The following is a 72,089-nucleotide window of genomic DNA, read 5'->3' as shown; positions in this document are numbered from 1 at the left end:
ATTTATTAGAAGAAAAATATTGCAGCAGAAGGCCATATAGAAACTCAATTGAGGATAGAAAGGAAATTGAAAAGCAAATTGCAATGCTATTAGACAAAAAGCTAATCGAAGAATCATACAGCCCCTTCGCAGCACCAGTTACATTAGCTTACAAGAGAGAGGAAAATACAAAATCACGATTATGCATTGATTTTAGAGACCTGAATAAAATTGTTGTGCCACAATCACAACCATTTCCTCATATTGAAGATTTATTGCAAAAGACGAGAAACTGTAAATTTTTCTCAACCCTTGATATCAATTCTGCATTTTGGTCAATTCCTATGCGTATTACAGATAGATACAAAACAGGATTTGTTACACAAGAGGGACATTTTCAGTGGACTTGTTTACCATTTGGGCTGAAAACATCCCCAGCTATATTTCAGCGAATAATGTGTAATATAATAAGAAAACACAAACTTGCTGACTTTGCAGTGAGCTACATAGATGACATACTAGTTTTTTCAAAATCATTCTCAGAACATATCAGACATCTAACACAACTATGTACAGCTATCAAAAGTGAAGGATTCAGATTAAAGCTTACAAAATACACATTTGCTGCGGAATCTGTAAAATACTTGGGTCATATAATACAAAATAATAGTGTACGACCACTGAAGGACAACTTAATTTCAATAAAGGAATTTCCAATACCTAGAACACAAAAACATGTAAGACAATTTCTAGGAAAGATAAATTTTTACCACAAATATGTGCCAAACATTGCAATAACATTGAACCCATTACACAACCTGTTGAGAAAAGGACAACCATTTATTTGGACTACAGAATGCCAAAATTCGTTTGACAAATTAAAAAACATATTGTTAACTCAACCTGTATTAACTATATTTGATCCAAATCTACCAATACATATTTATACTGATGCCAGCTTATTGGGAGTAGCAGGGGTATTAAAACAACCACAGGAAAACAAAGAAGAAAAACCAGTGGCTTATTTTTCAAAAAAATTAAATGAAGTTCAAAAAAGAAAAAAGGCCATATACTTGGAGTGTTTGGCCATTAAAGAATGTGTTAGGTATTGGCAACATTACTTAATTGGTAAGAAATTTACTGTTTTTTCTGATCATAAACCATTAGAAAATATGAATATAAAATCTAGGACTGATGAGGAACTAGGAGATCTAACATATTATTTATCACAATATGATTTTGATGTTAAATATTGTCCTGGGAAACATAACTTAGAAGCTGATTGCCTTAGCAGAAATCCTGTCCTAGGCCCAGATAAAAATACTGAGGAACAGTTAAAAATTGTAAATTCAATAACTATCCAAGATATACTGGAAGATCAAGAAAAAAATAGAGACATACAGGAAAATAAGTATAAATTAATAAATAAACATAATGTTTATTACAAAAATATAAAAGGAAGAGAAAAAATCCTTTTGACTGAAGACTTTAGTAGAGAATTTTTAAAAAACGTTCATAGAAACTTGTGTCACATAGGAGTGAAACAAATGCATAATATGATTGGAACATATTATACAGCAAAAAACTTAACAAAAAACATTAGAGAAACCTGCCAAAAATGCTCAGTATGCATTAGAAATAAATCAAGGGGATTAGAAAAATTCGGATTAATGTCACATTTGGGACCAGCCACAAAGCCTTTCAGCATTGTCAGTATAGACACAGTAGGAGGTTTTGGAGGTTCCCGTTCTACAAAAAAATATTTACATATTCTAGTAGACCACTTCACACGATATGCATATATATTGACATCGAAAACTCAAACTGCAAATGATTTCATTAAACTTGTAAATAGTATTCCAGAAAATGATCAAATCGAAATGATTCTATCAGACCAATATCCAGGAATAAATTCAAATGATTTTAAAAAGTTTTTAGAGAAAAAGTTTACGAAACTAATATTCACTGCTGCTAACTCTCCTTTTTCTAATGGTCTCAATGAGAGACTAAATCAAACCCTGGTTAATAAAATTAGGTGTAGAATTAACGAGATAAAAGAAAAAAAAGCTTGGACAACAATAGCACAAGAATGTGTGGGCAAATACAATGATACCGAACATACTGTAACTGGTTTCTCACCATCATATTTAATGTATGGCAAAAAAGTAACAACACTGCCATCTGAACTGAAAGAAGTAGATTCAGAAAAAGATTGGATAAGAAACAAAAATCTTGCTTTAGAAAGAACGAAAAGATCTCACAAATATAATAAACAAATTTATGACAAGAACCGTAAACATGTGGACTTCAACATAGGTGATTTGGTGTTTGTCGAAAATGGAAACAGGTTAAACCGAAAAAAATTGGACGAATTAAAAATTGGACCATATGAAATAACAGAAAAACTATCAAATTCCATTTATAAAGTAAATATGAATCGGAAGAAGTCAGACTCTAATCTATTCCATATCTCGAAGCTGGTTCCATTCCCTATACAGGAAGAAGGTCAAGATGAAGATGGTAACGAAAATATTTGAATATTTTCACCTTTGGGAAGGATGATGTAATGAAACTACATATTATACTTTCATCATTTTAATATTGCTGTGCTCCAAGATGTCATCTCAAATTGGAATTTCAAATTGGAACGCAGTCAGCCAACGTTAGAAATTCGGAACACACTCCTGGCCTGCCGAACCGTCACTAGCTGAGAAGAGATTGGATTGACAGACGTCGTCATTTATGAAATGTCAAGCATTTATGAAACTTTTATTTTCACTTATTTGTAGAAATAATCATAGATTGGGAATATTGACATTAAATGTCGTTTCTTTATTCTAGGTAAATATTGTAAATGTTGTATTAAAACATGTTTTAATAAAATACTTTATTCTAGAGCAACACAGCTGTCCTTATTCCTATAAATATCATTACATATATATATATATATATATATATATATATATATATATATATATATATTATAGTTTTGTTTTGGGGTTGCAGTCATTTATTTTTTAGGGGCAGGATAAGTAAAACTCTGTGTTATTACCTAGCTTTCGCAAAATATATTTGCTTCTTCAGGGTAAGCTGAAATGAGTATATTATAAATACAATGAAATTAAGTTAAAATACATTGTATAAAAAATAACAAAAAAGACTTACAACTTGAGGTTATTCCTAAACATTTTCACAAAACATAGTATATATATAATTCTTATTCTAATGTTATCCAAATAGCAATGTTTTAATTTTCAAAAATTCGATTTAATAATTTAGTTTTTAATTTTGATTAATGCCAGAAAGACACTCGAATAATGTCAAAAAGACACAAAAATCTGTTTATTTTATTTTAAGTTGAAAAGTTAGTATTAGATTATTTAATTAGTAATCAAAATATCAAAAACTACTACATATTTTAAATTATAGAGGATATAACTAGATATTTATATGCATTAGTAGTTTATTTTATTTTAAGTTGAAAAGTTAGTATTAGATTATTTAGTGAGTAATTAAAAACTATTATATATTTTAAATTATAGAGGATATAACATATATTTAGTTTGCCAATTATGGTTTTGTTAATAAATTAAAGTGTTGCCAAATTTGAAGATTAAATTTATAAAATTTAGTCGAGGAATTTAATGTTCTTGATTTAAAACATCATTTATCATAAGATAAAATATAATTATAGATGTTGCTTAGTTTATTTATATCAGTTCTTTTATTCACACATTGATATTTATTTATGCATACCATTTCTAGGAATTCCCTTTTATTTAGTTGGTTTTCATGTTTTAATACCGTTGTTTCATTGAAATTGAAAGAATGATTTTTACTTATGGCATGATCCACTAATGCACATGTATTTTTGTTGTTTCTGAGATCGCTTTTATGTGATGTTAGTCTACCTATTAAATTCCTGGATGTGTGTCCGATGTATGATTTATCACAATTTTGGCATGGTATCTTGTATACTACATTTGAGTTTTCCATGATACCAATAGGTGTTTTAGTTTTTGTATATAATGTTGCTAATGATTTTATATTTTTAGTTGCAACTTTAATTTGTGGGTAGTTAGCAAATACTTTAGTTAATTTGGGTGTTAATATTGGTATGTATGGTAGTGATGTGTAAGTAAATTGGGATTGTGAAATTTGGTGATTAGGTTCTGTTGTTTTATTCATATCAATTATTCTATTATTAGGGTTGTTAAATAAAAATTTGTTTATTAGTTTAATTGGGTAAGAATTCTCCAATAAAATTTCTTTGAGTTCCATTAATCCTTTATTGATGTTGCTAGTGTGAGATAATCTGTTGATTCTGTTTTTTAGACCCAATTTTAAATTTATTTTCATATAAGGTGGATGCTGTGAATGGTAGTTGATAAATTTGTTACTATCTATAGGTTTTCTATACCATTCGGTACTTAATACATTTTGCGGATTTCGTTTGATTCTCATGTCGAGATATGGGATGCTATTATCTATTTCTTCTTCACATGTAAATTTTAGATGTTCATTATGGTTGTTAAAAGTTTGTAATGTTTCATTTATTTGATCTGCAGGTAAAGTAAGTATTAAGTCATCCACGAAAAGTTTAATAAATGGGATATGAAAAGGTAACTTATTTAAAGAATCCCTGATTAAATCATCCAATACATAATTACATAACATGCATGATATGCTAGAGCATTATTAGAATAAGAATTATATATATACTATGTTTTGTGAAAATGTTTAGGAATAACCTCAAGTTGTAAGTCTTTTTTGTTATTTTTTATACAATGTATTTTAACTTAATTTCATTGTATTTATAATATACTCATTTCAGCTTACCCTGAAGAAGCAAATATATTTTGCGAAAGCTAGGTAATAACACAGAGTTTTACTTATCCTGCCCCTAAAAAATAAATGACTGCAACCCCAAAACAAAACTATAATCTACATAGTATCAGTCAATATTACCTAATTACTTTATATATATATATTGATACATGTATCCATGTGACTTCCAAAGTAGATTCTCGTAATACGTTGTTGCTTCATATATACCGTTATGACTTCCGATTTCGGAAGTCACAACGTTTTGCCTATATTTTTACGAATTTGGCTACTAAATGGTATCAGAAGGCTTATATTAAAAATTTCGCTGGAAGTCATATCGTATCTAACACCCGTGTTGAGCTGGCCGCCCCCCACTTGAAAAAATTAAAAAACAAATAGCCCTGATTTATGAGCTATATATGAGCTCTCATATTCCGCAAACTAAAAATTTTGAGCTCGTTCCACTGAGCAGGAATTTAATACCCTAGTGGGGGGGGCTGAGTCAGCCCCCCCCCACTACTTAAAAATAGGAATATTGAATCGGTTTTTGCGGCAGAATTACGAGCTATTTATGAGCTCTTGAAATTATATAGTTTCGATTTTTGAGCTCATCCCCTTCACCCCCAAACAACCCTTTAATTGATTTAACTTAAGAGAAAGATGCTGAGAAAACTTAAAATATATCGTATTGCGGATATAATTCCTATAGCTTATATACTCTAAGAATAAACTATTAAATCAAGGGCATTTCGATTATTGAGCTACAACCCCTTCGCAAGAAAACCACCCTATCTTCCCGGCTTAAGAGAAAGTTGTACTTAAAATGCGTTAAACTAATTATTTGGCGACTACATATCATTTAATAATTTATAAGCTTCCAAATTACGCGCATTTAGATCAGTAAATTGCAATTTATTTTGTATAGTGCAGTCACTGAAGGTAAAAATCAACGATTACCTTCAATTTCGGTGAACCTTCATCGATTTTCACGAAAATTGGTCAGTGATTAGAGGATACGTCAAGAAACAAAGGTGACATGGTACCACCTTGTTCCTTTACCCTGAGGGTGGATACCGCCCCTTCTCCGGGGTGAAAATTATTTTATAAAAAATAACTGCACAAATCAATAAAAGAACAAATTAAAAGCAAAATTTATTATATAAAGTTAATAAAATAAGTCAATACTTTTTAAGTTATTAAAGATCAAAGATTTTAATTATTTGTGAAAAAAATGCATGTTTTAAAGAGGTTTTTTGTAAATCACTGAAAAACTGTAAGTTTTTACAAAAAAGTTAATAGTAGTTTAATTCGTATAGCTTATATTCTAAGAATAAACTCTAAAATCACACGCCTTTCGATTATTGAACTACAACCCCTTCGCAAGAAAACCATCCCATATTCCCGGCTTAAGAGAAGGTTGTACTTAAAATAATTTAAATTAATTATTTGTCGACTATATATTGTTTAATAATTTATGAGCTCGCAAAATATACGCATCTCAATTATTGAATTGCCATTTTCTTTCTATAGTGCAGTCACTGAAGGTAAAAATCAACTATGACCTTCGATTTCGGTAAATCTCCCTTCATTTTCACGAAAATTGGTGAGCGGATTTTGATACTATCAACTTTTTCTGGATCTTATTTTTGATGGGTATTTCTAAGTACTTTGACAAGTATTTAGTACCTAAGTGTTATAAAATGCATCTTTTTCCCGTTATTTAAGCTTGAACCCTTAGATTTGAACAGTCGCGGAAAAAAATATACATTTAATTACCAATAACTTACTTTAAATTAACATTAAAGGTTTTTCAAGTAAGCAATTTATTATATTTTTATTAGCTTGAATTTTAGTGATGAAAACTTTTTTGTAAAAACTTACAGTTTTTGAGTCATTTATGAAAAATCGCTCTAAAGCATGCATTTTCTTTCCAAAAATTAAAATATTTGATCTTTAATAACTCAAAAAGTATTGATTTATTTTAATCACATTATATAACAAATTTTGCTTAAAATTTGTCCCTCTCTCGATTTGTGGGGTTATTTTTAATAAAGTAATTTTCACTCCCGAGAAGGGGTGACATATACCCCAGGCTAAAACCCCAAGTTGTTATTGTCAATTCGTGAAAATAAATGGAGATTTACCGAAATCGAAGGTAATAGTTGATTTTTACCTTCAGTGACTGCACTATAGAAAGAAAATGGCAATTCAATAATTGAGATGCGTATATTTTGCAAGCTAATACATTATTAAACGATATGTAGTCGCCAAATAATCAATTTAAATTATTTTAAGAACAACTCTCTCTTAAGCCGGGAAAATGGGGTCGTTTTCTTGCGAAGGGGTTGTAGCTATAGAATCGAAAGGTGCGTGATTTAAGAGTTTATTCTTAGAATATAAGCTATACGAATTAAACTACTATTAACTTTTTTGTAAAAACTTACACTTTTTCAGTGATTTACAAAAAACCTCTTCAAAACATGCATTTTTTTCACAAACAATTAAAATCTTTGATCTTTAATAACTTAAAAAGTATTGACTTATTTTATTAACTTTATATAATAAATTTTGCTTTTAATTTGTTCTTTTATTGATTTGTGCAGTTATTTTTTATAAAATAATTTTCACCCCCGAGAAGGGGCGGTATCCACCCTCAGGGTAAAGGCGCAAGGTGGTACCATGTCACCTTTGTTTCTTGACGTATCCTCTAACCACTGACCAATTTTCGTGAAAATCGATGAAGGTTCACCGAACTTGAAGGTAATCGTTGATTTTTACCTTCAGTGACTGCACTATACAAAATAAATTGGAATTTACTGATCTAAATGCGCGTAATTTGGAAGCTTATAAATTATTAAATGATATGTAGTCGCCAAATAATTAGTTTAACGCATCTTAAGTACAACTTTCTCTTAAGCCGGGAAGATAGGGTGGTTTTCTTGCGAAGGGGTTGTAGCTCAATAATCGAAATGCCTTTGATTTAATAGTTTATTCTTAGAGTATATAAGCTATAGGAATTATATCCGCAATACGATATATTTTAAGTTTTCTCAGCATCTTTCTCTTAAGTTAAATCAATTCAAGGGTTGTTTGGGGGTGAAGGGGATGAGCTCAAAAATCGAAACTATATAATTTCAAGAGCTCATAAATAGCTCGTAATTCTGCCGCAAAAACCGATTCAATATTCCTATTTTTAAGTAGTGGGGGGGGCTGACTCAGCCCCCCCCCACTAGGGTATTAAATTCCTGCTCAGTGGAACGAGCTCAAAATTTTTAGTTTGCGGAATATGAGAGCTCATAAATAGCTCATAAATCAGGGCTATTTGTTTTTTAATTTTTGCAAGTGGGGGGGCCAGCTCAACACGGGTGTATCTAACATACTCATAAGATCAGATTTTAGTTCGACGGTATATCACCAGCGCTAGTGTCGCTCCCGTGCTACTATACAGGTTATGTACACAACGCGTAGCGTCTTCCGTATACCACACCGCTCGGTGTGACTTCCGTTTTTTGGCAACCCTGTGTAACGGTTTCCAGACATTTATCTGTTGTAGATTCGCGGTCCTAATCGTACTTAGTGTTTTGTGTGCCTTTTGTTTTTAAACATGAATAATAGCAGATCTGCTTTACTTTTAAAGTTAGCCTTAAATGAAGGTACAATAAGTGATTATATATCTCTATAATTATATATTTTCTGTACTTATTTCAATCTATAATATTTACTTACCTATTTACTTATATAAATTCATTTTTCTCGTGTTTTTGTTTACTTCCTTTTTTACAATGAACTTCTAATTTAATCTACACTCACCTAATAGGTAGGGGAGAATAGGTACGCTAATGGTGCGTTGTTGACGTGTATTTATCGCTCTGATATTAAACTCAAATCTACTGAGACCTATCGAGTAATAATAAATACACAAAAGTGAATATTGTTAAGAAGGAAGTAAGCAGCAGACAGACATAATTTTGTGGACAAAAATTGGTATGTAAAAGTTCTTATTTAAAGGTTATTTTTATTGACAAACTCGTGCTGTGACCTTCCGCAGTGTTGAACAGAGGGAACAGTGCGAAGCGGGGAGCGGGGAAGTCAATGATAAGAACAAAACAGTATTGATAATCGATAGAGATACAATCGAACCTACACAGTGGCGGAACACTATTAGTCCAACAAAATGGAAGAAATGATGAAAGAAATGTTATCGGAATTTAAACAAATGCTATCAGAATTTAAAGAGATGAGGTGTGACATGAAAATATATCGAGAAGAAATAATTAATCTTAAAACTGAAAATGCTGAGATGAAAAAGGAGATAGAGAAACTACATGAGAAAATAGAAATTGCAGAAAAAAGAGAAAGAAAAAACAATATCATTATTAAAGGATTAGAAATAATTGGAGATGACCATAACCAGATGAAAGAACAAATATCCAATAATATAGTATCGCACTTAGGAGTTCAGGCAGAAATTAAAAAGGTTACGAAACTCTCAAATAACGTTTGCAAAGTAGAAATGAATACCACCGAAGACAAAATAAAAATACTGCAAAATAAGAAAAAATATAAGCAAGTAAAAGAACTCAACATATTCATTGATGATGATTTAACTTACAACGAGAGGAAAATACAAAAAAATATAAGAGAAAAAGGAAAAGAAGAACGAGCCAAAGGTAATAAAGTCATTATTAGATATAATAAACTCATAATAAATGATGAACTATGGACCTGGAATAGATTTCAAGAAAAACTTGAGCTCAATAAAAATCTAATAAGCAATAAGGCCACAAAAAACTAACTAACTGCCGGACCGAAAATAAAGGAACGGAACTGGCTATGAACAAGGACAAGAAAATGGTAAATGCATGCAGTAATACAAACATAACCAAAACATCAAAGCAAAGAAGAAATAAAGGTGAATATTGGAAAATTGGAACATGGAATATTAAAAGTATAACTGGGAAAGAAATAGAACTAATAGAAGAATTTGAAACAACGGAATTAGACATACTAGCAATAACTGAGACTAAGAAAAAAGGTAAAGGTGAAATAAAATTAGAGAATGAACACACAATGATATATAGTGGAGTCCGAGAAGATCAAAGAGCAGCTGCAGGAGTAGGATGTATAATACATAAAAGTATGGAGAAACAAATAGGTGATTGGAAAGCATGGTCCGAAAGAATATTGAGTATCGAAATTAATAATACAGAGAATAATCGCATAAAAACTGTAATAGTAGTTTATGGCCCAAACGAAGACGACACAGCATACAACAAAGATGAATTTTGGCATGAGTTGACACTGATAACAGAAAGCGCTAAAGGAGAGATATACATAATAGGCGACTTCAATAGTAGAGTTGGAACAAGAGATGAGTTTTACACAAGATGCATAGGACAGTATGGAGAGCAGACTAGAAATAATAATGGGAGAAGAATGCTTGAATTTTGCACTATCCACAACTTGATTATAACTAACACATTTTTTAAGCACAAAGATATCCATATGTACACAAGAGAAGTAAAGAGCCGTAATGAAAAATCCATAATTGACTATGTACTAGTTGAAAGCAACGACAGAAAAAAAAGTTATGAATACTAAAGTACATAGAGGCCCAGAAATAGGTAGTGATCACTATATGGTTGTTGTAAAGATAAGAGAGAAAACAATAGACATAAAAGTTAATCGACCAGATAATCAAACAATGGTAACGGTGGAGACAATTAATACTTATAAACTCAGAAATAAAGAAACAGCAAGAGACTATGAGAAGAAAGTAAACGAAAAACTCAATAATAAAATAGAAACGAACGAAGAGAATATAAACCAAGCGTGAAATTGGTTTAAACACCTATTACTAGACTCAGCTAAAGAAGTATGCGGAATAAGTAAAACAAATCCCACGAAAAAACAGACAGCTTGGTGGACAGAACAAATAAAAACACAAGTAAAAGCTAAGAAAAAAGCATGGAAACAATATCTGCAAAACAAGACAAACGAATACTACAACATTTATAAAAATGAAAGAAAAAAAGTAAAGCTACTAGTAACTGCAGCTAAAAAGGAAACATGGACAAAATTTGGTGATAAAATGAAACAAGACAGTAAAAGTAATCAAAAGCTCTTCTATAGAACACTAAAAACATTAAGAACACAGAACAAACAAAAAGTACACAATATTAAGAGTAAAAATGGAAACTTATTAGCAGAACCAACTCAAATAATGAATAGATGGCAAGAATACTTTGAAGAACTATTGAACCATGACAACAATACAGAAACCAATACTGAACCAGAAGAAACACCTGAAGAAAATGTAGAAGAACCAATAACATTAGAAGAACTACAAGAAGCCATAAAACAGCTAAAATATGGAAAAGCTCCGGGAATTGACAAAGTAACGGTGGAAATAATAAGAAACATGGGACAACAAGGTACTGAAATACTACTAGAAATAATGAATAAAGTATGGAAAGATGAAATATTACCAGAGGACTGGAAAACCGCATTGATAGTTCCCATACATAAGAAAGGTGACAAAAGAGAATGTAATAACTACAGAGGATTGACATTGCTATGTGTATCCATGAAAATATTAGAGAAAATCATAGATAAACGAATAAGAATAATCGCGGAAGATACACTAGACGAGTCACAAAGTGGTTTCAGAAGCGGAAGGAGCATACAAGATCATATATTCTCTCTAAAACAAATAGGCGAAAAAGCGCTTCAAGAGAAAAAGAACATATACTTAGCCTTCTTAGACCTAGAAAAGGCCTTCGACAAAGTACCCAGACAGAGAGTGTGGAAAGTGCTAAGAGAGAAAGGTGTAGGACATAAAATGATACGAATCATCCAGAAAATATATAGTCAGAATGTGAACTCGGTGATTAGTAACAACAATAGATCAAACACTTTCACAGTAACAGGAGGACTAAGACAAGGCGGAGCTCTTAGCCCAACGCTGTTTATATTGTTTATGGACCAAATAATTAAAAGATGCACAATAGAAAGCAGAAAATTAAATGTTGGACACAGATATCTTCGTAGAGTAGAAATATCAGAAGGAGTGTTTGCAGACGACTTGGTGTTAATTGCAAGAAGTGAAAAAGATTTACAACACAACATTGAAATATGGAACAGAGTATTCATCGAAAATGAAATGGTAATAAACAAAAGCAAGACCAAAGTACTACAGATCGGTGAAGAGAGACAGGAGCTAAGAATAGAAATTGAAGGAACACAAATTGAACAAGTGAAAACTTTCTCTTATCTAGGTGTAATAATTGACCAGACAGGCACTCAAGATGCTGAAGTAAACAATAGAATAGACAAAACAATAAAGCTGTACCATACAATGAATAAAAAATTTATCAGTAGAAAAGAAATTTCAAGAGAAACAAAAATAAAAGTGTTCAAATCAATCTATAGACCAGTACTAACCTTCGGCAGCGAATCTTGGGTCTTAACAAACCGACAAAAAAGCAAGATCCAAGCCATGGAAATGAAGTTCCTGAGAAGAGTAAAAGGCGTCACTAAACTAGACCGACTACGAAATGTAGACATAAGAAGAGAGTTAAAAATACCATCCACATTGGAGTATATAGAGCAAAGACAATTATGTTGGTGGGGACATCTACAACGAATGAAAGAAACTAGACCAGTTCGAAGAGTATGAGAAGCAAAAATATCAAAAAATAGGAAGAGAGGAAGACCCAGACAAACATGGGATAAAGCAATAGGAGCCGTTCTGCAAAAGAAAAGATCAAACTGGACAGATGCCAAAGCGATAGCACAAGACAGAAAAGAGTGGAAAAAATTTGTATATAGATAACTGATACTTTTATAGAATTAATGAAATTAATTTTAGAAATGTAGAATTAGATGTAAAAGTGTAATTTGCATATTTGTAAGTACCTATGTAAAACTAGATATGTTAATTTGGTAGATTAATGTTGCAAACCTACACCATTGTATGGTAGAAGGGATATGATTATATATATATATATATATATATATATATATATATATATATATATATATATATATATATATATCGAGAAAAGGAGTACGACCGTTAATCCAATATAAATTAAGGATCACTCGAAGAGTGGAGGGTTTTTCCGTCAATAGGTGGAGAAATAAGACAAAGAAGGTGGCTACTTCATCTATTTATTCGAAGACGTTTCGCTCTCTGATCAAAGAGCATCATCAGTTCATCTAAAAAGAACAATATGAAAAACCAAACATCCATAGAGAAGTTAATATAACAGTGTTACCTCAAAAAGACATGTAGCAGTCAAAGGTATAAAAAGTAACAAAAGCTTGAAACAATGAACCATTGAATCGTTAGGTGTAGAAACAATCAATAAAACTAAGTACAGTTTACAATTTAACAAAGACTTAGAACAGCAAAAGAAGTATGTGGTTATCATACATGTATAAAAAAAAAATTTTATGTAAAAAACTTGTATTCGCCGAGAACTAGTAAGATCACCAAGATCAACCTTCCAACAAAAGCATATTAATTTAGTTTGATTTTGACTTTGGGTAACATTATTAAAATGATTGTAAAAGTTTAAAGTTGCAAATTAATAAAAAAGTATTAAAAGTTACCACAAAATCTTCTACACTATTCAAATTCACTCGGCAAAATGGGCATTTCTAAGAACAACGAACCATCCCGTAAAAGACAGTGACCTTGAAGTCAAAATTGACAGCAACAAGGCGAAATACCAACCGCTAATGCATTTGAGCGGTAATTTTAAAGATGTATTATAATATTGTAAAGAAAACTTGTTGTTAGGTCGAAACATTAAAAAGAGAGTAACAGGTGGTTAACAAACACCATTTAACTTTCAAGAAATGGTTCGAATAAAAAAAACAACCAAGTGAGGAACGATCTTTCCCAATCACTATAAGTGACTCGGTTATAGCTGGTTAGCCAGCTAAACGAAATTATAAACTCATCCAACTTCCACAGTCCAAGGTTCATCACACTATAGAACTGAGTAATTAATGAGAATTACGTAAATCCAATTAATTTAAAAATTTTTATTAAACTATTTTATCAAAAATTTTCAGCAATAAAAATTAAGTTAATAATAGTTATGGTTTAAGTAAAAAAATTTTATTGAATATATTTAAGAGTGAAAATGTATACAGAAACACACCATAGGGGACCAAAATAAAGTAGACACTGATAATGACTAATTCTGCAATATTAATGCATGATAAATTTGACTCAGGTTACTAATGTCCGTTCTTTTATTAAGAGCATTGGGGTGCTTCAGTATTGAACACATTTCCAAGAACTGCCTTTTCACGAGATTGCGTTCATTGCCAAGAATCCTAACTTCATTGAAGTCTACCTTGTGTTTTGTGGTAATCGCATGCTGAGAAAGAGCACACGTATGCTTGGATAAGTTAATATCACTGCGGTGCGTTGTAAGACGCCCCCTTAATGATCTCCCTGTCTGACCGATATAGCACGAGTCACACTCAGCACAAGGTATGTGATAGATAACGTTAACTTGTTCCAAAAGGGACAAGGGTCTTTTAGTTTTAGAAAACAAATTTTTGACCGTCTTGGCATTCTTAACAGCAATTTTGACAGGAATGTTGTTATTTTTATACAGTTTAATCAGTTTTTCAGTAACATGAGGAAAATATGGTAAAGAGGAGTAATGGGTAGTTGGAGTCCCAAGTACAGTAGTAGGCAGAACAGTGTTGTTTGATATTGATCTGAGTTGGTCACCATTGGGTATGTCATTTAAAGAAGAACCATAACTCTGTGAATTGAGGTATTTGTTAATAAGGGAAGATGGGTAGGAATTCTCAATCAATATGTTTCTGAGCAGTATAAGGGATTCCCTTCGATTAGTCGGATGTGTCAACCTATTGAGCCTGCAGCTTAAAGCTTTAATAAGGTTTAGCTTATATTTCAAGGAATGACAAGAATGGTAGTTGAGAAACCTATTTGAGGCCATTGGTTTCCTATACCAACTTGTAGTTAAAGTATTGTCTCCCATTCTTATGACACGCATGTCTAAGAAGGGAATACTTTTAGTGGTGGGATCCTCAAGTTCAACAGTGAACTGTAAGTGAGGATCAAACCCATTGAAAATAGACAAGGTGGCCTGTATCTTGTCTGGAGGTAAGGCTCTGGAGGTAAGGTATCGTCGACGACAAATATTACCTACAAATTTTTGGGACACCTATGGGTTCCTCAATCTCTCCCATCCTAGTCAAATTTGTACTGGATGATTTAGTGTCTGACCGTTTGAGTCTTTTGGATTTCCAAGTCCCTTTTATTAAGCGGTATGTTGATGACCTACTATTAGCCTTACCTCCAGACAAGATACAGGCCACCTTGTCTATTTTCAATGGGTTTGATCCTCACTTACAGTTCACTGTTGAACTTGAGGATCCCACCACTAAAAGTATTCCCTTCTTAGACATGCGTGTCATAAGAATGGGAGACAATACTTTAACTACAAGTTGGTATAGGAAACCAATGGCCTCAAATAGGTTTCTCAACTACCATTCTTGTCACCCCTTGAAATATAAGCTAAACCTTATTAAAGCTTTAAGCTGCAGGCTCAATAGGTTGACACATCCGACTAATCGAAGGGAATCCCTTATACTGCTCAGAAACATATTGATTGAGAATTCCTACCCATCTTCCCTTATTAACAAATACCTCAATTCACAGAGTTATGGTTCTTCTTTAAATGACATACCCAATGGTGACCAACTCAGATCAATATCAAACAACACTGTTCTGCCTACTACTGTACTTGGGACTCCAACTACCCATTACTCCTCTTTACCATATTTTCCTCATGTTACTGAAAAACTGATTAAACTGTATAAAAATAACAACATTCCTGTCAAAATTGCTGTTAAGAATGCCAGGACGGTCAAAAATTTGTTTTCTAAAACTAAAAGACCCTTGTCCCTTTTGGAACAAGTTAACGTTATCTATCACATACCTTGTGCTGAGTGTGACTCGTGCTATATCGGTCAGACAGGGAGATCATTAAGGGGGCGTCTTACAACGCACCGCAGTGATATTAACTTATCCAAGCATACGTGTGCTCTTTCTCAGCATGCGATTACCACAAAACACAAGGTAGACTTCAATGAAGTTAGGATTCTTGGCAATGAACGCAATCTCGTGAAAAGGCAGTTCTTGGAAATGTGTTCAATACTGAAGCACCCCAATGCTCTTAATAAAAGAACGGACATTAGTAACCTGAGCCAAATTTATCATGCATTAATATTGCAGAATTAGTCATTATCAGTGTCTACTTTATTTTGGTCCCCTATGGTGTGTTTCTGTATACATTTTCACTCTTAAATATATTCAATAAAATTTTTTTACTTAAACCATAACTATTATTAACTTAATTTTTATTGCTGAAAATTTTTGATAAAATAGTTTAATAAAAATTTTTAAATTAATTGGATTTACGTAATTCTCATTAATTACTCAGTTCTATAGTGTGATGAACCTTGGACTGTGGAAGTTGGATGAGTTTATAATTTCGTTTAGCTGGCTAACCAGCTATAACCGAGTCACTTATAGTGATTGGGAAAGATCGTTCCTCACTTGGTTGTTTTTTTTTATTCGAACCATTTCTTGAAAGTTAAATGGTGTTTGTTAACCACCTGTTACTCTCTTTTTAATGTTTCGACCTAACAACAAGTTTTCTTTACAATATTATAATACATCTTTAAAATTACCGCTCAAATGCATTAGCGGTTGGTATTTCGCCTTGTTGCTGTCAATTTTGACTTCAAGGTCACTGTCTTTTACGGGATGGTTCGTTGTTCTTAGAAATGCCCATTTTGCCGAGTGAATTTGAATAGTGTAGAAGCTTTTGTGGTAACTTTTAATACTTTTTTATTAATTTGCAACTTTAAACTTTTACAATCATTTTAATAATGTTACCCAAAGTCAAAATCAAACTAAATTAATATGCTTTTGTTGGAAGGTTGATCTTGGTGATCTTACTAGTTCTCGGCGAATACAAGTTTTTTACATAAAATTTTTTTTATACATGTATGATAACCACATACTTCTTTTGCTGTTCTAAGTCTTTGTTAAATTGTAAACTGTACTTAGTTTTATTGATTGTTTCTACACCTAACGATTCAATGGTTCATTGTTTCAAGCTTTTGTTACTTTTTATACCTTTGACTGCTACATGTCTTTTTGAGGTAACACTGTTATATTAACTTCTCTATGGATGTTTGGTTTTTCATATTGTTCTTTTTAGATGAACTGATGATGCTCTTTGATCAGAGAGCGAAACGTCTTCGAATAAATAGATGAAGTAGCCACCTTCTTTGTCTTATTTCTCCACCTATTGACCGAAAAACCCTCCACTCTTCGAGTGATCCTTAATTATATATATATATATATATATATATATATATATATATATATATATATATATATATATATATATATATATATATATATATCAATCCTGTAGTTGGAAAATACTACTGGAAAAACAGAAAAACATACCCACTTCGACAGAGAAAATACTAACTAGAAACAACAGAATAACCGAAACTAAAATTATTTCTAAAATATCTGAAAATACATTTAGGGAACGAACCGAAAGTACCTAACTTATCTTAGTACAAATTATGTGCACATAAAAAAAGTTACAGCCCGTTGAAATTACAAAATGAAAATCGATTTTTCCAAGATATCGAAAACTATAATAGATCTTTTATTGAAAACGGACATGTGGCATCTTATGGAGGGAACACCTTAACAAATATATAGTGAAATTTGTACACCCCAAAAAAATTTTATGGGGGTTTTGTTCCCTTAAACTCACCAAACTTTTTTGTATGTTCCAATTAAATTATTATTATGGTACCGCTAGTTAACACAATGTCTAAAACTTTTTTGCTCTTAGTACTTTTTCGATAAGCCAGTATTTATCGAGATATTTTGAATATTTGTGGAATTCACCACATATTTGTATATGGTTAAGTACGACTATAGAGACCTCTTAATAATCTGAAGTTTTATTTATAATCATTTACATTTTTTGGTATATTTTGAAACATAAAAGAAGCCACATCTCGATAAAAGGTGACTTATCGAAAAAATACTAAGAGGCAAATAAGTTTTAAAAACACTGTGTTTAACTAATCATACCAAATTAATAGATTAATTGGAACGTACGCAAACATTTGCGGAGTTTAAAGGATCAAAACTCCCATAAATTTGTTATGTAAACATATTAAAAAAGAAGCCGCATGTGGATACAAACTGCCCTATCGAAAAAATAATAGGACACAAAAAAGTTTTACAAACATTGTGTTTAATTAATGGTACTACAATAATAATTTAATTGGAGCGTACCCAAAGTTTCGCCCTTGAAGGGGGGGGGGGGGTTAAGGGAACAAAACCCCATAAAATTTTTATGGGGTGTACAAATTTGACCTTTATTTTTTTTAAGATGTTCCTGCCATAAGAATGCCACATGTCCATTTTTAATAAAAAATATATAACAGTTTTGAATATATTGAAAAAATCGATTTTTATTTTGTAACTTCAATGGGCTGTAAATTTTTTTATGTGCAGATGTGTACTAAGCTAAGTTAGGTTCAATCGAACTATTTTTGGTCTCAGAATATGTGATTTAATTTATGACCTGCATTTTTTGTTACACCCTATATATCGTTAACCCTTTTTTTGGACTGAGGTGGAACGCTCTTAGCAGACTAGGGAAGGTGTCCCTAGTGCTGTTGGACTCGGACAGGAAAGGAGAACACGCTAGGGCGCACCAACCACAGTACGGCCCGTGCGTCCCGCATGCCCCCCATGACCAGCCGCCTACCAACTAAAACCACCCCCTCTTCCGACCCAGAATATCCCTGGACGTGCTCCTTAGGGAGCGATGCATGGGGATATCCCGAACTGTCTGAAAGAAAGTAATTAGAAGCATTGGGTCATTTAAGGGTCTATTTTCCAGCCTAGAAATGGTAGGACTAAATAGAGAATAGTCTGATTCCTGCACAGAAGAAGGTAGGCCAACCCCTGCCTGAAAACGGCAGGGCTTGGGTGACTGTTCTGTAGTGTGGCGGATAGAATGAGCACTAGAAGAATTAGGGTCATATTTCTCTGACGCGGATTATTTTTTTTATTATTTCTTATTTTGCTTTTTTTAATTTTTTTTATTTTTTATATATATTTTTTTATTTTATAACTATTGTGTTGACCCGCCTCACCCATTCTGCTCCAATCGTTCCAACTCGGATTTTCTCTTAATTATACCGGTTATAATGTCAATTATGGCCTCGAAATCCGCCTTGTTTCCGATCGCAAAATTAATAATATTGTTAGGGCCGATGTCGCCAAACCTACTACGAAGCCTGACCTGCTCGTGAGCAAAGACGCTGCACTGGAAAACGCAGTGTTCTGCGTCTTCCTTCACGCGACAGGTCCGGCATAGGTCGTCGTCCGATTTCCCGATCCTGTGGGTGAATGCCCTGAATGATCCATGACCGGTCAAAAATTGTGTAAAATAAAAATTTACTCTCTTGAACTTGCAGGCGTACCACGACTCTACGTTCGGGATCAGCCTTTTGGTCCACTGGGCTTTGGTAGATTCCGCCTCCCATTCCAGCTGCCAGTCCGCCAGGAGTTGTTGTCGCGCGGCCGATCTTACCTCGGGTAAGTGGCCGTGGCGGTGCTCATATAGAAACTGGCGTTCCTTAGCTAGCAGATGTATGGGAGGGGCGCTCGCGATCACCTGTAGAGCCACGGTTGATGCAGTCTTGTATGAGCTTACTACATTCAACAGAGGCTTCCTCTGTGCCTTGTTTATCATATCTCTGTATTTCTTGTGTCGTAGAACCTCAACCCAGACCGGAACCCCATAGAGAAGGGTAGACTGTACGACGTGTAGGTACAGTCTTCTCCGGGCACTACTTGGCCCTCCGATATTTGGTGCTATTTTTCGGAGAGCTGCAGTTTCTGCCTCGGCCTTCCTCACCACCCTTGCGAGGTGTTTTGTGAATCCCAGCCCTTTGTCGAGGTCCACACCAAGATATTTGGCACAGAGGCTCGACTTGACCTCGCTGTTTCCAAAATGGAACAACAGGTCCGGTCTATCCCTAAGTCCCTTTAGGATAACCACCTCTGTCTTACCGCCTGCGAGTTCAAGGTCGTTCTCGTTCATCCGGGCATTCACCCGCCTGAAACATATCTCGGCCGTACTAACCACCTCCAAGTACAGATCGCTGGTTACGAGAATGGCCAGGTCGTCAGCGTATGCAACCGCGATGCAGTCCCGACCTTGTGGAACACCTGCCGTAAGTTTAATGTCGTCGTTACCTGCAGACACGTGCCTATTAGTTAGGTAGCTTTTGATCACGTTTGTCAGATAACTTGACACGTTGAGGGCCTCCATCCTGCGGACTATATGTCCCCAACTTGCCGAGTTAAATGCATTTTTAACATCGAACATGATCACTACTGCCCACCTCCTCGCCGTGACTTTAACGCGGTCTGTAATTAACTTAACAGCATCTACCGCCGATCTGGCTTTCCTGAATCCGAATTGCCTCTCAGAGATGGCGTTTATAGCATCCAATTCCGCTTGTAGGCGATTCTTAACTACGTTTTCGTAGAGTTTGCCTAGACTATCAAGGAGACATATCGGTCGGTAGGAGCTGGCCTCCTCCGGATTTTTACCGGGCTTCGGAATTAGGATGAGGCGTGCCCTCTTCAAAACGTCAGGGAAAATTTTGAGCAGTGAGGAGCTGGGTCAGTACCGATCTGACCAACTCAGGCTGCTCTGCTACCAAAATTTTAACGGCCTCAGGCAGCACACGGTCCGGTCCGGCGACTTCCCAGTCTTGATCGCTTCCACTGCTCTGGTGAGTTCTATGAAAGTGACGGCTTCAGGGCGCTCACATGTGGCGGGCACGAAGAACAAATCAGGCTTCCTGGGAAAGAGGATGTCCGCAATGTCTCTCGTTCTACTCTCGGTGAATCTATATGGGGCTTCGACACGCAGGCCTCGCCCCATATGTCGTCCTCGAGCGCATCGCACAGGTTCATCCAGCACATACGTTTGGACCTCCTGATGACCTTTGTGAGGTCCTTTTTGGCTTGTTTGTATGTGTCCCTGGATTGCAGGGTTCTGTCCCTCTGTGCGATGCGTCTTAGTCTGAAACAGTTAATTCTAGTTGCTTGTACCTCCTCGTTCCACCAGTACGGTACCGTATACGGAATCCGGCTGCGCCTCGTGCTCGCCCTATGTGCGCGTATCATGACATCTCTAAGGCTGGCAAAGTCAGGGACCTCCCCGTGGAGATCCCTAACACGGTCGCTGAAGGTTGCCCTATCGAAAGTCATGACCTTTCTACCGCCACTGGTCGACCCCCTGGATCCGATCTCGTAGGAGATATACTTGTGGAATGTGAATAGACTGTCATCCAGCACATCCCACTTCGTGACCCTACTGGAATACTTGGTTGACATCAGCGTAACGTCGATATGGGTGCGGGGAACGAACCGAAAGTACCTAACTTATCTTAGTACAAATTATGTGCACATAAAAAAAGTTACAGCCTGTTGAAATTACAAAATGAAAATCGATTTTTCCAATACATCGAAAACTATAATAGATCTTTTATTGAAAACGGACATGTGGCATCTTATGGAGGGAACACCTTAAAAAATATATAGTGAAATTTGTGCATTCCAAAAAAATTTTATGGGGGTTTTGTTCCCTTAAATTCACCAAACTTTTTTGTACGTTCCAATTAAATTATTATTATGGTACCGCTAGTTAAACACAATGTCTAAAACTTTTTGCTCTTAGTACTTTTTCGATAAGCCAGTATTTATCGAGATATTTTGAATATTTGTCGAATTCACCACATATTTGTATATGGTTAAGTACGACTAAAGAGACCTCTTAATAATCTGAAGTTATATTTATAATAATTTACATTTTTTGGTATATTTCGAAACATATAAAAGAAGCCACATCTCGATAATAGGTGACTTATCGAAAAAATACTAAGAGGCAAATAAGTTTTAAAAACACTGTGTTTAACTAATTATACCAAAATAATAGTTTAATTGGAACGTACGCAAACATTTGGGGAGTTTAAAGGATCAAAACCCCCATAAATTTGTTATGTAAACATATTAAAAAAGAAGCCGCATGTGGATACAAACTGCCCTATCGAAAAAATAATAGGACACAAAAGTTTTACAAACATTGTGTTTAATTAATGGTACTACAATAATAATTTAATTGGAGCGTACCCAAAGTTTCGCCCTTGAAGGGGAGGGGCGGGTTAAGGGAACAAAACCCCATAAAATTTTTATGGGGTGTACAAATTTGACCTTTATTTTTTTTTAAGATGTTCCTGCCATAAGACAGCCACATGTTCATTTTTAATAAAAAATATATAACAGTTTTGAATATATTGAAAAAAATCGATTTTCATTTTGTAACTTCAATGGAATGTAAATTTTTTTATGTGCAGATGTGTACTAAGCTAAGTTAGGTTCAATCGAACTATTTTTGGTCTCAGAATATGTGATTTAATTTATTACCCGCATTTTTGTTACACCCTATATATCGTTAACCTACGGTATATATCAATATTGTGTATTCAAAAGAGTGGAATCAAAATCAAAATATTAAAAAAAACGGAAGAAGAAGAAACGGTGGTAAGAATCGCTCAAGATAAATCAACAGTAATCATGGACCATCGCGTTGGAGATGTAGTGACAATGTAGGTACGGAGAGGGCAGGTGAATGAAAAAACAAAGAGGTAATTTGACTAAAATATGCAAATAAGGAAGAAAAAGATGAAGATTAGAAGGGGGTTTAAAAAATATCAAAGCCTCATTCTCTATATACACTGGGGTGCAAAATTAACCGGACACCTTAACCTTCTGTTACTCGCACACGGTGTGTCAGACCGGCCGTATAGATAGCTTTCAGCAACTTTTTTTCAAGTAATATTAATGTTGACACAAACGCATATACAGTATGGTGCAAATGAAAGGAATAAATTCGTTTTTCGTAAACCCGCGGCTTTAAGAAAAAATCCGGAAACAGGTCGATTTTTATTTGTAAATTGTGATATTTTGACATATATGTCATACTAGTGACGTCATCCATCTGGGCGTGATGACGTAATCGATGATTTTTTTAAATGAGAATAGGGGTCGTGTGCTAGCGCATTTGAAAGGTTATTCAATTCTCTATTAAGTAATGTAAACATTTACATAATTATTTTTACAGGGTGTCCAAAAATTTTTATAAATTAAATTATTTGACAAAAAAAGAAGAATGTATGTAATTAATTTAATTAAAAATACAACTTAACTGCTGTCAGAAATCAGACAATAATGTTTATATCACAAATAAACATTGCTTTTCGCTTAAATTAAACGCTCAAACTTGCAAGATGCAGGCGGCTGGCGGGAGCTTGCTTGAATATTGAATTTAATCGAAAAGCAATATTTATTTCTGAAATAAACAATTTTTCTGTTTTCAGGTAACAGTAAAAAGTATTTTGAGTTAAATAAATTACATACATTCTTCTTTTTTTTTGTCAAATAATTTAATTAAAAAATATGTTTTTGACGCCTTCACAAATAATTATGTAAATGTTTATATTACTGAATGGAGAATTGAATTACCTTTTAAACGAGCTAGTTCACGACCCCTGTACCCATTTAAAAAAATCATAGATTACGTCATCACGCCCCGATGGATGACGTAACTAGTATGACATATATACCAAAATATCAGAATTTAAAAATAAAAATCGACCTGTTTCTGGATTTTTTCTTAAAATCGCCGGTTTATGAAATAACGAACTATTCCTTTCATTTGTACCATACTGTATGTATGTATACAAAATTATATGATCATATATTATTCATTAAATAATATAATTGTACACAATTTTGCAAAAAAAAATAAATAACCATTTACTGACCCATATTTTTGGACCCGGTGTTCTGGACACACGTGTTGAGCTGCCCCACCCCCTGAATTTAATATTTTGCCCCCCCCCCTACTTAACAATAGAAATATTGAATCGATATTTGCGGCAGAATTACGAGCTATTTGTGAGCTCTTGAAATGATATAGTTTCGATGTTTGAGCTCATCCCCTTCACCCCCAAACAACCTTTTAATTGATTTAACTTAAGAGAAACGTGCTGAAAAAAATGAAAATGTGTCGTATCGCGGATATGATTCGTATAGCTTATATATTCTAAAAATAAACTCTTAAATCACACTCATTACAATTATTGAGCTACAACCCCTTAGCAAGAAAACCACTCCATCTTCCCGGATTAAGAGATAGTTGTACTTAAAATGCATTATATTAATTATTTGGCGACTACATATCGTCTATTAATTTATGAGTTCCCAAAATACGCGCATTTAGATAATTAACTTGCAATTTATTTTGTATAATGCAGTCACTGAAAGTAAAAATCAAATATTACCTTCAATTTCGGTGAACCTTTATTGATTTTTACGAAAATTGGTAAGTGGTTAGAGTGTTAGAGGATACAAGAGAAGTTAGAAGAAACAAAGGTGACATGGTGCCACCTTGAGCATTTACCCTGAGGATGGATACCGCCCCTTCTCGGGGGTAAAAATTATTATATTAAAAATAACTCCACAAATCGATAGAAGGAGAAATTATAAGCAGAATGTGTTATATAAAGTTATTAAAATAAATCAACACTTTTTGAATTATTAAAGATCACAGATTTTAATTTTTCGAGAAAAAAGGCATGTTTTAAAGCGGTTTTTTGTAAAACACTTAAAAATTGTAAGTTTTTACAAAAAAAGTTATCATTACGAAAATTAAAGTTTTGAGAAACCTTTCATTATTAATTCAAAGTGAGTTATAGGTAATTAAATGTATTTTTTTTTCGGCGAGTACTCAAATCTAAATATTTAAGCCTAATTAACAGGAAAACAATGCATTTTATAAAATATACTGTTAAATAATTTTTATGGGGAAAATTTAGAGAATTAATTTTGTGTCAAAGACCACGAGATCGTAAATTTTCATCGCCCTGTATATAGCCAAAATTTGTAAATAAAATAATTTAGCCGTAAGCAGTGTTTCGTGGAAGAGTAAAAGTTTAGTGGTAAAGTTTCTACAAACGGATTAATACATTTCAAAACCATGAACTAGAAAACGGTAGTTTTAGAAAGTTAATGTGCCGCTTTGGAATGGACAATAGAAAATGTTTCTGAATGGTTTCCTAGAAAGAAACGATGGTAAAAAAAATTGTTTAGTTTAGAATAGATGCTTTTTCTAGACTGTAAGTAAAATTAATTTTAATATCTCCTGGAAATTGACAAGACAGAAAATTTGTATACAACACTAGTTGTCTTTAAGAAAAAAAAGTAGGGATATGATGGGTGGAGAATGCTTGTGATTGGAGAGGAGAGCGATGGAAGGGGAATAGAGCGGTGAGTCTCAGATTGAGGAGAGAAAAAGAATTTACTGTGTAATTAACATTAGAAGCAACCAGTCCAGTTTGAAAGTAGTATTTTTGTGTAAAGTGGTTAATTTGGTGGCCGTGGAAGCAGATTCGTGTTGAGACGAAATCGTGATCAAGTCAAGAAGTACAAACTCCTTGTGTCCAAATAGATTCCAGTTTCTGTCTGGAACGAGTAGCCGATTTATATAAACTTTGCACGAGATACCGAGCTGAGAGAAGAAATCTTGGAATTATAAAGATTGATATTGTTTATATCGAGTCAGAGATTTAATTGAGGAGAGAATTCGAGCGAGTGCTTTTTTGTGTTTGTGAAACAGTTTGAAGGAAAAGAACAGTCGCAGCATCCGAGGAGCACGTTGTGAGAGAACCGAGGACAACACAATCCATGAGAAGAAGTAAAGAAGATAGAAATGGTTAGTCAGATTATTTGTGAAATGAGAGAGTTGTTTTATATTACATACCATATTTGATTTTTGTCAACTTAACAGTATTACAGCATAATTTATTGATGTATAAACATTCTCAATTTCTTTGCAAAACAAAAATGCAGCAGCTGCATAATACTCTGGTTAAAGCGGAGAGTGCAGGAAGAGTCTATACCGGTTTCGGAGATCTTTTTCCCCTCATCAGTAAACCCATATCCTCTTCTCTCCGCTTTAACCATTTACCATAGCTTAGGGTCTTCCCGAATTGCAAAGAAAGAAATGTCACGGATGAACTAGGGCCATCTACCGGAAAACAAACTAAGTTATCAATCGAAGCAGCGCAGAAAACGACAATAAATATCGCCTCCGTACCACCAGATTGACAACAGGTGGAATACTTTCTTTGGTTACACCTCCTGAGACTTTTACAATTTATAAGTCATACAGGTGCCGAGAAAATTAAGATGAGAGAATTTTAAATAATTCACAACTCATCTACTCAGCATGGTAAAGCTCCAACAAGAAAGATTCCTTAATACTCAAAAGAGTAAATGAATTAAAAATGTATAAACATTCTCAATTTCTTTGCAAAACGAAAATGCAGCAGCTGCATAATACTCTGGTTAAAGCGGAGAGTGCAGGAAGAGTCTATACCGGTTTCGGAGATCTTTTTCCCCTCATCAGTAAACCCATATCCTCTTCTCTCCGCTTTAACCATTTACCATAGCCTAGGGCCTTCACGAATTGCAAAGAAAGAAATGTCACGGATGAACTAGGGCCATCTACCGGAAAACAAACTAAGTTATCAATCGAAGCAGCGCAGAAAACGACAATAAATATCGCCTCCGTACCACCAGATTGACAACAGGTGGAATACTTTCTTTGGTTACACCTCCTGAGACTTTTACAATTTATAAGTCATACAGGTGCCGAGAAAATTAAGATGAGAGAATTTTAAATAATTCACAACTTGTAGTATAATTTAGTATTCTTTTGTCATTGTTTATTTTATTGATTAATTGTTTTGTCATTCAAATTAATTCTACTGTCAAGTTTTATGTGAATAAAAGCCTAATTTTGTAAAAGGCATTTTTACTACAATTTTATTCACATAAATATACCAAATATACAATGGAGAAGTACTTTAGAGCTGATAAACTAGAGGCTGATCCAAACTCCCAAACTGCCGCCAAAGAATTTAAACACTGGTACGAAACATTTAAGAATTTTTTGGAAAGCAATAAATCTACAGAAAAATCGCTAGAAGATAAAGACAAGTACATGCTTTTAATCAATTTTGTCTCACATTCAGTATATGATTACATAAGCGAAGCAAAAACATACATTTCTGCTATCAAAATTTTGGAAGAATTGTATATTAAACCTACAAATGAGATTTACGCAAGACATATTCTAGCTACAAGAAAACAACAAATAAACGAATCTATAGATCAGTATGCTCAACAGTTAAAGCTTTTGGCTAAAAATTGTAATTTTAAAGCAGTTTCTTCAGAAGAAAATAAAAATGACTATATTCGTGATGCTTTTATTAATGGTCTCGTTCAATCCAATATACGTCAAAGATTACTAGAGTTTAGTTCTTTATCTTTGGACGAAGCATTATCTAAATCTAGATCTTTAGAAGATTCTCAAAAACAATCTGATACATATCATGCAGCATTAAATAATATAGCATCTTGTAGTCATCCAAATTCAGAACAAACTACTTTAGCTTCTGTTCAAACAAAACCTGGTCAGACTTGTTATTTTTGTGGACATCCAAGACATCCTCGATCTGTATGTCCAGCAAGGGCTGCGATTTGCCAAAACTGTGATAAAATTGGACATTGGTTTAAAATGTGCATGCAATCAAAGAAAAGTCAAACGAGATCAACTTATGCATCTACAATGGTAATCGCTTCTTCAATGGAAACACCTCAATCGCTTTCAAAATGTATAGCCAAAGTAACAGTTAACCAAATTGATGCCAACGCTTTAATAGACACTGGAAGCTCAGATACTTTTTTAGATCATGAATTCGCTATTGAAAATAAGCTTAAAATTTTTCCAATACAAGGGGTCCAAGTTTCTATGGCATCTATGTCATTCTCAGCTAATATTCAAGGCTATTGTTTAATAAACATTCAGGTTGATAAAGAAAAATATGATCAAACAAAAGTTTTAGTTTTATCCAATCTTTGTACAGATGTGATTTTGGGTCAAGATATTATGAAACAACATGAAAGCTTAGAAGTTAAATTTGGAGGACCAAGAAGACCTCTTAAGATATGCTGTCTTACTGAAGCTAAAATTAAGCCACCTTCGTTGTTTGCCAATTTAACAGAAAATTGTCACCCTATTGCTACTAAATCTCGCAGGCATTCACAGGAAGATGAAGAATTTATTAAACAAGAAATAAAACGTCTCCTTAAAGAAGAAATTATTGAAGAAAGTAAATCACCTTGGAGGGCCCAAGTGTTGGTAACTAAAAACGAAAATCATAAACGTCGGATGGTAGTTGATTACTCTCAAACAATAAATAGATTCACATTACTTGATGCTTATCCGTTGCCGAATATTGATTCACTAGTGTCTAAGATAGCAAAATATAAAATTTTTAGCTCAATTGATTTAAAATACGCATATCATCAAATACCAATTAACGAATCTGACAAACCATTTACAGCTTTCGAGGCAAGTGGAGGCCTTTACCAATTCCGTCGTATTCCTTTTGGGGTTACCAATGGAGTATCATGTTTTCAGAGAGCCATTGATTCTATCATAAAAAAAGAAAATTTACAAGGTGTTTACGCTTATTTAGATGATGTAACAGTTGGTGGTGAGGATCAAGATAGACATAATTTAAATTTACAGAATTTTTTAAATGCTGTTAAAAAATATGGGTTAACTTTAAATCAAAATAAATGTCACTACAATCAAAAAATTATAAATATTTTGGGATATACAATAGAAAACTCTACAATGAAACCTGATCCAGACAGATTGAAGCCTCTACTAAATTTACCAGTTCCGAATGATTCTAAAAGTCTTCAGAGGGCACTTGGAATGTTTTCACATTACTCAAAATGGGTTAATAATTTTTCAGCAAAAATTAGAGGTCTTATAGATTGCAAGAAATTTCCATTAGGTCCGGACTTGCTTTTTGCTTTTGAGGAGTTGAGAACTGATATAGCTAATGCACTTCTATGGACAATCGATGAAAAAGAAATTCTCATTGTTGAAACTGATGCTTCTGAATTTGCTATTGCTGCCACTCTGAGTCAATCTGGAAGACCCGTTGCTTTTTTCTCACGTACCCTTACAGATTCTGAACGAAAACATTCTGCAATTGAAAAAGAAGCATATGCTTGCGTTGAAGCATTGAAAAAATGGAGACACTATCTTTTAGGAAGACAATTCAAACTAATCACAGATCAAAAATCAGTTTCGTTCATGTTTAATACAAACCATACAAGTAAAATCAAAAATGAAAAAATTTTGCGTTGGCGTTTGGAGCTTTCTTGTTTTAAATATGATATTATCTATCGTCCAGGAAAGGCTAATGATGCAGCTGATGCACTATCAAGAATATGCAATAATATAAATAATACAAGCAAGTTATATCAATTACATTCAGATTTATCGCATCCTGGGATTACTCGTATGCACCATTTTGTAAAAATTCGAAATTTACCTTATTCTTTAGATGAAATTAAACACGTAATTACCTCTTGTCCAATCTGTGCAGAAATTAAACCCAGATTTTATAGGAAAGAAGATGATACACATTTAATTAAATCAACAGCTCCGTTCGAAAGATTGAATATTGACTTTAAAGGTCCAATACCCGGTTCTTCTAGAAATTCTTATATGCTTACAATCATTGATGAATTTTCAAGATTTCCATGGGCTTTTCCATGCTCAGATACCTCCAGTCAGACAGTAATTGAATGTTTGAATCAAATGTTTTGTTTATATGGAATGCCGGCATATATACATTCTGACAGGGGAACTAGCTTTACTTCACAAGAATTTATTAATTATCTACACTCTAAAGGAATATCTTCAAGTAGAACAACACCATATCACCCTGGAGGAAATGGTCAAGTCGAAAGATACAATGGAATTATATGGAAAGCAGTGAATCTAGCATTGAAAAACAAAAATTTAGACATCACTAAATGGGAGACTGTTCTACCAGATGCTCTGCACTCTATAAGAAGTTTACTGTGTACAGCAACCAATTGTACACCTCATGAACGTTTGTTTACGTATCAGCGAAGATCAACTAGCGGAACTTCTATTCCATCATGGCTTAAAGATTCAGACAAAGTATTACTAAGAAAATTTGTATGAAAAAGTAAGTTTGATCCTTTAGTTGAAGAGGTTGATCTTTTAGAAGCCAACTCAGATTACGCCTTAATACAGTATCCAAACGGAAAGAAAAGTACAGTTTCAACGAAGCATTTAGCTCCTAGAGGTGACCTGAAATTATTGAATCAAGATAATGATGAAGATGAAAATGAAAGTCCAAATAATACACTAGAGAATTCCTCTACTGAATCAATACCAGAGGACATAGAAAATTTATCTATTCAAGAACCCAATCAAGTACCTGATGATAATCATTAACCAAGATTGGAAAATTCAGATTTTCAATCTAGCCGTAAATCGGCTAGAACTAAAAATAAACCACGATATTTGCAAGATTTTGTTCAAAAATAGGGCCGGGTGAATGTAGTATAATTTAGTATTCTTTTGTCATTGTTTATTTTATTGATTAATTGTTTTGTCATTCAAATTAATTCTACTGTCAAGTTTTATGTGAATAAAAGCCTAATTTTGTAAAAGGCATTTTTACTACACAACTCATCTACTCAGCATGGTAAAGCTTCAACAAGAAAGATTCCTTAATACTCAAAAGAGTAAATGAATTAAAAATGTATAAACATTCTCAATTTCTTTGCAAAACGAAAATGCAGCAGCTGCATATTACTCTGGTTAAAGCGGAGAGTGCAGGAAGAGTCTATACCGGTTTCGGAGATCTTTTTCCCCTCATCAGTAAACCCATATCCTCTTCCCTAAGCTATGGTAAATGGTTAAAGCGGAGAGAAGAGGATATGGGTTTACTGATGAGGGGAACAAGATCTCCGAAACCGGTATAGACTCTTCCTGTACTCTCCGCTTTAACCAGAGTATTATGCAGCTGCTGCATTTTCGTTTTGCAAAGAAATTGAGAATGTTTATACATTTTTAATTCATTTACTCTTTTGAGTATTAAGGAATCTTTCTTGTTGGAGCTTTACCATGCTGAGTAGATGAGTTGTGAATTATTTAAAATTCTCTCATCTTAATTTTCTCGGCACCTGTATGACTTATAAATTGTAAAAGTCTCAGGAGGTGTAACCAAAGAAAGTATTCCACCTGTTGTCAATCTGGTGGTACGGAGGCGATATGTATTGTCGTTTTCTGCGCTGCTTCGATTGATAACTTAGTTTGTTTTCCGGTAGATGGCCCTAGTTCATCCGTGACATTTCTTTCTTTGCAATTCGGGAAGGCCCTAAGCTATAGTAAATGGTTAAAGCGGAGAGAAGAGGATATGGATTTACTGATGAGGGGAAAAAGATCTCCGAAACCGGTATAGACTCTTCCTGCACTCTCCGCTTTAACCAGAGTATTATGCAGCTGCTGCATTTTCGTTTTGCAAAGAAATTGAGAATGTTTATACATTTTTAATTCATTTACTCTTTTGAGTATTAAGGAATCTTTCTTGTTGGAGCTTTACCATGCTGAGTAGATGAGTTGTGAATTATTTAAAATTCTCTCATCTTAATTTTCTCGGCACCTGTATGACTTATAAATTGTAAAAGTCTCAGGAGGTGTAACCAAAGAAAGTATTCCACCTGTTGTCATAATTTATTCATTCATAAATTCATAGAAGATAATATATAAGTATTCTATTTAAAAAGTGAAAATTAAATTTTGATTTTTTTTATAATAATAAGAACAGTCTACCGAATCATTTAAATGAATTTTGTTTAAAAAAAAAGGAGAAAATAGAATTAAAGATTTTTTATTAGATAAGAAATTTTTACAACAGAATAAAGTTTAGCATACATTTTGAATCTTATATTGATGGTATACTATATAAATAAATAGTATTTTTAAAATTTATATGAATTTGAGTATATTTATTTTCCCTGTTTTGTCCTGGATGAAGTAAACAACGAAAAATACTAGAAGTCACAAACTAAAGGTAATACATCCAATCAATTAATTCTGAGAATATTTTTTATTGAAAACTTTTATTAAATTTTGGTTTGCTTTTATGAGTAGCAATTAAAATAATTAATTAATTAATCGAATTAACCCGGCACCTGCCACGTGGCTTTGCAAGGCCTCAACTGCCACGTGGGGTGCTCACAGCACCCTTTAAAAATTTTCTTTGATCTACTTGTTTATAAACAAAATAAGGTATTGAGTTTCACAAGTATATAAAAAAAACATGTTTTATTAACTTATTACACTTATTAGCTACTAATATATTATAAAAGTTGAAAAATAAAATTAAAAAGATGTTAAAAGCAAATTAGCAAGTACCAACCTATAATAAATGAAGTGAAGTAAAATATCTAAAAAAATTAAAATTTATGGAGTATAGAGACTATATTAATAATTTAAATCAGTTATTACAATAAAAAATGTAAATGTGACCAGTTTATCAAAAACACAAAAAAAAAATTTAAAACTTAAACTGCCAGACGATGACACCCCGATTCGACTTTAGAGCTACAAGTTCAGAATGACACTAAATGGCCACTTCAAACACAAACAAATATATGCTATATAATATTATAGAAAGCTACTATGACGCACAGCACGGTTAACAAACTTGAAATACCAAATATTTGATGAAAATGTGTTATGGGGTGCTGGTAGCACCCCACGTGGCAGGTGCCGGGTTAATAAGACGCAGATCAATCTCATGACAGAGGGAAAATACAGAGCATAATAAAACTTAATATACATTTGTCAAAGTACTCAGAAATACCTATTAAATGAGCACCGAAAGAGGTTGATATCAAAATTAAGCAAGTAAACATGAAAATAATAGTACCCTTTCGAATTTTTAGTAAAAAGTGAAAAATAAAACGAACGCCATTTCCACAAAAACTAAAATCTTTATTAATTCCTATAAGACTTTCTTTACTTTAGCATAAGTAATGACCTTAAGCATTTTGACCAATTCAGAATGTGTGTGTGTGTGTGTTTATGTTTTTTTGGCACTGGTTTAAGCAACCAACTGGCCAGTCAATGTGTTTTGAATTCTCTCTTTTACAAAATATATGCTTAGTATCTAAATTTAACTATTAGTATTTTAAAAAATTATTTACTAATTAAATTATTTACTAATAAAAAATTATTTACTAATTCAGAATGCGTATTTTCAAAAAAATATATACACATACATATATGATTTAAAAAAATCAAAATTATTCAAATTTTCGTAAATTATTTGATTTTGATAATAACTCCAACAATACTCGATAGACGTAAAACATGATAGATAACGAAATTTGAGTTTTTTTATTAGCAAAGATTTTACTTGTATTTTGATTTCGGTATGAATCAAAATAGCCAAGATAGAAACGTTTAAGCCTAAATTTTACTACGAGAACAATGTAACTGAGGCCTATTATTCAACCTATTATCCTAAAACAATAAAGTATTTAAAAGATTAAATGTAATACAGTTATACATATAGCTTTTTGAAATTACCTTTTAAATAGTTGGATGCGCCTGATATAAAAATTAACAGTTATTCAAAAAAAAAAACAATATCATTTTTTTGGAAAAATTTTTGGAGTATAAATTTTGACGCTATCAACTTCTTCTGGAGCTCATTTGATAGGTATTTCTAAGTACTTTAACAAGTATTTAGTAAGTTTTATAAAATGTATCGCTTTCCCGTTATTTAAGCTTGGATCATTAGATTTGAATACTCGCTGAAAAAAATATACATTCAATTACCTATAACTTACTTTAAATTAACATTAAATGGTTTTTTAAGTAAGGATTTTTGTATAATTTTTTATTAGCTTCAATTTTAGCGATAAAAACTTTTTTGTTAAAACTTACAGTTTTTGAGTTATTTAAGAAATATCGCTTTGAAGCATGCCTTTTTTTTTCACAAAAATTAAAATATTTGATCTGTAATAACTCAAAAACTTTTGATTTATTTTAATAACATTAATTATAACCAATTTTGCTTAGAATTTGTCCCTCTATCGATTTGTGGGGTTATTTTTAATAAAGTAATTTTCACCCCCGAGAAGGGGTGACATCTACCCCAGGCTAAAACCGCAAGTCGGTACCATGATGCTTTTGTTTTTTAAGGTATCCTCTATCCACTCACCAATTTTCGTGATAATCGATGAAGGTTCACCGAAATTGAAGGTAACAGTGATTTTTACCTTCAGTGACTGCACTATATAAAAGGAATTGCAATTTAATGATCTAAATGCGCGTATTTTGGGAGCTCATAAATTAATAGTCTAGGCGCCAAATAGAGGTCATCGTGTCCATTTCAATTCTGATGGACAAACTCGACGGTTTCTTATGGATTTTTGTCTCCTGATTACGATTTTCAAGGGTGGATTTTGATCCGAGTGGTCAAAAAATTGTTATAAACAATTTAATTGTTTATAAATAATTGTTTATAAGGCTGTGGCTCATAAACTAAAAGAGATAAAAATAATGTTTCAAATAAAATTTGTTCGTTGATAAAAAACGAAGAAAAAAACGTTTATTAAACCTAGATCCAACGATTAGAACTCAAGATATTGTAAAATTAGCGCAAAATGCAAATTGCAAATTGCAAAATAAATATTTTTCGAAGCTTTATCGATCGTAACTCGGCTTTTACGCATGCAAATGAGCTTTAGAAGGCCTCATTTTAAAGCTTCATTAATAGGCTAAAACAGGGTTTGTTAAATTACTTGATCTTTTATTTGTTTTAAAGTTATACCCATTTGAAGTAATAATTTTCTTAAAAAAATTGTACATTAATTTGTTTATAAGGGTTTCAAACAAATTTAAGGTATAAACATTTATACTTTAGTTAACAATAATGATATAAAAACTCAAAAAGAACATTTGGAGCTTACGAAACTGTTTTTAAGTTTATTTTTGTCCAAGATATCGACATTTTAATAGTACCCTCTGAGGCACAAGATCGGCTCACCGTGTAAAGGTTCACGCGCTAACTTCTCGATGCAAATTATAACTTCTATGTGTATATACGTTATCTTCATTGTTCATTTCTGAAGATCCTAATAAAATTTTATCATATAATTCTTATAATTAAATCATCATACTGTACCTCGTATCACCTTTCATTCTATTTACTTTGTCTTCTATTGTTTGTACTAAATGAGAAAAAAAACATTAAAACTAATATTTAAGAAATATAACCAAAAATAAGTTAAAACTATTTATTACTATTTTTATAAACTTTTGGTTTCATGCATCTGAATCGAGATATACAGGGAATCTCATCTTTTTGAGATCTGCATAAGTTCGTAGAGCAATTTTTACAGTTACATGGTGGTACTAGGTCTGTTGTTGTAGGCAGTAAAACTAAAACTTTCTGGGGCTTCAGAGTCTAATTATCTATATGATATAGATATAATCTATATCATATAGATATCCAGTGGATAGTGGATAGTATCCGTATAAAGTGGATCTAGTTCTTTTGCAGCATCATCAAGACACGTCAATTGTTTGTATGCCGCCAAAACATAAATGCTCGTTTTATATGCAATGATGATGCTGCAAAATAACTCGATCCATTTTTATATGGATATCACATATTGGCTCATTTGCATGCGTAGAAGCCGAGATACGATCGATAAAGCGTCGAAAAATACTTGACTGTAAGCCGATGTTGCGCCTCATAGGGCGCCATTAAAATATCGATATCTTGACAAAAATAAACATACGAACATTTTTTAAAGCTCAAATTAGTCCTTTTAAGTTCTTATATCATTATTGTTAATTAAAGTATACATGTTTACAGCTCAAATTTAATTGAAACCGCTATAAACAAATTAGTGTACAATTTTTTTAAGAAAATTATAACTTCAAACGGGTATACCTTTAAAACAAATAAAGATAAAGTAATTTAACAAACTTTGTTTGGAAGCTTATTAATAAAGCTTTAAAATTGGTCCTTCTAAGGCTCAATTGCATGCGTAGAAGCCGAGTTACGATCGATAAAGCTTCAAAAAGTACTTAATTTGCAATTTGCAATGTGCACTAATTTTACAATATCTTGAGTTATAATTGTTGGATTTAAGTTTAGTAAACGTTTTTTCTTCGTTTTTTATTAACGAACAAATTTTATTTGAAACATTCTTTTTTCTCTCTTTTAGTTTATGAGCCAGAGCATTATAAACAATTTATAAACAATTAAATTCTTTATAACAATTTTTTGACCACTCGGATCGAAATGCACCCTCGAAATTCGTAATCAGCGGCCAAAAATCCATAAGAAACCGTTGAGTTTGTCCATCAGAATTGAAAAGGACACGGTGACCCTCTGGCGCCTAGACTATAAATGACATGTAGTCGCCAAATAATTAATTTAATGCACTTTAAGTACAACTCTCTTTTAATCCGGGAAGATGAGGTGATTTTCTTGCTAAGGGGTTGTAGCTCAATAATTGAAATGCGCGTGATTGAGGAGTTTATTTTTAGAATACACTGCGGTGCAAAAAAATCGATCCACAAAAATTTGGTCATTTTTGATGTTTCGAATTTCCTAAACCTGTTGTCCGATTTAAGCGATTTTTTACCACGTTATAGTCTTATTCATTGACAATATCGCTGTAATAATAGTACTGCTAGACAGTCAAACTGTCATTGTATACCGGGTGTACGAATCAAACTGTGCTTTTTTGTCAAAGTTCGCATCACCCTGTGGATTATTCTATCATTTATAAAATACTGAAATTAAAACCCAACTATAGCCTTAGGTTTTCTTAACATTTTGTCTTTCGATTTATTCGCTTATGTTAGATAATAAAAAAGTTAAGTACTTTAACAACTGGCCATGTTCGTCATCAGTACAGGGTGTTTTCTAAATAAGTGCGACAAACTTTAAGAAATAATTTTACATGAGAAAATAATGAGAATTTGCTTTATAATTATATGTCCGCAAACGCTTTGTTTCCGAGATACGGGATGTTCAATTTTTTTCTACAAACTGACGAATTATTTATTGCTTTAAACCAGTTAAGATATGCAAATAAAATTTGATAGGCTTTAAGACGTAGTTATTGCACATTTTTTACATACATACAATTAAAAATTATATATTCACCATTGGCGTTCGTACGGGTAATATTATCGGTCATAATACCCTTTTGCCCGCCAATGGTGAATATTAAATTCTTATTTGTATGCCAAAAATGTACAATAAATACGTCTTAAAACCAACCAAATTTGATTTGCATATCCCAACTGCTTTTAAAGAAATAAATAAATCCTCAGTTTGTAAAAAAAAATTGAACATCCCGTATCTGGGAAACGAAGCGTTTGCGGACATATGATTATAAAGCAAATTGTCATTATTTTCTCATGACAAATTACCCCTTCAAGTTTGTCGCACTTATTTCGAAACACCCTCTACTGGTGACGAACATGGCCAGTTGTTAAAGTACCTTTTTTATTATCCAACATAAGCGAATGAATCGAAAGACAAAATGTTAAGAAAACCTGTGGCTATAGTTGGGTTTTAATTTCAGTATTCTATAAATGCTAAAATAATCCACAGGGTGATGCGAACTTTGAGAAAAAAACACATTTTGATTCGTACACCCGGTATATAATGACAGTTTGACCGTCTAGCAACAATATTTTTACAGCGATATTGTCAATGAATAAGGCTATAACGTGGTAAAAACTTACTTAAATCGGACAACAGGTTTAGGAAATTCAAAACATCAAAAATGACCAAATTTTTAGTGGATCGATTTTTTTGCACCGCAGTGTATATATAAGCTATACGAATCATATCCGCGATACAACATATTTAAATTTTTTTCAGCACGTTTCTCTTAAGTTAAATCAATTAAAGAGTTGTTTGGGGGTGAACGTGATGAGCTCAAAAATCGAAACTATATCATTTCAAGAGCTCATAAATAGCTCGTAATTCTGCCGCAAAGATCGATTCAATATGCCTATTTTTAAGTAGTGGTGGGGGCTGAGTCAGCCCCTCCGCCACTAAAATAATAAATTCCTGTTCAGTGTAACGAGCTCAAAAGTTTTAATTTGCGGAATATGAAAGCTCATAAATCAGCGCTATTTGTTTTTTAATTTTTGCAAGTGGGGGAGGGGGGCAGCTTAACACGGGTGTTCGTTCTGGACCGTGCGCGAGTATTTGACCAAATATTGGCGCGAGTAACGGAAGGTTAAAAATGAGTCATTTTTGATGTCTCATCACATGTCTCATGTTTTGATAATATATTATAGCCATTTTCTTTAGCAATATCGCCGTAATAGTATTGTTGCTAAACAGTCAAATTTTCGTTTTATACCGGGTGTACCAATCAAACTTTGTTTTTTTTCTCAAAATACGCATCACCCTGTGGAATATTCTAGTATTTATAAAATACTGAAATTAAAATACAACTATAGCCTCATATTTTCTCAGCATTTTGTTTATTGATTTATTCGCTTACATTAGACCATAAAAAAGTTAAATAATTTAACATCTAGCCATATTTTTATGGGTCATATTACCCGTATGTACGCCAATGGTGAATATTAAATTTTTACTTGCATGTCAAAAGATGTACAATAACTGCGTCTTAAAACCCACCAAATTTCCTTTGCATATCTCAACCGGTTTTAAAGCAATAAATAATTCGTCAGTTTGGAAGAAAAATTTCAACACCCTCTATCTCAGAAACGAAGCAGTTGAGGACATATATATGTTTATAAAGCAAACTGTCATTATTTTTTCATGTATAATTACCCCTTGAAGTTTGCCTAAAAAAACACCTGTACTGATGAAAAACATGGCTAATAATTGTTAAAGTAGGTACCTAACTTTTTTATGGTCCAACATAAGTGAATGAATCAAAAAACAGAATGTTGAGAAAACATGAGGCTATAGTTGGGTTTTGAGTAGTTTATAAATGCTAGAATATTCCACGGGGTGTTAAAAAATTTGAGAAAAGAACACAGTTTCTGGTACACCCGGTATACAATGAAAATTTACTTGTTTAGCAACAATATTATTACAGCGATATTGTTACAGAATAAGGCTATAACATATTAAATAATCACTTTAATCGGACAAAAGGTTTAGAAAATTCGAGACATCAAAAATTACCCATTTATAAGGTGTCCGGTTAATTTTGCGCCCCAGTGTATAAATAGGATATTTGTTTACATTTACCTGTTTTGAACAACAAATGATTAACATGACAACATTGCGACCTCTTCTTTCCCGCTATCTCAGCTGACTAGTATGGAGGCAACACAGCGCAGCGGTTCTTGAAGTTGAAGTGACTCTTCCGCACCGTAAGACTGAAGCCGGTAGATCTTCGAACTTCGAGTGTTTATGTTCCGGGCTGGGTTATCATTCGAAATATCGGCATCCCGTTCCTACCTTACGTTCTTGTTGGTTTTTTTTGTAATACATGTACAGTTAGTGAATTTGTTTTTATGTTCGTAGTTTATTTATGAAGCCTAAGACTTATAAGTTTGTGACGAAATAGTGTCATTATTGGATTGTTTTTAATATGAAGAGGTATGTTATTTTTATTTATTCTTAAACGTTATGATGCCCAAGATAATAATTACATACAATGTACTTTTAATAAATTATATTTTAGTAATATACCTAGTTGGCAATTCTCTTACTTCAGTAGCCAAAACCAAAATATTGGTGAGGCATCATTAAATATGTAACAAAAGCTACCTTGTACAAATAGTTGATTGGAATAAAACAAAGAATAAAAACTAGAATAAAAAGAATGTTTGTAGATCATTATAATACTATAGCCTTACCATTAAGGCTCCTTGCTCAATTTTCCTTTAAAACAATATTTCCTTGTACAACCTCTATATACCCAATTGCACATTTTCATGTCTTCTTTTTTTTTAGAAATTTTATCTCTTTAAAGACTTGCCTCTTTCTTTCCTACTTATATATTTATTAATTCTATCTATTCTTTCCTATATCGTTGGTATTACAATCTAGTGCCTTCTTCTATGTCTTATAAATTATTATTATTAGTTCTCTCTAGATTTATTTTAACAATAATATCATATATATTATGATCACACTTTTAAGGGAGTAGGCGCAAAATGTCGCCTGTCAAAATATTCAATGTATTTTAAATTTATTCATTTTTTTCGAATCCTGAGAAAACTAATAAATATTTTTAAAAAATTTAAACGCAGAATGAAAGACTGCATTATTACCGAACGCCGAAATTCCCTTTAGAATAAGTAAAAAGTTTATTTTGAATCAGATATTTAAAATTAAAGTCACACTAAATTTTCTGTTTTTTTTTTTCGCCCCTGTAACTTATTAAATTAAACACTATGGAAGTTTTCAAGGACTTTCGGCCCTGGGTAATAACGTAATATTTCATTCTGTGTTTAAATTTTCCAAAAATATGTACTTAAGTATTAGTTTTTTCAGGACTCGAAAAAATGAATAAATTTACTCAGTCTACACAATGGATTAATTAAGGAGCGCTTTTCTTACTACATCTTTTTGGGCTATGTAAATTACATTTTTATCCTAACCATGATATTCGCTGTGTGCAAGTACTTGGAGGGGATACGAGAAACGATCGTGCGCGAATAGTGGAGAAATCTTACAACTTTCTTAAATAATTCATATTGTCAATTGAAATTGTCAAATTGACGTATATGTATATTTCGTACCTACTGTCATTGAAGAAGAAAAATTATATGTTGCTCACATTATTGATGTGATATTCAATTATTATATAAAAGTATATTATTTAATTAATTGTATTTTGCTTGCAGTACTTTTCGTTGCAAGATATTTCGGATTTAATCAGATTTATCATTTAGTAAACTACCTTTAAACTTTGGATAGAATTTAAAATTGAACCTAATGTAACGAAAGACTAATGGTGACTATTCGTTACAGCATTAAGGAAGTACAGTCATTATGTGCTTGATATCGTCCCAGTCTCTTAATCTGGGGAATTCCATCCGAATTATCTTGCAACGGATAGTACTGCATTTTAATAATTAATTTTATTTACTACATACAATTGTTTACCTTTTAATAACATAACCTAAATCTTACTTCCTCTTCTTATAATTTTTTTTGGGCTACGGCCTTGACAATTATCCAGCAACAGGACCAATATGACTGGCCAATATAATTAAAAGTGCGAAGAAAGTTGCCGAGGTGTGAAACCAGGTGTCGCTTTTCCGAACTTGTACGGTCCCAATAGTCTAGTTTTGATGTGTTTGATAATATATTCTCTACAGTTCAAAGTTATATTGTGAAGAACTGTGTTCTTCATAATATATACTTTTGTTATTCACCGCTCAGTAGATTGTTCTCAGTACCTTTCCCCAAAATCATTCGAACATTTTTTTTATGAACACACGTTTCATGGTCGTAAGTTGGAATAGGGTATGTTGTATATTGAACCTGTCACTGTGATTGGTAACACACATATTACTTTCTCCAGGGCTAGAAACAGTACACAGAAGGGGGAACTTGATTGGTTCAAGCAATTTCTCTTGAATCGATACTACTCGCTTAATTTTCTCAAAGATTACTTTTATTAAAATTACTGGCTGATTTTTATCCTAGGTTTAATCTCTCCATATAGCTTTCATTTGTCTAAACATCGATATAGTTTAGCTCTCCAGGTCTAGAAGGCCTGTGGCTTGGTTTACTATTCCTTTCCGGTCTCTCCTGTTTGCTGCTTTATTTTTCCAATTTGTGGATTTTAAGTTCTTCTATGTCTCTTTCAACATCTTTGTTCCATCTTTTTGTATGTCTACCTTTCTTCTTCTTTCCTCCTATTCCTCCCGTTTGTAGTATTTTGGGTCTCACGTTTGGCATACTTTGGGTATGTCCCAACCATTTCAGTTTTTGTGATTTTATGATCCCTACTCTATTCGGTTCTTTACACAGCCTCTCCAGTTCTTTTGGTCTTCTTATCCACATTATATTCTACATCAGTCCGCCAAATATTTTTCTGAGGACTTTTCTTTACACTTTCAGCATGACTTGCTCGGATTTGTTCATCGTCCATGTTTCACTGGCATATAACACTACAGGTCTTATCACTATCTTATATTTTCTTATCTTAGCCCTTTTAGATATGTTCTGATTTCATAATAAGTTGTTTAGTTTAGAGCAAAGATACAACGATTACCAGCCATAATTCCCGCTTGAATTTCTTCCTTTATATTTGGTCTCCTAGTGAGTGTCGCTCCTAGATATTTGAATCTTTCTACTTCTTCGAATTTATATATTTTTCCTTCTGTGTTTATTGTCAGGTATTGTCCATGTATGTATTCTCGTTCTGTCCATCCCATTTATTTAGTCTTTTCTTCCTTTCTCCCTATCGTCTCTAGTTTTTTAGTAGGTATTTCTCTTAATTCTTGTTTACTTATGGCTATGACTACTATGTCATCAGCGACTGCCAAGCACTGATGTTTTCGTTGGTATACAAGTCCTTTCTTGTTAATTTTTGCTCCTCTGATTACAATTTCAAGAAGGATACTGAACAGCAATGATGACAGTGGGTCTCCTTATCGTACCCCTTCACCGACCTTAAACTTATCTGTTTCCTTTCCATTTATTTTAACTCTGTTCTCTGTTTCTCTAATAAATTTTAGGATTTTTATTAATTTTTGACTAATTCCAATTTCACATAATGCATTGTATATTTTTTTTCGGTTTACTCTGTCAAAAGCTAGTTTAAAGTCGATGAATAGGGCCACTGTAGATTTCCCATATTCGTAGCTTTCCGCTTGTATTTCACGCAGCAGGAAAATTTGATCCACTGTGCTGCGTCCGTCTTCTTCTGAATTAACATTGATATTCACCTACCTATGTCACTATCTATCTTTTGTTTTATCTTATCTTTTACATGTACTGCAAGTATTTTACATGCAACGTTTAGTAGCGCTATACCCCTGTAATTATGGCATACACTGCTGTTGCCTTTTATGTGAATTGGACACATTGTGGCTTTAGTCCATTCTTTTGGTATGTGTTCTTGTTCCCAAATTTCTTTTATCAACTTTTCCAAATGCTTAATTAGTACTTCAGCTGTTACTTCATTTCAGCTGTTACTTCATCGTTTCCTGGGTTGTTGTTTTTCTTTAGTTTCTCTATTATTTCTTTTTCATTATAGCCCAGTCGGGATAGCATTTGACCTTGCATTAGGAGCTGCACCAAATTTTATTTTTCTAATCTTTAGGGAGGGTCAATATTAGTATAAATTTAAAATCTCGACTGAATTAAACCGTTGCGTTAGCCGCCATCTTCATTTTAAACGAGAACCGTTTTTGCTCAATATCTTCGCCATTTTCAATTTTTTGACAAAAAGTGTACAAACTGAAATTGTTGAAAATATGATTTTCTATAATTTCATTTATCATAATTTTTTTCGTGCGGTCGATATTTTCCGAGTTATGAGGGGAAAATAGTGACAGTTGTAGCATAATTATTTAAATATTGAATTATCTCGTTTATTATTAGTTTTACAACAAATATATCTTCTTCTTTAAGTACCGTGCCCAAATTTTTAGGCGTAGGTAGCTTCCATAACAATTTGCCGATATCGTTCTCGATCTTGTGCGGCATGTAACAATTGATCTGCTGATAAGCCAGTCCATTGACGAAGGTTTCGGAGCCATGTCGGTCGATCTTTCCATTGAGTATTAACTGCAGCATCCTGTATCTGCTACCTCTCATTATATGCCCCAGATATTCAAGTTTTCTCTTTTTTATCATCTTCATTAAGTCACCTTCGCCTTGACCTACTCTGTTTAAGACTTCTGTGTTTGAAATGCGTTGAACCCAAGATATTCTGAGCATTCTACGATACGACCACATCTCAAAGGCTTCTAATTTGTTCATCATATTAACCTTCATGATCCAGGTTTCACATCCATATAGTAATACAGGATACACATAACATTTTAGGAACTTGATTCTTAGTTGTAAGTTCAGCTGAGAGTTGCTCAGAATAGATCTAAGTTTCATAAATGCTCCTCTTGCAATTTCTATACGAGTTTATATACCTATACAAAAATGAAGAGAATTAAAATTTTGTACAATTTTGATGCCATTTATTTTTTTGATAAAATCAATATTTAAGGTAGTGCGTATGTGATAAAGGTGCGAGCGTAAGACCTGACTGATTTTGTAGCAATTGTTTTTGTGCAATATCTCCGCCATTTTGTTGCAATTACGATTTACTACAATTTTTCCAGAGAACCAGTGGCGGGTCTACAAGGGGGGAAATGGGAAAATTCCCCCAACAGGGTCCAAAATAAAAAAAAAATTGTTGAAACATCACGATATATTAGCTGACATAAAACTTAAAATATCGACCGACAAATTCAACCAATAAAACCCGCTAGTTAATAAAATTAAGTGAACTTAATGCATATAATGTCTTTTTATGTCTTTTATATACTTAGTTTGGTTGATGTTTCATTGGAAGTTTCAAAAATTGTATAAAATATAATTCTCTTTATTTTTGTTTATGTACAATTATGTCGTAAAGTTAATAATAAATGAGATAATTCAATAATTATGCTTCCCCTCCGCTTCCATTATTTTCCCCCTTAACTCGGAGATTATTGATCGTATAAAAAAATTGAACCAAAGAAATTGTAGGACATTGCATTTCCAAGAATTTTCTTTCTCACCATTTATGTCGAAAAGTTGAAAATGGCGGAGATATTAAGCAACAACAGTTCTCATTTAAAACCAATATGGCGGCTAATGCGACCCCGGAATTCAGTCGAGATTTTAAATTTACACTACTATTGATCTCTCCTAAAGGATATAATTATAAAATTTGGGGCAGCTCGGAAACAAAATTCAATTCAATAATTATGCTCCCCCCACAACTTTTTACTATTTTCCCATGTAACTCGGAAAATATCAACCGCATGAAAAAAATTGTTAATAAGAAATTATAGGAAATTATATTTTGAACAATTTTAGTTGAAAATGGCGTAGATATTGAACAAAAACAATTGCTATAAAATCAATCCGGTCTTATGCTCGCGCCATTACCGCATACGTACTACCTTAAATATTAATTTTAGCAAAAAGATGAAAGAGATCAAAATTGTGTATAATTTAATTCTCTTTAGTTTTGTATAGATACATATTTGTTGTAAAGCTAATAATAAACGAGACAATTCAATAATTCAATAATTATGCTCCAACTGTCACTATTTTCCCCTCATAACTCGGAAAATATCGACCGCACAAAAAAAAGTATAATAAATGAAATTATAGAAAATCGCATTTTCAACAATTCCAGTTTCCACACTTTTTGTCAAAAAATTGAAAATGGCGGAGATATTGAGCAAAAACGGTTCTCGTTTAAAACCAAGATGGCGGCTAACGCAACGGTGGAATTCAGTCGAGATTTTAAATTTATACTAGTATTAACCCTCCTTAAAGATTAGAAAAATAAAATTTGGGGCAGCTCCTAATGCAAGGTTAGGCCTGTTATTCGTCTAACCCGACTGGACTATTAGGCGGTCTTTCCTCTGTTTCTTCTTGATCAGTATTTTCTTTCGGTTCTTCTTTTTCTTCATATTCTGATATGGGTATTTCATTTAGAAGCTGTTCGAATTATTCTTTCCATCTGTTTAGTATTTCTTCGTCGCTTACTCAATTCCTTCAATTTTTGCTTTTGTAGTGTACAAGTTTCCCTTTTTGTCATTTTTTACTCCTAGATATAAGTTTCTGATTTCTCCATTTTTGTAGCTTTATTCTAAATCTATCTTCATTGTAGTTTATTTTCTTTGAACTCATGATTCTTTTGGCTCGTTTTCTTTGTTCATTTTATCTCCATCTCTGGTGTTTTACTTGCATAATTTGCAGAAGTAGCTGGTCTTTATCATAAGAAAACTCCACATACTATAACCGATTCATCGAGAAAAATGATAATAGACGAACACAAAATTCGAAATACCTGGTACAATTATATAAATGAACTGTATAACGATGATAGACCCGAAGAACTGGAGACTTTAGCTGAAGGTGAAGGACCAGAAATACTAAAATCAGAAATACTACATGCTCTAAAATTGGCAAAAAAACAAGAAAGCCGTTGGTCCCGACAACATACCTGCAGAAATGTTAAAGCTCATAAATGAGGAAAACATTGGAATACTAGTCAAACTTTTCAATGATGTTTATTCGACTGGTGATATCCGTGAATATTGGTTAAAGTCCGAATTCATAACCCTACCAAAAAAACAACGTCCGAAAAACTGTAGCGATTATAGAATGATAAGCCTTATAAAACACACTTTGAAAATCTTTCTGCGTATCATGCACAGTAGAATCAGAGATAAATGTGAAGAAGACCAGGATGAAACACAATTTGGTTTCAGAAATGGACTGGAAAAAGGAAAGACGTCTTTGCTACATTTATTGACTATGAGGAGGCCTTTGATCGAGTACAATATCACAAATTAATTAAAATATTAAAGGATAAAGGAGTTGATAGTCAAGATGTACGAATCATAGAAAAATTATACTGGCGTCAAACAGCGACAGCTTGCATAAATGTAAAATCAACAGAAATGTGCAAAATACAAAGAGGTGTCAGACAGGGTTGTATACTGTCCCCACTGTTATTCAATTTATATTCAGACAGGATATTTAAGGAAGCGCTGCATAATTTGGAATGGGGTGTGAAAGTTAATGGAATTCTGATAAATACAATCAGATATGCAGACTTTACCGTTATTTTAAGTGATGATATGAATGGATTACAACACCTTTTAAATGCCATTGGCACAGTGGGAAGAGAGTTTGGCCTAAATATAAACTGTTCAAAAACAAAATACATGGTATTTAGCCGTTTGACCCATCAAGATTCACGGTTATATGTTGATGGTCATATAATTCAAAGAGTACGCAGTTTTAAATATCTTGGTTGTCATGTTACTGAACAACTAGATCCAAATAAACAGATAAAATGTAGAAATGAAATAGCCCGCACGACATTTTTAAAAATGAGGTCATTCTTCTGTATTGATACCTTGCAACTTCAACTTCGAAAGCGCATGATTAAATGCTACATTCGGTCAGTCCTCTTGTATGGTGTCGAAGAATGGATATTAAAAATATCCACCATTAACCGTTTGGAGGCCTTTGAAATGTGGCTGCACAGACGTATACTGAAAATACCATGGAGGGCTATGCTGACAAATGTGGCAGTCCTTAAGAGAGCAAATGCTACCTGCGAGCTGCTTGATAACATCAAACATAGAAAGATGGCCTATTTTGGACACGTAGTAAGGGAAGACCGGTATATTATTCTTTAACTTATTATGATGGGTAAAATCGAAGGACGCAGAGGAATTGGTAGAAAGCAGGCCTCTTGGTTGAAGAATATCCGGGAGTGGACAGGAATAAAGAAAGCAGAACACCTATTTAGAATAGCTCCAGACAGAGACAGTTTGGCCATGTTAATCGTCAACGTCAAGGGGACTTGATAGGGCACGTTAAGAAGAAGACATGATCTATTTGGTTTACGGTTCTCCCATCTGGCGATCTTCATGTTCCTTAGTATATTCTTTCTTTTGCAAAATCTATTAATAAGTTACCATTTTCATTCGTCGTTTCATGCAGACTATCTTTTCATATGGTGGGAATGTATATTTTTTCTTTTCCTATTTTTTCATTAGCATCACCTAGTACTTTGGGAATATTTTCGAATACTGTATCTATTTAACGAATACGTCAATTTCAACGTATATCCATGTCAGGTTGATTACGAGAAAGCATTTTATCGAGTACAGTACGCCAAGATGATGCAAATACTAAAAGAAGCAGGAATTAACAACCATGATCTGAAAATAATTAAAAACCTTTACTGGAATCAGACTGCAAACCTCAGAGTTGACGGTGAACACACCGAATATGTGAAAATCATGCGTACAGTGGGGCAAGGCTGCATTTTGTTTCTCCTAATTTTCAATCTATACTCTGAAAGAGTATTTATCAAAGATTGGTACGAAACTGAAAAAGGTATTCTACTAAACGGGTACCGGCTAAATAACATCAGGTATGCAGGTTTTTTAACACCATAGTGTTTCCGGACAAGCTAGAAGACCTACAAGTCCTCATAAACAAAATCAGGTATTACAGTCAACAATATGGACTCAATATAAACGTAAAGAAGACAAATCTTATGATCATTATGAAGAAAAAGATAAGAGAAGGTCAACTCTACATCAACCAAACACTGTAGAAAGAGTGAGGCACTACAACTACCTCGGAACCATAATAAATAAAGAATGGACCAACAACCAAGAGATAGGAGCGCGCATCGTAAAAGCTAGATCAATCTTCAACCGTATGGGAGACTTTTTCAAAAGCCACAACCTTTCTCTTGGTATAAAAGTAAGAATGCTGAGATACTGCGTCTTCTTTGTTCTTTTTATGGTATTGAAACGTGGATCTTGAACGAAGATATGTGCCGAAAATTGGAAGCATTTGGGGAGGAGGTCTTATTTGTCACAAATGAGGAGGTCCTTAGGAGAATGAAAAAGAACCGAGAGGTACTAACCACCATCAAATCTCGAAAGTTGCAATACTTTGTACACATTATGAGAAATGAATCCAGATTTGCCCTCCTACAAGCAATCCTGCAAGGAAAAATATTATGAAAGCGAGGTCTAGGAAGAAGAACATCTTAGTTAAAGAACCTCAGAACCTGGTTCAACACAATCAATCAATCAATCAATAATCTTTATTTCATCTGACTTTTACAAGTATTGAAATGCGTCAAATAAAATCTATCAGTAAAAACTATAAGTACATAAAAACAGTTAACATAAAAACATATAAAATATACACAAAAGCATACAAATTGTTAAAAAGATGCCTGCAAGTATTCCTCTAACGAATAGAAAGTGTTTACCAGAAGTAAGTCCTTAACTGTTCTCTTAAATACATAAATATTTGACTCTTTAACATAATTAGGCCATTTATTATACAAACGAATGCATGTTGGGTAAGGACCCTTGCCCACAACGGTCAAGTGGCGAGCAGGGGTCACCAAATCATTTCCGTAACGAAAATTGTAGCCACTCGTTAAGGAAACATCACTTCTGCTAATAAAATTGCATATATGTGACTTTACATAAACAACACAACTGAAAATGTACAGCGAAATTACAGTTAAAATATTTAATTGTTTAAAAACTGGTCTACAGGAATCCAAGCGCCTTCTAAACGTCATAGTACGAATATTTTTTTTTTTTTTTAAGAACAAACACCTCATTAATTCGCGAACAATTTCCCCAACAAACCAAGCAATATTGCAAAATTGACTCTACATGAGCAAAATAGTAAAGTTTTAAGATATCTAGGGAGACAAAATTCCTAAGTTGCCATAGAACATAACAGTGCACAGACAATCTTCCCACTACCTAATCAACGTGAGAGCTCCAAGACAAATTAGAATCCAGGTAAACACCTAACAACCTAGTGGAGTGGCTATTTACCACTGACCCATTGTCAAGTTTAACTAATGGACTCATCTGCATAGTAGAAGGTGAAAAGGTTACCATATTGGTTTTTGATCCATTTAAGATTAGGGTATTATTTAAACAGTAATGGGTCATACCTTTTAAAAGACAGTTTCCTGTTTGTACTACATGAAAAAAATTATTGGAATTTAGTGCAACTGTGGTATCGTCAGCAAATTGAGTGACATAACACCCCGATTGCGGTTCCACGTTTTCTACTCGAACGCTTATTGCATGAGAAAAATTATCTAATGGATTCCGAGCCAAACATGTTGAGCTATCGTTTATCAGTTGATTGAAATCATTGACAAAAATCGAAAATAAAAAAGGGCCAATGATACTTCCCTGTGGAACTCCGGAGAGGACACTTTCTTCTGAAGAAAATATTATATTCCCATTCACATTGACCTTAACCTTTTGAAACCTTTTCGATAAAAAGGTGTGGATCCACTTTAAAGCTGTTCCTCTAACACCACTATGATAAAGTTTTTCCAGCAGTATTGGATGATGTACAGTTTCAAAAGCTCGTGCTAAGTCAAAAAACAAACAGATAACTTTATTACCCTTATCAAAGTTCGATAAGGGTAATAAAGTTATCTGTTTGTTTTTTGTTCTGCACACAACGTCTGTGCCGCTTTTCCGCGTTGTTGCAGATAAAATGAAGAATGTCATGATGATCGCCAACATTCGTCACGCATAGGCACATCAAGAACAAGAATTATTATCTATTTGATTATATAAATCTTCCTTTAGTTCTATGTTTTTCTCTTCAGTCGGTGCGTGTATGTTTATAAATCTTATTTTTTGGTATTTTCCCCTTATTATTAGTATGCATATTCTCTCTGAAATCGGTTTAACGTTAACGATTAGACCTTTTAGCTTTTTATCTACTACAAATCCTATGCCTAACATTATTTTTGCCTCTGCTATTGAAAAATAAATAGTCATATATTTTCATTGAGATTTGGCTTAGTTGTTTTGTTTCTTGTAGTGCTTTAATTTCGAATTTATATTTTTTGCATTCACCGACTAGGCGTTTTAATTTTTCTTCATGTTCCTCTTACATTCCATGTTCCTACTAATATATGTTCGTTTATGGGATTATTTCCATTTATAATCTGTTCATTTTGACCATCTCGTGTACCTTTACTTTGCTGTGTCGTCTCCGCTATTTTAGTCTGCTTTAATTTTGTTGCTAGTAATTTGGCTTTACACTTTTCTCTTTTATTAGTTGTTGTTGGCTGTTATTCAATGTCTATGTTTCTCCACTGATGATTAGTATCTGGTATCCTCTTTGCACATTTTTTCCATTATGCCTCTCTGCCATAGCCTGACTTATAATTTCTTTCTGGATAATTCTTTCTTCTCTTGACATATTATGGTTAATATAGATTCTTTCTTCCTTTTTGGTTTATATTTACTTTTATTTTTCATTACTTCGATTTTGCTTTTCACGCTTGTTCACGCTGAAAGTCCAACGCTGCAAAGACGATATTTTCAATTACAATTATTTTTCTTGTTGTAACGAAAATTAAAACGTAATTTATTTACGCTTGTTTAATTGAAACATATCTTTGGTCAGGTTAGCCTTGGAAACAATTATTATAATTACTCAACCGATATCTGCAAAGTTACTTATGTTTGTAAACATTTCACTCCATTACCATCATTTTTATTTGACCACGATTTTAAGTATTGTGTGTGTATTGTTTGTTGTTAACAATTCGTCCAAACATACCATGTAGTATTGCAGATTTATGTGCTGAAGGTGCGCAACTATTGCAAATTTATATGCGAATGAAAGCAGCCTATGGACACTCATGTTTTGCGTATCCAAAAAAAAAGCTTGCGAATGGGTTTATCGCAATATCATACGGAATACAGGCAAAACGATTATGAATTACTTACACCAAATAAATTGTTGGCGACGAATCTTGATGTCATTACAGTGGAACCTCGTTAACTCGGATTAATCGGGACCGCGGCCGATCCGGGTTATCGAAAATCCGGGTTAGCCGGATAAAATGGTAAAAATTAATAAAATACGGTAAACTTACAGATAAACTCCGTTATAATCGAAATAACATGAAATATATAATATGCACAGTACACATTTAAATTACGTATCAATTACGCCTTTATCAATTCTACCTAATGCTTCTAGTTTCTTTTCCATTGTCACTACAATATTTTTTACGTTTTGTTTCCATTACGTAGACAAAAAAACAACGAACTATTACAGAACGGAATCAAATAATACGACTGTACTACACACAATACGGTCTCAATCGCAACGATGTTCTGTTATTTCATAACAGTGAAGACTAGACCATTGTTTAAAAAATAATTTTTTAATAGGCTTTTAGTCTTTTTTTAACAATGCTAAGACAGTCTGAAATAAATAAAGGATACTACAGGTGCCTATTGTTTCCGATAACACGACAATGAACGTCGTGTGCTATGAGTCATTTTTACTATCGTATATGTAGTTCAAATTACATAAATACCCATTATCTCTCAAATATTATATTACATACATTTTTATTGTTGAAATGTTTGTCTGATAAAAATCGGTCCGAGTTAGCCGGACTTCCGGGTTATCGGGGGCCGACTTATCGGGGTTCCACTGTATTTTGAACCATCTAGTAAGCTGTCATTGATGCAAGGGCAATTCGCCAATTCTCTGTCTTCAAACAAGTTCAACCTTCTGCAGGAAAGGTCATGCTAACATTGTTTTTTTTTCGTCATAAAGGACCCTTGCTCTGAGTTCATAGTGTATTAAGTAATAACCACAAAATATTCAAGGAAATTCTCACGCGGTGTTAGTCTTGTGAACTACCCTGCACGGCCTCATATTACGAAAGTAGTTAAAGAAAATCTACGACGAAAGAAATTAAGAATATTAGAGAATCCATCCTACAGTTCTAATTTATTACTTTGCGACTTTCACATCTTTGGGCCACTGAAAAAGCGTAAAGGTTTAAAATCGTTTTCAGTCGGACCAAGAATTACTAAATGCCGTAAGAGAATTCGGATATCTTGGATATTAAAGCACCCTAATATGTCTGTGTAAGATATTGGCATTGGAGCGACCCGGTCCCGCCGTAACATGTAACACCGTTGCCGTATCCTCTATTTTTTCATACTATCACGTTACAATTTTTTATGATGTTATATTTGTGTGTGAAATGTATCATTTTTGTGTATTTTAGGTATGTTCTAATATGTTATGTATATATAGGTTTTTACTTGATTATTTTAAATCATTGTGACGTTTAACTTGCTAGAAACCTTGTAATATTGTGTAATGTGTTAAAAGTAAGTAGTTTTGAAACACCAATTAAGTAAAGTTTATTATGTTGTTGTTTTCACCAATTTTGAAAAAATGTGAAAACATTGAATTGTCCACGTCCGTCTGTCCGTCCGTCCGTCTTGTCTGTCTGTTTGCAAACTCAACTCTTCCGTTATTATACCAGGTAGAATGACAAATTAGGTGTCAAATGAAAGCTTATTATAATCCAAGGATTCATTTGTCATTCTATCTGTATTAATAACGAAGAAAGTTGTATTCGCGGACGGACAGAAAGACGGACAGACAACCTAGGTCTAATTTCTCACCTTTAGTACTATCCTTGGATTATAAGCTTTAATTTGACACCTCATTTGTCATTATACCTAGTATAATGACGGAGAAGTAAATATTATTATTCTATTATTCTTGTAGGTACATTTAACATTGATTGAAATTATGAAAGAAATATATAGAAAACAGCATGGCAACACTGCGACGTACAAACATAAAAATTCAGCATCGTTCAGCTGTGCCGGCTGTGCGTGACATAGGGTGCTTTAATATCCAAGATGTCCGAGAATTCTAGAAGCAACAAGCACTGTGCGTGGCGCGTTTTACCAGCGTATACATCGGTTGGTGAAACAATGGTATATGTACCTTAATATTGTAGTGGTAATTACATATTTGTAGATATATTTGCCAATAACTTTTTTCTAAACCAAAAATAGGTTTCAATTGACCAATTGAATTTTAAATATGAATAACGGAACCGCAGCGTGATGGGAATATGTTTTGTTACCAGGATTATATTTATTTTGATTCTAACGTAAAAATATTTACTGGAGCAAAAGCGTATTGAGAGTAGAATTATTGTGTATATAAACTGTATTCATCATCATCCATCTTTCTGCATCCAAAGTTGAACATAGGCCTCCCCTAGTTTCTTCCACTTCTATCGATCTTGCGCTTCCTGCAACCGATTTCCAGCGACCCTTTTGACGTCGTCTGTTCATCGTGTAGGTGGTCTACCTCTACTTCTTCTGTCTGCTCGTGGTCTCTACACTGTAATTTTTTGGATCCACCTCCCGTCCTTCATTCTGGCTATATGGTCCGCCCAATTCCACTTCAGCCATGCTATTCGCTTAATAACATATCTATGACGCCTGTCCTTCTTCTGATTTCCTCATTTCTAACCCTGTCTCTGAGAGTCAGTCTAAGTAGTAACCGTTCCATTCTTCTTTGGGCCACTCTAAGTTTAGTTGCTGTGGTCTGGGTTAACGATAATGTTTCGGTGCCGTAAGTCATGATTGGAAGCACACATTGGTCGAACGTCTTCTTTTTCAGATAATTTGGCATGTTACTCTTGAAGATGTCTGATAGAGCTCTATATGCAGCCCATGCTAAGGTGATTCTTCTTTATAGTTCGGCAGTTTAATTGCCCCTGGCAATTTGTATTTCATGCCCTGACTATTTATGTTTATGGACCAATGCTATTTTATTGAAGTCGACTTTCGGATTTTCGCTTGGTACCAGGTTTGTTATGTATTGTGTCTTTCCAAAATTTATGTTTAAACTACCATTCTGACCGGCGCACGTCGGCGTCTAACTCAGTAAGCATAGTTTTAATCTCTTTTAAGTTGTCTTTTATAAGAACTATGTCGTCTGCGGATCGAAGGTGGGGGAGCCTTTCGCCGTCTACATAATGCATTCCTTTGGGGTCCCACTTCAATTGTTTGCAAGCACGTTCCACTACTGCCGTAAAGAATTTGCGAGATAACCTGTCTCCCTGTCTAATTCCTCTTTTGATTTTTATAGATTTGGTATCTTTGTGTAGTCGGACTGTCATCGTTGCATTATTGTATAATAATATATTCGCTATCAGTTTGGAGTACCGATAATATATATGATTTTCCTACAGCGCTTTCATTATGCTTATTTGTATTCGTTGAATTTTTCTATAATCCCTTTTAGCAGTGGAGGTGATTGTTAGTGCCAAAGTTTTTCCTAAAACTTGCCTGTTCTCTAGACTCTAGGTTGTCTACCTCACCTAATTAGACTAACCTAATTAGACTAACCTAATTAGACTAACCTAATTAGACTAACCTAATTAGACTAACCTAATTTGACTAACCTAATTAGACTCTAATTGGTGAATTATATATTATTATCCTGTTTAAAAAATGAATTTCATCAGTGATTACATCCTCTGATTATTAAAATCCTCGATAAAAAAAAATCATTTAATCAGAAGTAAGTAATATCTTTCGGTATAATATATGGAACTCTGGATTGGCGCATAACAAAATACTATGGTGTTACTTTCCCTCTTTAACTAGAGTGATTAATTAAACATTTCGATATACCGAAATAGGTATATCGTTATGTTCGTGCTCGAAAAAGCGTGTTTGTTGCCCAATAAATTAATTATAACATGTAATGGAGATACACGTTCATTTACAACAGATTAAACACACGTTATACGTAGGTCGTACGGATAATAAACCAGTGGGAATCCTACTGATAGTACCAAAGAATTAAAAATATAAGATTAAGAAGACATAACTGTTCACTACTACTTAATAAAAACAATAATTGGGAATTAAACAGGAAAAGATAATATATATAATGTATAGATATACCAAGGAGTACAACTATTTAATATTTACAATAATTACATATAAAGTGAGTGAGAAGAAAACCTCACTGTAATTCAGGTTATTAGTCAAGGAGAAATAAAAAAATGAAAAAACTATTTCAATATTTTAATAGAAGACGTTTCGTACAGTCTTCCTGCACTTCATCAGTTCTACTGATTGCGAAGTTACATATAAGATGTACACAACAATGTCATCACAATGAGTTGTGTTGTTAAAAACTAAATAGCTAAAAAATCCATAAAATTTTTTATGCTAAAAATATAAAATCGCAAAAATGTCACAAAGATACTTAGTGGTAAAAATCCTAAGGTTATTAAATAGTTACATATAATTTATTTTGAAACATGAGGCCAGGAGAAGAAATCTTTTGTTAGAGTCAAAAGAATTCTTTTAAATCCATTTCTGATTCTAACCAAAAAAGCGCACAAAAACCTAAGCAAAAAACAACTGTTAGGTGTCTATCATTAAATGGATTTGGAAAAGAATGTGAAAATCTGAACTAAATTAATGTAAATTACAATAAACCTAGATTTTCACCTAAAGACTCCTTTGTGACACACAAATATAAACAAAATGAAAGTTTTTGCTAAAAATAATTCTTTATTTAATAAAATTAGATATAATTCAGGGTGCATCGTCAACCTGTAAACCGAGTTTTCGTTTGAAGTCTTTTTTGTGACATTATACTTTGCTGCCTTTTGTGTGTCACAAAGGGGTATTTAGGTGAAAATCTAGGTTTATAGTAATCTACATGAATTTAGTTCAGATTTTCACATCCTTTTCCAAATCCATTGAATGATGTCACCTGACAGTTGTTTTTTGCTTAGGTTTTTGTGCGCTTTTTGGTTAGAATTAGAAATGGATTTAAAAGAATTCTTTTGACTCTAACAAAATATTTCTGCTCCTGGCCTCATGTTTCAAAATAAATTATATGTAACTATTTAAGAACCTTAGGATTTTTACCACTCAGGATATTTGTAACATTTTTTGCGTGTTTATATTTTTAGCATAAGAGATTTTATGTATTTTTTAGCTATTAAGTTTTTAACAACACAACTCATTGTGATGACATTGTTGTGTACATCTTATATGTAACTTCGCAATCAGTAGAACTCATGAAGTGCATGAAGACTGCACGAAAATTCTTCTATTAAAAGATTGAAATAATTTTTTCATTTTTTATTTTTCCTTGACTGATAACCTCAATTACAGTGAGATTTTCTTCTCACTCACTATATATTGTATATGTATAGATATATAACAGTTTCCTTATTAATTATAGATCTTATCTAATAGTGAAGTTTGTAGATTAGCAAATTTATTGTCAGATGAGGATGAATGAAAATTTTAATATAATATAAGAAATTTAATCATCATCATTGTCTTTGCCTTATCCCTATGCGGGGTCGGCTTCGCTAATTGCATTTCTCCACACAGCTCTATCTTGGGTCATAATAATGTTAATCCCCTTTACCAACATATCCTGCCTTTTCGTCTCCCCCCAGGTCTTCTTTGGTCTTCCTTTCCTACTCCTTCCAGGAATCTGCACTTCAGCTATTCTTCATATTGGGTGATTAACGTCTCGACGTTGAACATGACCAAACCATCTTAACCTATGCTCTCTCATTTTGGCATTAATTGGTGCCACACCTAGACTTCCCCTAATATACTCATTTCTAATTTTATCCTTCTTTGTCACTCCACTCATCCATCTAAGCATTCTCATTTCCGCCACATGCATTCGTTGTTCCTCTTTCTTTTTCACTGCCCAACATTCAGTTCCGTGCATCATAGCCGGTCTTATGGCTGTTTTATAGAATTTTCCCTTCAGCTTCATTGGAATATTTCTGTCACACAACACACCACTTCACCACTCGCTTCTTTCCACTTCATCCATCCAGCCCTAATTCTACTGCATGGATCTCCATATTTTTCTTCATTACTTTGTAATACCGATCCTAGGTACTTAAAACTATTGCTTTTCACATTCATTTCACCATCCAAAGATACCATTTTATTTGTAGTAACTCCATCTTTAAATGAACATTCCAAATACTCTGTTTTTGTCCTACTAAGTTTTAAACCTTTTTCCTCCAGAGCTTGTCTCCACTGTTCCAGTTCTTGTTCTAAGTCTCTTTCACTATTTCCTATTAACACTACATCATCAGCATACATTAGGCACCATGGAATACTACCCTGTAGTTTCGCAGTTATCTGGTCCAAAACTAATGAGAATAAATAAGGACTAAGCACCGAGCCTTGGTGCAATCCTACTTTCACCTGAAATTTATCAGTCTCTCCCACACCTGTCCGAACACTAGTCGTTACTCCCTCATACATACCTCTCACAATCTTTACATATTCACCAGGGACTCTTTTCTTATTGAGTGCCCACCACAGAATTTCTCGAGGAACTCTATCATATGCTTTCTCAAGATCAATGAATACCATATGAGCGTTGGTCTCTTTACTCCTGTATTTTTCCATCAGTTGCCTTACAATATAAGAAATTTAATATTATAAGAAAATTTATTAGGTTTAATAGAAACTATGTGTTATATGAAAAATAAAACTAAAATTAATCATATAAAAAATGAAACTGTAGGAGAAAATATGACAGAAAAACACGTGACTGCGTTCTTAGCAAAAATCAAAGAGTCTCTCCCCTCGCTCACTGCTATCTCCCAGGCCATATTCCATTACAAGATCTGATACATCCTTTACCAATTTTGGAATTAAAACCGGCCACTGTATTAAGTAATTTCGTTACCTACTTTAATATTGCACTAGTCTTATTATACAGGAAATTTCTACTTCATCATTAATGTGGTTCTGTGGTCTCCACGTCGAAGGCGACCGGATGCCGTCATCGCTTTTGTTTAGACGATTTGGCCGATTTTCTATCTGTATGGCTTCTCGGATAATTCTTAGCCTTCTTATGGCTCTGAAGTTTTACAAAGTCAATTTTGTGACCTCTATGAAGATGATGTTAGCCTAGAGCTGAAATTGAATCAGAACTGTGAACAAATATGGAATATTCATAAATCCTATTTTGTATTCTACAATTGATTTGGCCAATGTAAGATCAGGGGACGTCTGCACAAGGAATTTCACAAACTCCGTGTTACTCATTTGGGATGCTGTGTTTGACTGATTGAATAAGAGATGAAAGTTTTGGATGAGGAGTAAATATTGTCTTTATTCCTCGTGGTTTGAAAATCTTGTCGATTCACTCAGTAATACCTTTGATGTAGGAAGGAAAGCTTTCGTATGATCAGGGTCTAAGTTTTTGGGTTGAGATTGGGCGGGAGCTTGAAAGTGGATGCTCTTATCGATGTGATTTTCGTTGTAACCGTTTTGGATAAGGGGTTTGTTTTAAAAAAGAGAGTTCAGCAGATCTACTTGCATCATCACAAAGGCGTATTAATCTGAAGAGAAGGGTATTAATAAGTGAATTAATTTGTGAAGGGGGGTCGTGGGAGTTGACATGCAAGTAGCAGTTGATATGGGTGGATTTTCAGTAAATAGATTGATGAAAACTTTGGGATTGGATTTTCTTAATGAAAATGTCGAGAAACGTTAGTGATGAATCAATTTTCATCTCCATCGTGAATTGGATACTCGGATGTATACCATTCAGATGGGTTTGAAAAGATAGCAGAGCACCCCTGCTGTGGAGTCAAATTACGAATGTATCGTCAAAATATCGTAGCTAACATGTCGGTTTGAGTAAAAATGTGAATACTGCTCGGATCTCGAAGCCTTCCATAAAGATATAGGCAATTATTTCAGAAAGAGGTGAGCCCATTGAGATGAACGCAATACTGTAGAATTGACTTATCGTTAGGATAAAATAAGTGTTCTTGCTGGATATTATATTTAGTTTTCAGAATATTTCAGGTTTTATCTATAGGAATGTTTGTAAAAAATGAAACAATGTCTAACCTTACTAGAATCTCTGAGAGTGAGATAGGGTATTGTTTTAGAAGTTCTATGACATGAAAATAATTTTTGACGAAAGAGATTTAGCTAGGTATTTTCCCAATGATTGTGTGGGGTAGTTGTATGTACTGACAATGGGGCGTGAAGGAAGATTGGGTTTGTGAATTTTGGGCAGGCTATATATTCCAGGTGTTCTATAAGACTTTTAACTAGGAATTAAAGTTTTTTCTGCGGCAACAGGACGAGAGGTTCTATTGATTGCGGCTTTTTTTATTTTTTCCAAATAGGTTGTATGATTATTAGAAATTGGTTTGTAGTCCGAAGTATTAATGAAATTTGAGAGTATATTGATGTAAGAAGAAATGTTTAGGGTGACAATGGCCTTATCGGTGGGAAAATTTCTAGATCTAGATTTGATTGGAGTTCTCTCAGGCCTTTTTTCTCGGATTGGCTAATGTTTGGAGTAGGAGGCTTTGAGTCTCTGAGAACTCTCACGATGTTTTTTCTAACTATTTCAGTCTATTTCAGTAGCTTCAGAAGGTAAGTTGATGGCTTTTTATGGTTGCCTGTGTGTTTATATGGTCGAAACTGTCCCATAAAATAGGATGTACATGGAAAGATTGAATAGATGACCAGATATTACAATTTTAATTGATATATTTTGCGAATAAAAGTTTATTCCCAAGATCGTCCAATAATAAGCTTTGTATTTTGCGGTTCACTTATTTCGCTATCAAAGAGAAGTTTCTTGACTTCTTGTTGATTCGTATATATAGAGTCTGAGTCTGAATATCCTTGCATTTTGACGTATCTTTGCTTTCGAGGAAAATTTCACTTACTTTATAAATATATTCTTGTCTTCTGCATTATTTTGTCCTAACCTCTCATAAAAAAATTATCATAATAATAAAATTGCTTTTAGTATACTGTTAATTTTGTCATTGCTGGTTTTTTATGAAACGTGTCTGCTCTAGTCGTGACGAAGTTATCGAGAATATTATCACAAAAATTTATAAAAAAAATTCAGGAAATAAAAACTTTTAACTGTGTGTTATAAAAAATATAAAATATTTTTGTGTTTCAGACATTTATCTGAAAGTAGAAAATATTAATTTCTAAGTAACTAATGCCTGGTTGCACCAACAGATCTTAAGCTCCAGCTTAGCTAAGCTCTACTTATAGATAGGGCCTCCTTGAGTATCACTTATGTTGAACCATAATTTTATATTCTTATCTTATTATCAATTATATCTATTATTATATTATGGCAGAGGCGTGCGGTCCATGGAAGTGGGGAAGCGCCGTTTCCCTATTTATTCGTCGATATAAGAAAATATATTATTAATTAATATTTAATAATAAAATTTTTTCCCTAATCCAAATAATCTACATATTACCTAGCCAATAGGCATTGAAAAATATTAAAAATTAATCGTGTACGAACGAAATCAATATGCACACAATTCAACTATTTGGTCCACTCCTGGCAGAAGCGCATACCCGTGTTGAGCTGCCCCCCCCCCCCACTTCCAAAAATTAAAAAACAAATAGCCCTGATTTATGAGCTATTTATGAGCTTTCATATTCCGCAAAATAAAAATTTTGAGCTCGTTCCACTGAGCAGGAATTAATACTTTAGTGGGGGGGGCTGAGTCAGCCCCCCACTACTTAAAAATAGGAATATTGAATGGGTTTTGCGGCAGAATTACGAGCTATTTATGAGCTCTTGAAATTATACAGTTTCGATTTTTGAGCTCATCCCCTTCATCCCCAAACAACCCTTTAATTGATTTAACTTAAGAGCAAAATGCTGAGAAAACTTAAAATATATCGTATTGCGGATAGAATTCCTATAGCTTATATACTCTAAGAATAAACTATTAAATCACGTGCATTTCGATTATTGAGCTACAACCCCTTCGCAAGAAAACCACCATATCTTCCCGGTTTAAGAGAAAGTTGTACTTAAAATGCATTAAATTAATTATTTGGCGACTACATATCATTTAGTAATTTATAAGCTTCCACATTACGAGCATTTAGATCAGTAAATTGCAATTTATTTTGTATAGTGCAGTCACTGAAGGTAAAAATCAACGATTACCTTCAATTTCGGTGAACCTTCATCGACTTTCACGAAAATTGGTCAGTGGTTAGAGGATACGTCAAGAAATAAAGGTGACATGGTACCACCTTGCACCTTTACCCTGAGGGTGGATACCGCCCCTTTCCGGGGGTGAAAATTATTTTATAAAATAACTGCACAAATCAATAAAAGAACAAATTAAGAGCAAAATTTATTATATAAAGTTATTAAAATAAGTCAATACTTTTTAAGTTATTAAAGACCAAAAATTTTAATTATTCGTGAAAAAAATGCATGTTTTGAAGCGGTTTTTCGTAAATCACTGAAAAACTTTAAGTTTTTACAAAAAAGTTAATATTAGTTTAATTAAAACTCTTAAATCACGCGCCTTTCGATTATTGAGCTACAACCCCTTCGCAAGAAAACCATCCCATATTCCCGGCTTAAGAGAGAGTTGTACTTAAAATAATTTAAATTAATTATTTGGCGACTAGATATCGTTTAATAATTTATGAGCTCGCAAAATATATGCATCTCAATTATTAAATTGCCATTTTCTTTCTCTAGTGCAGTCACTGAAGGTAAAAATCAACTATGACCTTCAATTTCGGTAAATCTCCATTCATTTTCACGAAAATTGGTCAGCGGATAGAGGATACGTCAAGAAAGAAAACTAACAATAACAACTTAGCCGGGAGTATATGTCACCCCTTCTCGGGGGTGAAAATTACTTTATTAAAAATAACCCCACAAATCAAGAGAGGGACAAATTCTAAGCAAAATTTGTTATATAATGTTATTAAAATAAATCAATACTTTTTGAGTTATTAAAGATCAAATATTTTAATTTTTGTGTTGGTCTGTACCCATTGAATTGGCAAGTGCCTAGCATCTTCGAGCAGGGAAACATGGTGTCCTTTTAGCATGTGTTCCATTATATCTATCAACATCGACTTGTAGTCATAAAATTTTACCAAATTATATTATGTAAACCATATATTATGGGGTTACCACTATAAACAGTGTGCTAGTTTCAAACTACTCGGCAGAATGCACTAAAGATGTTCTGTATTAGAACGAAAACGTTTTGCAATCCATGACATTTTAGATATAGTCCTGTCGCCAGGGGGGGTACAACGGCCTCGTTAATTCAGATGGACTTACCCAAATTTTTTTTATGTATTTTGACCCGTAGAACACGAATTTTTTGGGTAACAGTTGATCCGGATGTCGATAAGATTGTTATAGACCAAGAACTTGAGGAATCAAATAACAGCGATTTTTGGCAAAACAAAACAATATTTTGTATTTTTTGGGTCATTTTAAGCAAAAAATATTTCTTCAAGTTTTTTAGTAGGATGCACAGTTTTCGAGATAAACGCGGTTGAACTTTCAAAAAATCGAAAAACTGCAATTTTTAAACCCGAATAACTTTTGATTAAAAAATAAAATAGCAATTCTGCTTAGCGCCTTTGAAAGTTCAAGTCAAATTATGTCGGTTTTGATTATTTGCATTGCTAAAAATTTATTGTGTTATTGCTAAACAAAGCTACAAACAACTAGTGCGTGAGTGATGTTTCTATGATTTCTCATTTAAAATCGAACGAGTAGGTAGAATAGGTACTAGTGCAATCAAGACTATTTCTACGTTACATGCGTTAAAACGCATGTAAAAGCACGGGAAACCCTACGTGTTTATAGCTTTGTTAAACAATAAAAAAATAAATTTTTACCAATGCAAATAATCAAAACCGATATAATTTGACTTAAACTTTCAAATGCGGTAAGCAGACTTGCTATTTTATTTTTTAATCAAAAGTTATTCGGGTTCAAAAATTGCAATTTTTCGATTTTTTTAAAGTTCAACCGCGTTTATCTCGAAAACTGTGCATCCTACGAAAAAACTTGTAGAAATATTTTTTACTTCAAATGGCCCAAAAAATACAAAATATTGTTTTGTTTTGCCAAAAATCGCTGTTATTTGATTCCTCAAGTTCTTGGTCTATAACAATCTTATCGACATCCGGATCAACTGTTACCCAAAAAATTCGTGTTCTACGGGTCAAAATACATAAAAAAAACTTGAGTAAGTCCATCTGAATTAACGAGGCCGTTGTACCCCCCCTGGCGACAGGACTAATAGTTTTTAAATAAAAGATTTTATACCAGAATACATCTCGAAGTTTTTTACTTCTGTATGAGTTTTTTTCAAAAAGTATTGATTTATTTTAATAACATTATATAACAAATTTTGCTTACAATTTGTCCGTCTCTCGATTTGTGGGGTTATTTTTAATAAAATAATTTTCACCCCCAAGAAGGTGTGACATATACCACAGGCTAAAACTGAAGTTGGTATTGTCAATTCGTGAAAATGAATGGAGATTTACCTAAATCGAAGGTCATAGTTGATTTTTACCTTCATTTACTGCACTATAGAAAGAAAATGGCAATTCAATAATAAAGATGCGTATATTTTGCGAGCTCATAAGTTATAAAACGATATGTAGTCGCCAAATAATTCATTTAAATTATTTTAAGTACAACTCTCTCTTAAGCCGGGAATATGGGATGATTTTCTTGCGAAGGGGTTGTAGCTCTATAATCGAAAGGCGCGTGATTTAAGAGTTTATTCTTAGAATATAAGCTATACCAATTAAACTAATATAAACTTTTTTGTAAAAACTTACAGTTTTTCAGTGATTTACGAAAAACCGTTTCAAAACATGCATTTTTTTCAGGAATAATTAAAATTTTTGATCTTTAATAACTTAAAAAGTATTGACTTATTTTAATAACTTTATTTAATAAATTTTGCTCTTAATTTGTTCTTTTATTGATTTGTGCAGTTATTTTTTATAAAATAATTTTCACCCTCGGGAAGGGGCGGTATCCACCCTCAGGTTAAAGGTGCAAGGTGGTACCATGTCACCTTTGTTTCTTGACGTATCCTCTAACCACTGACCAATTTTCGTGAAAATCGATGAAGGTTCACCGAAATTGAAGGTAATCGTTGATTTTTACCTTCAGTGACTGCACTATACAAAATAAATTGCAATTTACTGATCTAAATGCGCGTAATGTGGAAGCTTATAAATTATTAAATGATATGTAGTCGCCAAATAATTAATTTAATGCATTTTAAGTACAACTTTCTCTTAAGCCGGGAAGATAGGGTAGTTTTCTTGCGAAGGGGTTGTAGCTCAATAATCGAAATGCACGTGATTTAATAGTTTATTCTTAGAGTATATAAGCTATAGGAATTCTATCCGCAATACGATATATTTTAAGTTTTCTCAGCATTTTTCTCTTAAGTTAAATCAATTAAAGGGTTGTTTGGGGGTGAAGGGGATGAGCTCAAAAATCGAAACTATATAATTTCAAGAGCTCATAAATAGCTCGTAATTCTGCCGCAAAAACCGATTCAATATTCCTATTTTTAAGTAGTGGGGGGCTGACTCAGCCCCCCCCCCACTAAAGTATTAAATTCCTGCTCACTGAAACGAGCTCAAAATTTTTAGTTTGCGGAATATGAAAGCTCATAAATAGCTCATAAATCAGGGCTATTTGTTTTTTAATTTTTGCAAGTGGGGGGGGGGGGGGGCAGCTCAATACGGGTGAAGCGCATCTCAAAATCGCCGCTTGTCATGCAGTTGTCCCTTTTAAAATTGTTCAGGGCTCAATGACCGCAGCCACTAGTCTCGCGAATTTTGGTATGCCATGGAAGCGCCTAGTCGTATCGCCTTCCCGAAAGTGAGATGCTCCGACTGTTACTGCTGCTAAGGGGTGCTTAGGTATTACATACATTCGCTTAAAGAATATTTCGATTTAAATTTTTTGCAGAGATATTTCCTTTTACTGATCTTTTATTTGACATTTTACAGAAATCAAATGGTATTGCATTTTGTATAAGACAAATTTATGACTTTATTAATACGATAATTAAAAGAACGAGAGCAGTTTAAAAATATTTGGGATAAAATTGAACATATGGGGTTTGAACATGAAAGAAAAATAATGAAGATTGATAATTTCAGAGACAGAGAGACAGAGAAAACAGAGGAAACACAGAGACCTTTTGATAATATTCTACAACAAATGAATTCTAGCTTTCAAAATTTTAACGATTTAAAATTTGTAGAATTATATATAATCTTAATATTTCTAATTATAATTCATCAAAATTTCCCACAGAGGAATTTATGTCGTTACGATTAAATAATGAAAATTTTTTGATATCCCAGCTTTGCATTCTCAGTTAAGTATCATTTATGAAACAACTGACATGAATGATAAAGAAATACCCAGAAATCTGCGATTTCTTTATAACTACTGGTTTAAACAAGTCGCTGTGTGAAGTAGTCAAGTTGTGTGAATTAGTACTACTAACTATCCCAGCCGCAAGTGCATCAGTTGAACGAAGTTTTGCAGTATTAAGATGCATTAAAAGTTTCAAATTAAGAGTTTAAAAGAAATTCAACCAGCGAAGACAGACTTTGAAAGTTAGCCCTATTATCCACTAGAAAAGACTGCATTCAACAATTATCAGAAGTTGATAGGAGAAAAGACCTCGAGTATAAATAAGTGTCATTTTAGTGAAAGTGGTGTGTTGTGGAAAATGCCTCGGAGTATATATTTTTTTAAATATGATTCTTCTTAAGAAAACCAATCCCGACGCGAGGACTCAAGGCCCGAGCTAGCAATACAGATCAATGATAGGTCACTAGTCACTAGAAATAGCGGGAATAGAGTGCCTCACGCATTCACGCGTCACGGATTTAGTGTGTGAGTCCTTGTACGCAGGACGTCTCACATAAGTAAGTACTTTGCTGATAGAGAGCCCCTTCGCATCAGAGTGGTATCAGGAGGAAAGTTGCTCGACCCTCGACCCTTAAGAGAATATTTTTATATCCTTATTGAATCACTTCCCCTTTCGAAAAAGTCACCGCACGCCACTGTATTATGGTATTCTTATTGTAATATATTATAATTATATTATATTAATTCTTATGATATTCTCGACTTAAGCTTAAGATCTGTTGGTGCAACCGGGCATAAATATTATTAAATAAGCTTCGGGAGATACAAAGACTATCAAGGAAGTTTTCATGTGAAAACTTGTTTTCACAGAAGAGGCCCCAAATTTAATAAAATGATCTAAAAGTTAAACAGAATATATAAATAAAATATATAGAAAGATAAAAATATAGTAAAAATTAAAAACCAATTATTTAAATGAATTTTTGAATATCTCCCTCAGATATATAACTCAGTTTTAATGCACGAGTTAAACGATTAGTGAAGCATATAAGAAAACAAACAGATCAATATCTCTCATGCAAACTTAACCATTTTGCATAACTTTAGATATAAGTATGTAATGAATTTTAGTAATTTGGTTTTAAAATCTTGTGTAATGCCTTAGTAATTCAATAGTAAGGCGTGTATTTACTGAACTTAAAGTCTTAGGTATAGTGAGATGTGTAAATAAAAAAGGCAACTTATTATTAGATCAGCGCTTAACTGAGGTATCCAAGTCATCACCATCAACATCGTCATCATCATTATTGCGTTTGGCCCGACAATCTTCTGTGTTCCATTTCTGACGACTTTTGGAAATCTTCAAATTTTTATACCCCGGTAAGGGTCGGTCTCAACTCCATCCAAACACTTAATTCGCGATCAGCCTCTGCTTCTGCTCGTACAGGTGTTCCTGTGCGATTATGTTTTCTGGTATTCGTGTTATGTGTCCAGCCCACCTGTGTCGCTGTATCGGAATGAACGTCGCAAAGAACAAATCAAGGAAATCATAAAAGATTTGAAGAATAACAAATGTCCTGGAAGCGATAATATAACAGCAGAGATGATGAAATATGATCATAAAAAATCAAGAAAGATCATAAAAAAGATTTGGAGAATAGAACGAATACCAAAAGATTGGAAAGAAGCAATTATTTGCCCATTACACAAAAGAGGAGACAAAACAGAATGCAGTAATTACAGAGCAGTAGCATTACTAAATACCATAATATAAAATCCTATCAAAATCCATAAAACATAAACTTGAAAAAGAAGCTGAAAATATAATAGGCGAATATCAGTGCGGATTTAGACGAGGAAGAAGCACAACACACCAAATATTCGTAATCAGAGAATTACAAGCAGTGTATTTTTTTGTAAATGTTAAAACGATGCAGAGAATTTACCTACTTGTTTATAAAGCGAAAAATGGTACTTCATTCTGTATTGAATATTTGTAAGTAAAAAATTGTAATTTTTCTCTAAAGTTGATCGTTTTCGAGTTATAAAGAATTTAATACTGAAAAAAGAACGAGAGATGACAATTTTCAAGGCTCAAAAACACAAGTAAAAAATATCATTTTAATGTTTTAATTGACCTTTTCGACAAAAGCCACCCGTCTAAAACAATTGGGCTGTGAACTAGAAAAAGTTATTTCCGGTTCCATGAGTCATACAAACTATTTTTTTTTAATTTGTGTTTTTTCATAGCCTTTGAGATGGTGTATTTTTTTGTAAATGTTAAAACGATGCAGAGAATTTACCTACTTGTTTATAAAGCGAAAAATGGTACTTCATTCTGCATCAAATATTTGTAAGTAAAAAATTGAAAAAAAATTAATAGACCGGTCTAGTTAGACTCAAAAATAGGAGTGAGGCTACAATAATTACCATCAAGCTGAAAATTGGCAGTATTGTTCAAAATACCATCATAAATGAAATCTAAAATGTCCTCATAAATCCGACCCATGCTAAAAAATTTACGCGGGGTCAAAGGTCACCAAATATGGTTTTTAGCGATTTTCAGCGAAACGGTAAGTTTTATCGTAAAATTAGCTCTAACAAAAAATGTAGGTTAGATAATTATCTATAAAAAATATCTTAATAGTTTTTTTCCTAAGAGCCACTGTTTTTGAGATACAACGATTCAAAGAGTTGAAAGACTTCTAATCGTCATAATACCTACAGAGAGGTCCTAAATTATGGAATACATTCATTTTCTTTAAAATGGACGACTTTAGAGAAAAATTCCGAAACAGATCGATTTTTATTTATAAATTACAATTTTTTGGCATATATTTCATACTAGTGACGTCATCCATCTGAAAGTGATGACGTAATCGATGGTTTTTTTAAATGGGAATAGGGGTAGTGTGGCACCTCATTTGAAATAGCGTTTAATTCTCTATACAGTAATATAAACATTAATATCATTATTTATACAGGGTGGCCAAAATAATAATTTTTGAATTAAATTAATTGACGAAAAAAGAAGAATGTATGCAATTTACTTAACTCAAAATACATTCTGTCGCTGTCAGAAAATAGAAAAAAATGTTTATTTAGCAAATAAACATTGCTTTTCGCTTAAATTAAATCACAAACAGCCTCCCACCTACCTCTTGGCAGTTTGAACATTTAATTTAAGCGAAAAGCAATGTTTATTTGCTAAATAAACATTTTTTCTATTTTCTGACAGCGACAGAATGTATTTTGAGTTAAGTAAATTGCATACGTTCTTCTTTTTTCGTCAATTAATTTAATTCAAAAATTATTATTTTGGCCACCTTGTATAAATAATGATATTAATATTTATATTACTGTATAGAGAATTAAACGCCCTTTCAAATGAGGTGCCACACTACCCCTATTCCTATTTAAAAAAATCATTGATTACGTCATCACACTCAGGTGGATGACGTCACTAGTATGGAATATATGCCAGAAAATTGTAATTTAAAAATAAAAATCGACCTGTTTCAGGATTTTTCTCCAAAGCCGTCCATTTTAGAGAAAATGAATTTATTCCATAATTTAGGACCTCTCTATGTATTTGTACACCAGGTATATACATCACTGAAGCTGTAGTACAAGTAAACATAATATTCTATCGGTCAACTGAACTTATATTATACATAATAATATAAGATTATAAATATGATGTTTCTACTATACAGCTTGCGGTCTACCGAGGGATGCAATGTATAAGCTGTATTATATTACAGTGCCAACAAAAAAATCTGTACAAAGTGAATGTAACGCGAAAATAATAAGAATTATTTGAATTTTACGGCTGAGTCCCAACAAAAATAGTAAATTGATATGACAAAGTATTAACTTATAATAATTCTTTTTATTTATGCGCCTTAGTTCAATTTGTAACGATCGGTTTTGACGGAATAAACACGTTCGTCGGCTAATCTAATCACCCTACCTATTCTTTTCTCAGAAGGGTTTGAACATAATAATGAAAGACAACTTTCTAGGCAAAATGTTTATTGCTAAGTACTAATAAATACTTATGCAAATTACACCGTAATCTTCCTGGGTAATTACAAAAAACAAGTGCAGTTATCTTGTCTTCCTCCAACCTCAGCGGCTGCTCATCAACATCTTTTTCGGGTATATTACCAAGTTCAAGTGTGGCTTGATTATCAGCTAGATCCAAAAGACTGGGGATGGAAATTAGTCGACAGTTCATTAGAACCAATTCAAACTTTACTCCCCCTGCGCCGGAAAACTCCTGAATACAATTTTTTGCAACTGTAAAAAGGGATGTAGCGCTAAATGTGGTTGCAAAAAAGTTGGACTGTTTTGTTCGGTATCATGCACTAATTGTCAAAACCGGTCGTGCTCCAATGTTGAATCACCAACAATTGAGGATTCATTTGATTCTATCGAGGAGCCATGCGATGTGTCATTATTGGGACAATTTACTTGCACCCAGGATGAACAAGAAGAAGAAGAAGAACAAGAAGAAGAAGAAGAAGAACTAGAAGATGAAGAAGAGGAAGAAGAAGAATGAGAAGAAAAACAAGGGAAGCAGAAGTATTAGAAAATTATGAACCAGTTTGATAAATTTCCCTTTTTTAAATTTATGCCGCTTTATATAACTTTTATCATTTTTAACCCCTGCCAATATCAATTATTAAATAGCTTTAAATTAAACAGAATCATAACAGATCCCTAGAATAGGCCTACTGGGGAAACCACGTTAAAAAACGCGCTAAGTACACTACCTCAAAGGTGGCGTGGAAACGTGTGCGCATATTATGACGATTACCACTTTTCGAATCGTTATATCTCAAAAACGGTGACTCTCAGGAAAAAAAGTAATAAGACAATTTTTATAGATAATTATCTAATCTACATTTTTGTTAGAACTAATTTTACGATAAAACTTACCGTTTCGCTGAAAATCGCTAAAAACCATATTTGGTGACCTTTGACCCCGCGTAAATTGTTTAGCACGGGTCGGATTTATGAGGACTTTTTAGATTTAATTTATAATGGTATTTTGAACAATCCTGCCAATTTTCAGCTTGATGGTAATTTTTATAGCCTCGGATGCGTAAGTTGACAGGAGTATAATAGTAATTTTACTTTTGTAAAAACAGAAAAATCTGAGATTTTACGAAGACAGTGAGTGAGTGAGTTATAAACGTCGTTCTAATTATTGATAGTAGGGAAGGAAAGTATGATAAATTTGCAGTTAATCAAGCTTTATTGATGTTGTTCTGAAGCTATTTCCTTGTGGCATTTTTATAATTACGTATTTTTTATGGGAAATAAGCCACAATTTTACTAAAAAATGAATTTATTAACGTTTCGAAGCCCAAATCGGGTTTCGTTGTCAAAATACAAAATACTATTTTGTATTGGGAAAGCATATATAAAATATAATATACAAAATAAATACAAAAATATACAAAATACTATTATATATAAAAGCCTTATTGAGTTGGGAAGATTAGGTCCTAAAACCAAAAAAAAGTTAAGTAAAGTTTTCCATAAAGTGGGGGACCTTCCATTTTTAAATTAGTTTTCCATTTCTAACAATCGCTTTTTCCGATTATAGTGCCATCTATCCATAATTCCAACTGGTCCTCATAAGACAACTAACTCTCACTTATGGCTCCACGTGCCACACCCCGGGCAACTGCATTGGTCTGCAGGCTAAACTAAGTGAGGGTAGCCAGATATGTCGAAAACTCCACCGAGCGATTGCCGGTATAAGCAATCCCACACTTACTGATCAACGGCTTCGGCGGATGAGTTGGTAAGTGGAAGGGCACTCTTTTGTCCTGGCGTTAAGAAATTGGCACCAAAGGCGAATGAATCAAGTAAATGATCAACGGCATAAGGATACAGAAGGCAAGGAGAAACAACTGTATTAAAGATCCAATTGGATATCTCTAGTACAATTATCATGGCAATGAATACTAAAAGAAAAAAAGAAACTGATCATGGGAATCAAAGCCCAAGATCCGGCAGGGGAGAAACAGACAAGGACTCCCAGGTCGTTAACCGGCGAAACCCTTGTCAAACACCGAAACAAGACAAATTAAAATTAACGAAATCAAAGATAGGTACGTGGAATGTCAAAAGCATGTATCAGCCGGGTAAAATGCATCACATTCTTCAAGAAATGAGAAGACTAAATATAAATATACTAGGAGTAAGCGAAACATGGTGGCCTAACTCAGGATGCC

General features: G+C 33.3%; 1 protein-coding gene across 1 annotated transcript; it reads left to right on the top strand.

The window, feature by feature from the left end:
• Window positions 1–26,909: 26,909 nt before the first annotated feature.
• On the top strand, window positions 26,910–56,892 carry LOC126892087 (uncharacterized). Its single transcript, XM_050661523.1, has 2 exons — window positions 26,910–27,926; window positions 56,833–56,892. Exons 1-2 carry the CDS (start codon window positions 26,910–26,912, stop codon window positions 56,890–56,892), a joined length of 1,077 nt encoding a protein of 358 aa, XP_050517480.1.
• Window positions 56,893–72,089: the final 15,197 nt, after the last annotated feature.

This window comes from Diabrotica virgifera, chromosome 1 (assembly GCF_917563875.1).
Source record: "Diabrotica virgifera virgifera chromosome 1, PGI_DIABVI_V3a".
NCBI classification, from domain to species: domain Eukaryota; kingdom Metazoa; phylum Arthropoda; class Insecta; order Coleoptera; family Chrysomelidae; genus Diabrotica; species Diabrotica virgifera.
This window is presented reverse-complemented; position numbering and strand designations above follow the sequence as displayed.

What these genes read in the sequence shown, in the direction of transcription:
- LOC126892087 (XM_050661523.1), top strand. Translation starts at nt 26,910, where the DNA reads ATGGAGAAGTACTTTAGAGCTGATAAACTAGAGGCTGATCCAAACTCC. An exon ending in ATTGTTTAATAAACATTCAG is followed by an intron (nt 27,927 to 56,832) that starts GTTGATAAAGAA and finishes TATTAATTATAG; the next exon opens with ATCTTATCTAATAGTGAAGT.